This window comes from Phyllostomus hastatus, unplaced genomic scaffold (genome assembly GCF_019186645.2).
Source record: "Phyllostomus hastatus isolate PE091 unplaced genomic scaffold, TTU_PhHast_1.1 phas_contig_210, whole genome shotgun sequence".
Lineage (NCBI taxonomy): Eukaryota > Metazoa > Chordata > Mammalia > Chiroptera > Phyllostomidae > Phyllostomus > Phyllostomus hastatus.
In genome coordinates this window covers 26,870,322-26,940,763 of record NW_025333737.1, presented here as the reverse complement: position 1 = coordinate 26,940,763, position 70,442 = coordinate 26,870,322, and the positions used below count along the sequence as shown (strand labels likewise).

Here is a 70,442-nt window from a genome sequence, read left to right as displayed (position 1 = left end):
ACACGGAATATGTAAGAATAACAGCACCCACTTGCACAGGGGTTATTGTTTTTTAAAGCCCATCCATACGCATCATCTCAATAGGTCCTTACAGCATGTGTGTGAGGCTGGCCAGCCAGGATTCTTATTTTATTGCGTCATTTTACAGGTGAGAAAATGAGGGGATGGACAGGGCAGGCAGAGGTGCCCGGAGCCAGGGGGGAAGAATGAGGAGGTCAACGCAGGCCTTGGGTCTAGGGCTACAGTGAGGTCTGGGCCTGGTGGAAAGAAGGGGACAAAGGGACATTTGAAGGAGGAATGTTTACGATTCAAGGACTTGCTGGGACAGGAACCTTCCAAGATGACACCAGACTCTGACGCTGCAGATGACAAAGTGCAGAAGGAGAAGCTGGGCGGGGGAAGCTGTTTGGAGCACTGAAGCGGGGAAGCCGGGAGAGGGGACGCACCCGCAGGGGCTGGGGGGGGCGGGGGGGGGGAGCTGAGCCTGAAGCAGCAGGGAGCATCCGCCTGCAGCTGAGATGGGCCTGGAGCTCAGGGGACAGCGGCCAGGCCACCGAGGACAGGGTGGGGCGCTGGAGGACAGCTGACTGCTCCGGCAGAGGGGGTGGATGGAGACGATTGGGGGGGTGAGGTCAGGCTGAGAGAGAGGTGAGGAGAAGGGGTGAGAGGAAGGAAGAGGCAGGCAGGAGGAGGAAGGAAGGCAGGGCTGCAGAACAAGACCACCCTACGCCCTCACTGCAGTCCTGACACTCCGTGACACCCCCGGTCTCGAGGACCCCAAGCGTGTTGTTGGAGCGTCAGTTCTCACAAGAGGAGGGAAACGAGGACCCTTCCGTGATATGCCCTCAGACTAAGAGAAAACAGAATAACATGAACTACACACACTGCCCGTGTTGCTCTCATGGGTCATTTGAGTTTCACTGTGTCCCCATGAGGCAGGCGGAGCAGGGGATATCGGGAACGGAGCCTCATCACCTTCCTTTTAAAAGCCAAAAAATGGAGGCTCAGAGCGATGAAGGGACTTGCCCGAGGTGACTCGGCGGGCCAGTCGGAGAGGGGCCGGCAACCAGGCCTCACCGAGCACCGCAGCTCCACGGGCAATGGCGCAGGAGGCTCAGCTGGTGCCCGCAGCCCCGGCGGGGAAAAAGGGTGGGAGGGCTTCGGGCTAGACGGGTGGCTGGTGCCTCCTGGAAACAGCTGGCCACACCCAGCACGTCCCCTTCAAGCAGGCTTAACCTAGTGATTTTCCATCCGCTTTTTGGAACTCTGCCACCGAGGGCGTCGCCACATTTCCCCGTGCACCGTGCCTCTCAGATGCTCTGAAGTCAAACAGGTGGCCCGTTTATCAGCCCATTGAATCTGGTGCAGGAGAAGGAGCGAGTGCCCTGGAGTCCGGCAGACCCACCTCCTTGTCCCGCTGTCGCATTTAGAACTGTGTGAACTTGGGCAACTCACTGAAGCTCTCGGAGACTTGGTGTCTGTATCTGTAACATGCAGATGGTGCCTAGCTCATAGCTGTCACCTACACAGGGTAAATTATAACACCTCTGCCACAGCGTTGTAAACATTTAATGAAAAAAAAAAAAAGAAAAAGCTGCACGCAGAGCACCCAGCTCAGGCCCCAACACACAAGAGGCCTCTACAAATACTGCCTCTTACTTTCCCTTCTGTCTGGTCATATTCGCATTCTTCAGTCTCCCTTTCTCTTTAAACCTCCAGTGAGACCTGATTAGATGATTAGACGGCAGTATGCACATAAAAGCTGCTCGGGAAGATACTCACGCATTCCTCTCATTTTTTCCCTCCTTCTGGGGAATGAGCCAGCTAGTCGCATGCCATGTCACACCAGGCATCGCGACACAGCGTTTGGGAATCTCTACTGGAGCAACACCCCAGGGAACCACAGGCTGAGGGACAACCGCCTGGCGTGCCCCTTTCCCGAGGAGGGGCGGCCGTCGGTCAATGTTGGTTGGTTCGGAAATGTCCGAAGGGCCAGCGGTAACAGAAGTGAGCCTTGGGGGGTGTGTGTGTGTGTGTGTGTGTGTGTGTGTGTGTGGTGTACCCTGCTGGGGAAACAGTTCACGTTTACCTCTCCTCCTCCCGTCCTCCTAAGGTTTACGACGTGGCCTTCTTTTAATGATTAACCGCCAGAGGGCAGAGACTAAGGAGCCTGTTGTGGGTTTAGAGGCAAAGAAATATTTTCTGAGAGCATGTGACCCACGATGGAAGCACTGCGGGGGACTGGCAGGGTCTGGGGCAGAACCCCCGAGAGCAGCCCCGAGACTGGCAGGGAAAGGGAAGAGACGTGAGGCCACTCGCTTACCTCTTGCTGCCAGAGTGAGCATCTTGAATGAAATTGGAGCTGTGCTTGTTAATGGAGTAGTTAGTCAGGTGCATGCAGACATCATCCTGGCGGAAGAGACACAAGTCTGTGGGGTCAGAGCAAGGGCAGGCCTCCCACTTCCTGTCCTTGCCCTCCCACGGCCCCTGAGGCTTAAAGAGATGGAGAAGAAAGGGGAAGTCCCAGGGCTTCCTGAAAGTGGCAAAACAGAGGAAGTAAGAAGGGGTACCCTGCAGTATGAGAAACTCCTGTTCCTCCGAGGTTGGGTGGTGCCCTGCCTGAGGGACATGTCAGGGGTGTGGGACTATAGCACTGGCTTTGCAGTCAGGCAGACTTGGCCTTGAGTCCCGGACTGATCTCTTCCTAGTGCTTCGACCTTGGACAAGCCCTTCTGCCCTCTGGGTTTCCATTTCCTCTCTGTAAAGGGAGGTGATGACCCCTGTTTCTGGGGGCTCCAGGGAGAGCTAAAGGAAAAAATGTATGCAACCCCGCACATGGTAAGTGTTCAGCAAGTGAAGGCCAAGGCCACGTTTGTGCACGTGGATTTAACTAGGACTTTGTATCACGCTAAGGGAGGAGGGGAAGGCGACGTGGTCCCCGAACTCACCAGGTTTTCTGTGCAAGGGTGAGAGTAGGAGGTGGTGGCGAAGCGGGCCAGTCCTTCGTTATACGTGAAAATCCTGAGAGGGTCACAGGACGTCATCAGCACGTAAATTCGTAGGTCAAACTTGAACCCGTCAATGATAAAGGGCTGGGAGGGGAGAAGAGAAGTCACACAGGCGTTGGAGGAGGATTCGGACTCGAAGATCATTAGCGCCCACCTAGTTCTCGCGGCGTCGGCTCCGACGTGGCCTCTTGTTCGAGAGTGCAGACTTGGCCAGGGCTGGGGGCGGGGTGCGGGGGGGTTGGGCTCTGTGACCCGCCACATGGCCTCGTGGAAGTCACTAAACCACACTGTGCCTCAGTTTCCTATTCTGCCAAATGGCCTGAGGAACTGCCTCCAAGAGAACTCCCATCCGCTAAACAAAATAACATTAAAAAGTCCTGGGATAGAGAGCATGTTGTCTCCACCCAGGGCTATGCTGTCGTTGCAGTGCTGACCTGGGCGCTGCCACCCAAGCTTCCCCCTCCACGCACACTTCCAGAGGGCTCCCTTCCGGCCGTGGGCGAGACCGCTGTGCCCTCTGACCTCCAGTCACGGAGTAAAGCAGGTCACCATGATCTCTCCAGGACTCCTCTCCTCTCCCCAATGACCTGGGGCCCCCACAGATGAAAGGCGCTCTCTCAGCCTTCGTCTGTTAGAGGCAAGGGGCCAGCCTGGCAGGGCCAGACCGATGCACAGGGGTACAAGGATGAGGGACACTCTGGCCCAGGCACATGTCACATCCCTGGTCAGAGGCTTGGTCAGACAAAGTCCAAGGCAGAAGGCAGGACTCAGCTTTACAGCCCGCCCGCCCTCCGTTCCCTCATTTCACATTCGGTCCAGTGGAGCTACAGCCGGAGGCCGCCGTGGCGTAAAATAACTAATCACGATGAAGAAGTACCTTGGAAATATAGAGCTGACAGATCATGTCCTCCCCCGCTTTGATTTCTTTCGCCGTCCGGGTGATGAATATACCTCTCCCTTGGCAGCCCGAATCCGGCTTACAGATGTATGTCTTGTTTTTTCTTGACCTGCTGTAGTTCTGCAAATCTCCCCAGCTACCAGAACAGGGAGGGAACAAGATACACTCTTAGCTGAGGAGCAGTAAAAAGGAATGCTAGCTCTTTATTTAAAAAACAAACAAAAACTAATGTGACGAAAGCCTTGCACTTGATAGGCAGGCTCCCAGAGGTCCGGTGATCGGAGAGACACTCGCAGTGGAGAGGAGATGGGCTTCCGAGGGAAATCGGGCCTGGATGGAGCCCAGGCAACACCCTGGCCAGCGTAGCCCTTTGCAAGGACCTGACTTCCGTGGGCCTCAAGTCCGTCATCTGCACCACGAGGACAATGACACCCATCTCGTCCCTATCATCACGCAGGCAGCGTGCTGGTGCATACTGCACACCCGTGACATCAGGCGTGACCAAGGAGTTTGATTTTCTGGGCCTGCAGAGCGGAGATCTGGAGTTCTGGCTCTGGCCCCAGCCCAGGGGGGCGGCCCTGGGTCAGTCTCTTGCCCCCCTCTGGGCTCAGAACCCCCCCATTAACATCTCCACTCCAGCCGGAGTGTGAGGGAGCAAGTACTATTATTGAAGACGCTTTGCAGAAAGTATATTCAGAAGAAAGAAAGAAACTTAGTAAATGGTAAGTCTCAGTCTTGCTCTGTTTCTTGATTTGCCTTTGAACTCAAAGGACCCTTGTGACCACGGGAGAAGTCACTCAACTGCAATGGTCCTCGGTGGTGACGAAACCTGGAGGCGCCTGCTGACCTGACTGATGGCAAATGCATTTCCTTCTAAGGTGCTGCTGAGCCCTAAAAGTTGTTCCTGACGAGCGAGGGAACCCTGAAAGCACTGGGCGAAGAGGGAAGCGTGGGTGTCTCTGGGGCCCGTGCTATATGAGTACAGTTCTGAGGGTGACACTCAGCGTCCCCTCCACCTCATCTCAAAAACCAGACTGTACTCAGTTTGTGTTCATGTCATCTCACGTTTCTCCTGTTTCTTGGTGGTGTAGTCCAGAGTATGTTATGCACCAGGAATGGATGTCCAGTTTCAAGATGGGCAAAGTGAGGCCAGAGGTGGGGAAGCACTGACCGCCACCCACGGCACTGCCATGGGGACAGAGGGCAGGCATGCCGCCTTGCTCCTGACCTGGGCATTAGCCGTCACCTCCCTCCCTGCAGAAGTGCCCATGGTCCTTAACAATCCAGAAACTATATCGTTAAAAGGCTGAAACAAATTCAAAATCAACAGCTTTCAAAGTCAGGATTCAATTCTCATCCCAACAGCGGGCTCAGGCTCCAAGGCCACCAAGCCTTGAATGTCATCTCATTTTACAGGCAGAGCCTGGCGTCTCCTCAGCCTCGACCACACCCTACCTCCCTTCTCTTCCTGAACAGGAGAGAGAGAGAGAGAGAGAGAGAGAGAGAGAGAGAGAGAGAGAGGGAGATGGCAGATCCCATGGGATTAAATGGACCAGGGGCGGGCAGAGGAGAAGGAAGCACGGTGGGCACTCACTCGGCAGGAAGACACCAGGTCCGAGGGAAAAAGTGGAAGTCTTTAGGGAACAACTTTAACATGCGGCTCATGTTCCTGGCCAGCAAGTCCTTGCGGCAGATTTCACTCATCCCCGGGAAGTGATTGATTTTCTGCAAAGGAAGCCGGAATCCATGAACAATGGGGGACACGGCAGTACCTGTGAGATCCCCTTGGGGACCACGGAGACCCCATGGGGTACATGCCACACATTTGCTGAGAACCGGCTCAGACCCAGATACCTGGTAACTTTTCATTTCCATCACCCGCTCCAGCGACACGGAGAAGTCGGTCCAGTACAGAGTCCAGTCCTCGCCCTCCCCGCCCTCTCGGAGGCCGTACTGCTGGGCAGCCCTGCGCACTGCCGAGGGGTTGGGGGAAGAGAGGCCTGTTAGCCCGGGGAGTGGGGGAGGAGCACCGGAGGGACACACCTCGGCCCCTGGGGACCGAAAGCCACCCTGCCCGGCCCGGCCCCATCACTGCTGTGACAGAAACACAGAGTCGAAAGCTCTTCAGGAAGACAGCCCCCCCGCCAACACACACACACAATCCCCACAGGTGGTTATCCGGGGTGAATGTTTCATCCGCCCTGGCTTCCCCCTGCCAGGGAGTAGGCCTCTGGCTTTCCCCCAAACACGGAGCCCTGAGTGTTCGGGGAATAGAAACCTAAATCCTTAACATCAGCCAGAGCCCAGCTTAATGAGTAAGGTGAACTGGCAGGAAAAACAATTACACGACGTATTTCAGAACCACATATATGCTATCACACCCCCTTCCCCCTGTCCCTGTTAGTACTGATAACTGATTCCAACACCAACTCGAATGCCTTCCGGGGCCCGGGGAGGAGCAGTGCCCGCAGTGGCCAGCGGAGTCAGGACCAGCCTAAAGCATCCATACTGGAAGTTAAAACAACGACAACTCCGTGCTCTGTAGTACAGAGGAGACCTGCAGGTCTCTCCAGCTCACGGATGGCCAGGGTGGGACCTGTGCTCCAAGAAAGAGCCGTGGGGTCAGCCGGACCCCCTCACAACCACGTGCAAGAGCCAGAGACGGTTGGAGTACACGTCCCTGTGGTCGAGCCCACGTGTTCTGGGAATGAGCTTCCCAGCTCCCTCAGATGGTTAAACGAGCTGAGAGAAGCAAAGAACGGGATTTGGAGACCCCCCCTTTTCATCCTCAAAAATACGTAAGAGTGACCCTTCCCAAGCCTTTGGGGGAGTCCAGTGGGTCCCCCATCGCAGATTCCTTGGATGCAGACGCTCACCACTCTCATATCGGCAGTTGGCTAGATTGATCACCAATCATCTGGAAAAGAGAAGAAGAAAAGCAGCAAGACAGAGACAGACACGCTTGCCAGAACAGGAGCGAGCACGCAGAGACGTCCAGTCCCAGGTGGGGCTGCGTGAAACCCACCCCTCCACACACCGAGTCTTTCAAAAACAATGAAAGGCAGTCTAAACACAAACAGAACGAGGACTAGTGCCAGGTGTGGTTTTCGATGACATGCACCATCATTTCATTCCATAAAACAGAGGATCAAATGTGGGTTCTTTTTATGTGAACCGAAAGTGGTGTGGTTTTGACAGTCTCACGGGTTTCTCTTCTCCCCACGCACTAGCAGCCAAGGCCCCCTCCCTGCTGAGTCCCTCCCGCTCTTACCAATGTGGGTCCCCACTCCCCCTCTTTCAATCCTAACCTCTTCTTCTTCTTCTTCTTCTTGCTTTGCTGCTGGGCATTCCGAAGCCCCCTTTGCGCCTCGGATTTCCCTCTCACGAAAGCCAGGGTGACGATTTCTTTCAGCTCTGCTATGCAACAGTCCTCCCTCCTTTCTGACTCGGTCCCTTCCTTGCCTTCCAAAGGCTGCCGCTGGAGCATCTCCCAGGACTGGGAGGAGACTCTGGGGAAACGCTGGCCCCCCTGCTGGAAAGAGGGCAGAGAAAGCGGCAATGACTTGGATCCACCTGCAGGGGGACCCCCTCCCTCGCTCACGGGGGTGGTCCATCACTGCGGAGACGAAGCAACAGGTTGCAATGTATAAAAATGCCACCACACCTCCACCGCTGGTGCAAGGCTCCAGAAGGGAGCTGATTCTACCTTTCGCTACTGACTATAACCTTGGGGACTCAGTCAGCCAGCCCCGGCCTTGGTTTTTCCCTCCTGGGGTTGCCACGAGCAGGCTGAGATGCTGCTCTGCGTGGCACCACCTGATAAACAATCTTCTTATTAGTGAGTGTCTGGAGACAGCCTCAGAACGAAGGCCTAAGCCTTCTTAGGTGGCGGAGTCAGTCCCAGTGGGTGCAGATGAGGTGCTTTGAGGAGGTCTGTTAACCGTTTCCATGCGGCACGAAACCTCCCGCACGCCATCAGCTGGCCTGAGGTGAGAGCAGCCGGTGCTGGCCCGGTGCTGGACCGAGTCGCTGCTGACCTAACGAGGTCCGGACCGGGGGTCCCATGCAGAGCTCCAGAGAGCCCGACCACGTAGGAGCCCACGGCATCTGCCTGACCATCCCATTCAGAAGAAAAACAAGAGCACTTGTCAAATACCGATGAGGCAGTCCAGCCAAGTTCTCATTCCTCCACCCCCCACGATGACTTCTTTGATGCCTGCTTGAATTTCAAATATCACGTCTTTTCTAAAATGTTTTTTAACATCCTGCCTCAGTAATCCTTAGAGATGTGCTTCATTTGCCTCTGGGTAACTCAGAACTTCCCAGACCCAAGGGACTGATTTTTATCCACGTCAAACCCAAGGTTTTGAGCGTGGGCTGCGAACCAAAGTGTCGCAGGTTCGATTCCCAGCCAGGGTACATGCCTGGGTTGCAGTCCATAACCCCCAGCAACCCCACATTGATGTTTCTATCTCTCTCTCTATCTCCCTCCCTTCCCTCTCTAAAAATAAATAAAATCTTTAAAAAATTTTTGTTTAAAAAAAAAAACCCAAGGTTTCCATAACCATCAAGGCTGTTTTCTGGTGTTCACCCTTCCTCGCCTCGCCTCCCAAGCCCTGCCGACCTCCGCCCCATTTCGTGCCTGCCTGCCTGCTATTGACTACCGGTTCTCCCCTCATGGACTCTGCGGCTTTTTGAAAAGACATCAATATCTTTATCATAATTCAAGATTACCATTCTTGAAATACTGTAACATTAAAGAAAGTTTAGGGAAGGGTAGGGAGAGAAATCACTTTTAGCTTCCCTAGCCTCACACGGCACCTTTGGCCCTCTTGTATACTCTCGTTTATTCATCATTTCTAAGCATAATTATTCTTCTATAATTGTAACAATAACATATGATGAATTTTGAGTCTGCTTTTTGTCCACTTAATAGCATATCCTAAACATCTTTTCGGTGGTGGCCAAGTACACATTTCTAGTCTTTAATGGTTGTGTAATAGTACCCCGCTGAAGGGACGTGTCTGAATCTAATCGACAATTGTCCTGGGGTTGACAGTGTAAGTTGCCTCCAATCTCCAATTTTATTGTTACATAAATAGCTCTGAAATGCACACTTCCGTGTACAGGAGTCCTTTTACTTTTAAGGATTATTTTCTTAAGATGTATATCCAGAACGAGGATTACCAGGCTAAGGACTATGGAAATCATGGAGCTTATGAATAATACGTATTTATTTCTTTATATCACTGTGTTGTTTCCCGGAGGGATTCCGCCAGCCTGGGCTACAACCAGCAATGCGCAGTCGCTGTGGGCTCCCCAGAGTCACGCCCGTCTCGTGGGAGTCACCTCTCCTCTCTCCCCAGACCTGCTCATTCTAGACACTTCTTTATCCCTTACAGCCATGTCTCTAACAACACCCCACCTTTCCACCTCTCTCTGCTCCTTTCCCAAACCAAAATTCGGGCAAGGGGGTCTGTAACCTATGAATAATTTTTTTCATATTTTTAATTTTTTAAAGAACATTATTCTATGGATTAAGTTCTTTTTTTAAAGGATTTTATTTCTTTATTTTTAGAGAGGGAAGGGAGGGAGATAGAGAGAGAAACATTAATGTGCAGTTGCTAGGGGACGTGGCCTGCAACCCAGGCATGTGCCTTGACTGGGAATCGAACCTGCGATGCTTTGGTTTGCAGCCCGCGCTCAATCCACTGAGCCAAGCCAGCCAGGGGCTATGAATAATTTTATAATAAACCCTTCCATTAGCTTTTCAAAGACTTGCCACATCTCTTGAATGCTCACAGCTCCCCTACCCCTACCATAAGAAGGAGGCAGAATTATATACTATAATTAAAATATAATTATTATTATAAGTGGTTTGCCACGTGCTGCTCTCTCTTGCTGAAGAGGGCTGCCGCTCACACCCTAGACCCTGCACGGTGGCGCCCGGGTGGGGAGAAAGGGTTGTGTGCGGTGCAGCTAACCGCCAAAGCCGGGGCCTTGAGAGTCGGTTTTTCCCCGTGAATAGGCACATTACATTCTTGGCAAAGTTCAAGAGGGCTAAGTACCTGAAATTTTAACCTTGGGCTGCTCCCTTCCTTCCAGGTAAACAGCCAGCTCCACTCCCCTTGCCGTGCACAGCAGCTCCTGTTTACCCAGCCCTTGGGGAGGAGTGGCCCCGTTTACCTAGAGGTTAATGTTAACCTGGGGAGAGAACACGGACCCTGAATTTGGCCTCTGGAATTGTGGGCTGTCTTCGCCCTTTTGCCAGTCCTTGCTCAAGTAGTAAGAACAAGTCACGGCTGCTTCTATTTGTCTGCCCCAAGCAGGAGAATGACAAATGGTTAACTCTTGCAAGAGAGAGCCTCAGGCACCTACAGCAACAAACAGAGCCCAAGTACTTTTAAAGGAACTGGTTCACTAGTGTTCTTGCCTACCTTTCCCTGAGCCGCTTCGATGGCTCCTGAGACAGGTACAAGGAGGCAGACAATGGTCATTGCCTCATGTGACTGTTTTTGCTTTGCTTTTGGTCCCCTGGCTTCTCCTGTGCCCAGTCTCTCCTGCCTGCTTCATCCCGGAGGCTAAATTCTGCCAGCTTCTCTCCCAAGTCTTCCGAAAGAGAGCGTCTTGCAGAAAGGCTGCCTACGGGGGTTTGCATCCTGAGTGCAGTCTGCGGAAACACTTACTCAGCCCATAATGATGTGCCGTTCTTGTTATAGCTATTAAATAGTATTTACCAATGACTAGAAAATGTAGATTTTTTTTCATAAAAAATCCAGATTTCCATTCCTTTCAGAGAAATAGGTCCCTATTGCTTCATGTCAGCAAACAACCACAGCTGAAGAATGGCTTCCTTTTTAGACATTCTCTGAGTTTGCCCCAGTCCCTACATTCCCTGCGGGCGGTCTCGCTGATACGGAAGCCTGGTCACAGCTGCCCTGGTGTCATTGTTTGCCTTGCAGCACCATTGAGAGAGAGGACACATGTCCTCAGGTCATGTGTTCCCATGCTCAGGCCACTGCTCTCATTCAGGCTACACGCCTGCCTGGCCCTGGAGACATGCGGAGGGACCCGGCCTCCAAGCAGCCAGGACTCAGAACAACACCTGCTTCCCCCAGGGCTGGGCCGAAAACATTGCAATGCCCTCACTTTTCAGAACAAGAATTAGGTCTGACCTGGCTGAAGCCGGCGCCCACTCAGCCTTTTCAGATGTGGGCCTTATTAGACTCTACCAGATCTTCTTCCCCAGCCTCAGCAACCAGTTACTCCCTGGTAGCCTGGGGCTCCCACCTTCTCTCCTGCCTTCCAGGTTAGTTCAAAAGGAATCTTTAGCTTCAAGGAATCAAAGGAGGCCAGGCGATAGATTCAATGGACAAGGCCTAAAGAAGATGCAAAGAGTGAAGGGGTTGCTACTGGCACCCTGAGATATACACACATCCCAGTGTAAGGGCCTCTGCAGTTACGGATATGACTTTGAATCATATGCTGGCCCTGGCTGGAGTGGCTCAGTGGATTGAACACCAGCCTGTGAACCAAAGCATCACTGGTTTGATTCCCAGTCAGGGCACAGGCCTAGGTTTCGGGCCAGATCCCTATTGGGGGTGGGGGGGTGCATGAGAGGCAAGCACACATTGATGTTTCTCTCCCTCTCTTTCTCCCTCTCTTCCCCTCTCTCTAAAAAATAAATAAAATCTCTTTGAAAAACACAATAAAAAATAAGTCACATGCTAAAAAGTAGCTGTAGTGAAGTAGCTAAGAGATCACATTCTGCCTGGATTTGAAGTCCCAGCTCTGCCACTTCCTGGTGGTGTGACCTCAGGCAATCTACTTAACTTCCCTCTGCCTTGGTTTCTTCCTCGGTCCAATGCTTTATTGCAGTTATGGAAATTAAATGAGTTCATTCATTTGAGTCAGTACGATGCCCTTATAACAGTGCCTGGCACATAGTAGGTGCTCACTAAATACTATCTATCATGGGCTGTGAGGTCCTGGGCTGAACTTTCTGATGGGAGTTCTCAGCTCCTGCCACAGTGTCTGGCACCCAGCAGAGGTTCATGGGCGCCTTGAATGAATGAAATGGAGGAATAAATGAATCCATGCACTAATTTTGCCTTTCTAAGGTTCATTTTCCTCATCTAGGTAATAGAAGGGCTGCTGTGAGCACTAAAGAAATAACACTTTTAAAAATGATGGACCACCCTGGCCACTACAGCTCAGTTGGTTGGAGCATTGTCCTGTAACTGAAAGGCCGAGGATTCAGTTCCCGGTCAGGGCACATGCCTAGGTTGTGGGTTCAATCCTGGATCCAGGTGTGTGTTCCAGGTCCAGGCGCATTCGGGAGGCAACCAATCGATATTTCTCACACCAATGTTTCTCTCTCTTCCTTCCTCTTTCCCATCTTCTCTCTCTAAAAGCAATGAAAAAATAAATCCTCAGGTGAGGATAAAAAAATAAAAAATAAAATAAAATAAAATAATTATGGACCTTGGGTCCTCTCATATAGTGGGCACATAAAACACTTAAGTTTCATTCATTTGTAACAGTAGCTACTATTTACAACCTACTTACAAAATAATAGGCATTATAGGAAAGCATTTTACATGCATATAGTCTCATCCTCATAATATCACATCATAGATGTTATTTTCAACCTGTGACAGATGAGAAGAGAGAAGACTAAGGCACAGAGACAGTACAGTTAGAGGCAGAGCTGGGATTAGAACCCAGGTCTGTCTGACCCCACAGCCTTCTTTCCCTCCATGCTCCACCACTGCCTCTCCCTCCCTGCTGATCATCCGATCACCCGTAAACGGTACAACCATAAAGTGAAGCAGGTGGTGTCCTGGCTGCCTGAAGCAGTCTTGGTGCCTCATCATTTTCCTGAAAGCCAGCTGCTTCTAAATTCCTACCTCCAGTAATGGCTCGGGTCTCCCAAACTTGCCATAACCTGGGAGCAGCTCTATCGTTTCTACTTTGTACTTATTTTCCACTCTATTTCTTCCCTTTCCTCTTACCAACATCAGCAGTATACCAGGGCTCTTGTGTGGGGTGTAGCCAGAACATATTCTAAGCTCTTTTTATTTTTTAAAAGATTTTATTTATTTATTTTTAGAGAGGGAAGGGGGAGAGAGAGAGAGAGAGAGAGAGAGAGAGAGAGAGAGAGAGAGAGAGAGAGAGAGAGAAACATCAATGTGTGGTTGCTGGGGGCCGTGGCCTGCAACCTAGGCATGTGCCCTGACTGGGAATCGAACCTGTGATGCCTGGTTTGCAGCCCGCGCTCAATTCACTGAGCTACGCCAGCCAGGGATATTCTAAGCTCTTATAAAATTCCTGAATATTACAGCTGGGAGGGACCTTGGAGACTGTCTAGTTCAACCTGTTTGATTTTTAGAGGAGGTTTTGACTTGCAAAAAGCCAGAAAGCAAGTCAGTGGAGCCAGGACTGAAACCCCAGCTTCCTGCCCCTCTAAATATCTTTCTATTATGCCAGGTTAGTGGGCAGGCAATGTGGACCAAATACTTTGGGGAGTTTAAAAAAGAAGACTGAGTTAGGGTACCAATGTAGCAGACATGGTAAATACCATCTTCTTAATGACACAAGACACATTCAGTTCACCTTTCCAAACAGGATAGTTAAGACAGTGAAAAACTCCTGATGTTCTCTTGTATTTTAGAAAGGGATTTGATCTTGGGATCTTAAAAGCCAGACACTGCCAACTAAAGCTTGAAAATTACCTTCACCGGCCACCAGGGGGAGGAAATGAGCGCAGGGATGGCTCCATGCAAACACACCTCAGGTTATTTCTGGGCTATACTTGTTGACTACTCTTTGTGCCCCTGGAGGGGGTGCCAAAGGGTAGAAAACGTTTAGTGCTTCCTTTCGCAAGGCTGAATTAATAGTGTCCCGTGAGTGGGAGGAAAGAATCATTTGATTAAGAACAGTAGGGAAACATATTTCAAGTTTTCGCCAAGTCTTTTCATCCTGACCTTCATAGCCTAAACTTTTCTTTCCATCTGCAGAAATAAATAGAGAACTGAAGAGCTCTCCTACTGGGTCTGCCTGTGACTTCCTTCTCTTCCCCCAAACAATAGTTTTCCCTCCACCACCTCCCCTTTTTTATCTTTTGGTCTCATTCCCCTAGTAGAAGCACCCCTCCGCGGGCGTCCAGGGGTCAGCTCTTAGAAAAGGCTGAAGGGGATCGGGGCTGGGGAGGTGGAGAGGTAAGAGGTCTGCTTACAGACTTGCTTTCAGATTTGCCTCTTTGACACAGTACATCCCAAGACGCCCAGCACAGAGGTTCCTCCATGATTTGTGGTTTTGCTTTCCACTGTCAACCAAGGTCTGAAAAGACTACATTTCCCCAGCCATCGACACCATCTGCTCCTGACCCTCAGCCATCAACATCGTCATTGCTCAACGTTCCACTTTCTAGGTATCGTGGAAAAGCCAACAGTAACCTCATGCTGCATCACAATGCCCGCCTCATCGACCTCGTTCGGTCTCACCACATAGGCATTCTATCATCTCACCTCACCACACGAAGGGTGAGTACCATACAACTGGATAGTTTGAGTGACCACATTCATATAACTTTTGTTACAGTTTATTGTTATAATTTTTCTATTATTAGTTGTTGTTTGTCTCTTACCGTGCCCGAGGGGGGATTACTGTAATTATCTCCTCCCCCTTTCCCCATCTTCTCTGTGATTACAGGATCACCAGGAAGATTAAAAACTTCTTATCTAGAACTTGTTTTGAGCTTTGATGCAGGCAAGATCAAATAGGATGCCTTTTATGGTTTTTTGGCTTTTACTCTAGCCAGCCTTCACATTTCAGCGGGGCTTGAAGAGGTCAGTAGCAAAATGTACTAAAAAGGAAGGGATGGGGTCGCCCAGTTGCTCAAGAGCCTCGCCAGTAAGAAGTGCTGAGAGTAATGTAGAGCATAGAAACTATAATCAATAATATCGTAATAGCCCTGGCCACGTGGCACAGTGGATTGAGTGCTGACCTATGAAATAAAGGATGGCCAGTTCGATTCCCAGTCAGGGCACATGCCTGGGTTGCAGGCCAGGTCCCCAGTGGAACCCGGTTGTGCAGGGGACAACCACACACTGATGTTTCTCTTCTTCTCTTTCTCCCTCCTTTCCCTTCTCTCTAAAAATGGGTAAATAGAATCTTGAAAAAATTAATAATAATAGTATCATAATAACTTTGAGTGGTGGCAGATGGGTACTACACTCACCAGAGCAATCACTTCCTAATGCATATAAATGGCAAATCACTATTTGCACAACTGAAACTAATATAATAGTGTATGTCAATTAAAAGTTTAAGATAAATGAATTAATTTTAAAAAATATATAAGTGCTGGGCCTGGCTGGTGTGGCTCAGCACACTGAGCACCATTCTGCGAACCAAAGGGTCGCCGCTTTGATTCCCAGTAGGGGCACATGCCTGGGTTGTGGGCCAGGTCCCCAGTGTGGGGGGGCGGTACACAAGAGGCAACCACATATTGATGTTTCTCTCCCTCTCTTTCTCCCTCCCTTCCCCTCTCTCTAAAAATAAATAAATAAAATCTTTTAAAAATAACAAATAAAAGTGCTGAGAATGACTGGCCACATTTGCTGGAAACAAAGAGAATCTTGCTGACTCAGATGCCATCTTTTATTCTGCCAGAAATTGAGGAATTCTACAAGACTGGAAGATGCAATTTGCAGAGCAAGCTCATGCCCAGCCGCTTTCTCCACAATGCTCAGTGGATCACTAGCACGGACAGGTGAATCTGGATCCATCCTACCTCTACCACATACTAGAAGTGTGACGTGGATGAAAAACTGAGCCTCTTGGACCTCAGTTTCCTCATAAGTAAAATGAGGGTAACATTCATAATGTTTTAAAGATTAAGCAATTAAATATTTCTTAAAGCAGTGCTTGGTTCAAAAATAAGGGCTATATTATAAAATGGCAATACAATGGTAGGACTGGTATACGCATTCAATAACACTGAAGTGCCTGCCAAATACCAATGCTCCCTTCCCAATCACCCCCATATATGTTACATTTTCCCTAGGATTCAAATCCCAAGAGAGAACTCTCCTCAAGCCTAAATGAATTTTCCTTCAGCAGGGTGAGAAGTAACAACTGGCAGCGAGAGAAAAAGAGAAGGAAAGGGGCTGGGGGAACTTGCAGAGGGCTGTCTTGGCCATGAAAAACTCAAGTGTCTTTCTGGAAGGTGTCTTCAGAAAAAGGAAGAAAGGTGATCAGGGGAAGGGCGTAACGATGGGGGAAAGAGGAGGCGGAGAAAGTGTGTGAATCCCGGAGATCTCTGGTGACTAAGGGACAGCTCCCTGGGCGGCACCGGTTTGGGAAATCGAGGGTGGGTAGGAAGAGAGGGTGCCCCCGGAGATGTGTGAGGACAGGGGGGCGTATGGGCTGGAAAAGCAGGGCCGGTGTGCGGGCGAGGTCCTGACATCGGGTCTTGAGGTTGAGAAAAGAGAGTGAGGGTATTTTAGCTGTAAGCTCAAGTATGGGGTGGGGAAGAGGGTGAGCGTACCTGAGACCGGCTGAGAAGAGATAGGCTAAAGAGCCGAGGGGGAGGTGGGGACGTGAGGGTGAGTGGCTTTGGCTCCCCGGGGTGGAACGCTACCAGGGAGGGCAGAGGAATAGCCCTGGGGAACTGAGCCCCGTGGGGGGCATCGGGGACGTGTAGAACCAGGTTTTCGGTGGGGAGGCACTAGGAAGCCGCGACCTGGGGCCAGCACCTGGCTTTGGGGAGCTCTTACCCACGACTCTTACTCCCCCGTGTCGTCCCGGCTCTGCGGGTCCGGGTCGCTCGCCAGCACCCTTGGCGGACCCCGTCCTCGAAGGGTTGAGACACGCTCCCATTGGCTGCCCAACAACCCCTAACCCCGACCCGCGCTCCATCTACCTTAGGGTCGGCCCGGGCCTCATATTTGCATATAGGGCTTTCCAGGCCTTCCATTGGCCCCTGAGGTGGGCTGCCGGGCCCCCCTCCCGATTCCAATTAACTGCCCCTGAGCTTTGAGAGGGAAGCTCGGGAGGTTGTCCCGGGAGACGCCGAGGACGCTGGGTGGCGCTTCCCGAGCGTGGGGCTAGACTACCGCTCCCCCTCCGCGGGTTGTGACCCTCCCAGTCGGGTCCCCAGCTGTCCTCGCTAACGGGGCGTCGTACGCAGGCGCGGATCCAAACCGTCTGGCTCCCGAGCTCCAGCTCCTCCGGGCTGCGCTGATCTTAGGGGCCCCTTGTACTTAGACCCTCGGGGGAGCAAGAAGCTCTAGGCAGAGAGCATTGGATGGGGACTGAAGTCAAGTCTCAGGCATATTATTACCTGTGTAACCTCTGGCAGTTGACATGATTTCTCTGACGCTTAGCTTCTTGAACTGTAAAATGGGTATCGCAAACCTATAATGAACCGCTCAGTTTTTTCTACTCATGACAACTCCCAACAGAGCGTTAAGGTCGTGGCTCCTCCACTGACCGGCCAGTAACAGAGGGGAGGTCTGGTCTTCTCACAGCAACATGTTGACGGTCCTCCGGCAGGTGCGGAATCAGAGTAGTGGCTGGATTCAAATAATTGTAGTTTCCTTCGTTTTCTACCTGTGTCAACGTAAGAAACGTCCAAACCTGTAGAAAATCTTAATGAGTTTATTTGGGCCAAACTGACAATTGTCAGGAAGCACCACGGATTGAAAACATGCTTCGGAAAATGGCAGTTTTACCGCTTATTTTATACATCCGCATCAAAGGGGAAATATAGGGGTGATCAATTAGGCAGGCAGGAGAAAGCTAAGTGGGGAAATCTCTGAAACTGGGTAAAATATAAAACGAATAGACACATACTGCTTTTACATAGGTAGGTATACAACAGTTAACAAGATAACAACAATGGGGGGTTTGTGTCTCTGCCCAGCTGAGTGTTTGTGCCCTGAGGCTCTTGGAAAAAAGGAAATTAGCCTGAGGTTCCAAATGAATGCTGTAAGACAATAAACCAGCTCGGTTAAGGTAAAGATTGACCCTTGTGGGGGAAGAAACCAGACTAGGACATGACTACCTGCCATGACTGATTTTTTATTTATTTATTTGTTTGTTTGTTTGTTTTTAGAGAGGGGAAGGGAGGGAGAAAGAGAGAGAGAGAAACATTAATGTGTGGTTGCCTCTCACGTGGCCTGAAACCCAGGCATGTGCCCTGACTGGGAATCGAACCTGCCATGCTTCAGTTTGCAGCCCGAGCTCAATCCACTGAGCTATGCCAGCCAGCCATGACTCATTTTTAATTAGAAAGTTTTAATTTCAGACCATTCTATGTGGCTACTTTGGGTCTCTGAGTTTGTATGGCCACCATGTAGGCCTCCTCTGAACTTGTCAGGTTTAGTATATGGCCCCTTTTTCACCTGCATCTGTCTAAGCCCAGCCTCCCACCTGCCAAAGATTGGCAACCAGTAGAGTTGTTTCTGCCTAGGTTATCTCAGGATTGGTGAAAGATCACACAAAAAATCGCCTTTAAGTTCCCGAACCGTAGTGATTTTAGAAACACACTTAGAACTAAGCCCAGGATTCTTGTTGCCTATGTCCACCCCCTCTTCCTTCTTGAGAATTTTCCAGATGCTTGTTTCAATGCCAGTGAAATGTAGCTGCTCCTGTGAAAAGGATTTATTCCCAAGGAATAAGATTTACATAAGACTACAGATTACTGTAGACATAAGATTACTTTCTTTTGAGGATAGAATTTTTTTCTGGCCGTTGAGGGGAGACACCCAAGGAGGAGAAACAGGCCTTTCTCAGAGCACCTCCAGTCTAAAGAACTCATGGAAGAAGGCAAGATTCACATCTATGATGGAGTTGGTCCAGGAAGATTTCCTAGAGGATGGAAACTTCTACCACATTCATGGGGAATACTGTGTCCCGCAAGTGTGCCCAGGGCATCAGGCTGTGCTGTGAAAGGACACCGGTGAAACTGCAGGTGAAGGGACTAAAAAAAAAATCCTCCAGGATGGTTTTTACTTGGAAGTGAAAACATTTGAGCTACAGTAGACGCAGAAAGAAACCTTATCTGAACTTCCCTTATTTGAGAGTCAACTGCCACAACCCCCATCTCCGGAGAGACTGCCAGTCAGACTCAACACATGGACATTCCAAAAACACTGTGTAAACAAGTCTCATCGGAGCCTTCCGCATTTTGAAGCCCTGCACCACCACCACCCTTATTAAGCTGGTGTGTAAACCTTTATCCCTAGCTACTTGGGGAGTTACTAAGTGCTCTCATATGCAGATAAATAAACTTCATTTTTTTGGACCTAAGTTGGTAGAGGGAAAATTTTCCTCCCTACACAGAACACTGCCCCTTTACTTGCTGATCTGCCCAGGCAGGAGGCTAGAGGCAAAGGCATGACCTTTAGCACCAAGAAGACACAGAAAACCTGCTACAAGGTTCATCCTGGGGGGTGGGAGATGGAATCAGTGGCCCCGTCTGCTGCCCTTCCAGAAGCCTCTCCCATCCTGTCTGCTTTCCTCTTCCCTTTTCCTCCAGGTGGCCTGAGGCTCTCTTGCCCTTCCCCCTCTCCAGGTCCCCGGGGGCCCAGGTGACCATCATCAACCGGCCACCCAGCAGCTGCTTCCCTAAGACCAACTGTCCCGCCTCTGTTCCCCTCCCCCACCCCACCTTTCTCTTTCCCTAGTGTCCTACCAATCTGCTCTGCCAAGCTCTGGCTTTGTGGACTCTGGTCCCTCCGGAGTGATATTGTGATGGAAATGAGGGAGAGGATGCGGAAGGGAGCGGCAAAGATTTACGGTTTCCATTAAAATCCCTGACAACCGATTATTTATGAAAGGACCGGCTGCAGTGGGAGCTGATAGGCCAGAGTCTAGCACCCCTGGCCTTCGGGGTGACGACAGGAGCAAACACGGGGTGAACAGCAAAGCAGGCTGGAGCCCCCATCAGGCGTTCCCTCCAGGGCCGGAGAGGGACAGCTGGGGAAACCAGAGAGCGTTGGTGGTTTGTGCCAGGCACACCAGCAGCAGAAAGCTCTCCCTGGCACTCCGCCTGGCAATTGCAGAGCCTTTCCGAACCTGAGTGTGAAAGGGTTAAGCAGTGTGTTGGCGGGTCCTTCTGGTCATCGAAAAATGTGCACTGCGTCCCCTCCTCTGAGCTTCAACGCAGAGGCAAGAGTGTGTGGGAAAAAAACAAAACACCCAGGTGTGAAACTCTTGTTTTCACGGCCCTTCTGTTCCTTAGGCACCCGCCTGACTAAATAAATACTAAGGGATAACAAAATCCTCAGAAGGTTGTTTGCTCCACAGTTGACACACAATCTCTGTTTCTCAGCTTGAGACTCTTCAAGTAGTTAATGGTGGGGGGCGGGAGTGAGAGCGCCGCTCCTCTGAAGCAAGGTCCCTCCTAGGAGCCCTTCCTGAGTCCGTCAAAAGAAAGTCTGGGTACAATGTATGTACCAGGGGTGGGGGAGGGAGTGGAAGTGAGGCAAAGATGCTTAGTTAGATTTTAAAAAATTACTACTTTGGCCTTGGCTGGCGTAGCTCAGTGGATTGAGTGTGGGCTGCGAACCAAAGTGTCGCAGGTTCGATTCCCAGCCAGGGCACGTGCCTGGGTTGCAGGCCATGGCCCCCCAGCAACCCCACATTGATGTTTCTCTCTCTCTCTCTTTCTCCCTCCCTTCCCTCTCGAAAAATAAATAAATAAAATCTTTAAAAAAATTACTATTTTGCTTTTAAGTCAGCAATGTCTGATGGAACGTTGTAGAACTGTGTATAATCACGAATCAGGAGTCTTGTTAAATCAGAAGAGATCTTAGAGACACCCTGGTATTTCTCTTATTTTCAGATGAGGAAAGTGAGGCTCAGAAAAAAGTGTGGCTTCATGAAGGCCTTGCGGTGGATTGGTAGAGCATGCTTCTTCCTTCACACACTTCGTACTGTTCTCGGGGAGATAGAAACAGAAGTCACTGCCCAGCGCCGCTTTTGCGTTCTTCGTTTTGACCGGTGTCTGATGGGTCTGAGAGAGCCCCCGGGGACAGGGCTGCGGGGCCACCAGCAATGGAGCTCCCCGGCTTCCGCTGTCATCTTGTCCTTTTGCATCTTCCCTTCGCGGCTGGGGAAACAACTGTCCCTGAATGGTGCTGTTCGAGTTGTTGTTAGGGCATCCTTTTCTGAGTGTGGATCAGGCTCTTGGAAACAAGTTCTATAGAAAGGACCCTGCCCTGGCTGGTATGGTCCAGTGGACTGAGCACTGGCCAGTGAACCAAAGGGTCACAGGTTCAATTCCCAATCAGGGCACATCCCTGGGTTGTGGGCAAGGTCCCCAGGAGGGGGCACACGAGAGGCAACCACACATTATTTCTCTCCCTCTCTTTCTCCATCCCTTCCCCACTATCTAAAAATAAAATGAATAAAATCTTTTTTAAAAAATGAAATAAATATTAAGAGAATCTTTTTAAAAAGGTAAATCCATGACCCAGACAGATACAACAATGAACGTGTGTTAAAGACTTAACTCATTCAATGAGGAGGGAATTAGATAGAAGCTTCAGCTACTTCAAAACAAGCAGCTGACTGAGAAAAGGAGTGTTGAAAAGAATTGTAGAGGCAAAATTGGTTTCTTCCCCAAAGAAAAGAGGGTAACAATCAAACCTCTATCACACCAGAGAAAAATGGTTGGTTGTCTAGCAGTTAGGTATAGTTTACACAGTTGCAAAGTAATTCCCAAGGAATTGGTTTTGAGTCAGCTAGTTTAAGGAAGAGTGTTCAACGGACAAATTTTCCTCTTCAGGCAACAGTCTTTAAAACATGGGTGGGATGTGAGATTTGGGAGATTTTGTTTGTTTAATGTAATTTTTAAAAACAAAGATATCTATCCCAAATTTTTAAAGGGACCATTGAAAACATCTTTATGTATTACAATTCCTGCCCTGGCTGGTGTGGCTCAGTGGTTTGGGTTCCGTACCGAAAACCAAAAGTATGTACCACACACCAAAAGGTCGCCAGTTTGATTCCCTGTTGGGGCTCCTGCCTGGGCTGTGGGCCAGGCCCCCCCATTGGGGGCATGAGATTGGCAGCTGTATGAATGTTTCTCTCGCACGTTGATGTTTCTCCCTGTCCCTTCCCCTCTCTTGAAAAATAAATAAATAAAATCTTTTTTTTATGTCAAGACTCCCTAGAGTGTTTCATCGGTGACTTTGCTTGCCAGCACATTTCAGAAATGTGATTAGCACGAGGCACACCTGGCTCCTGTCTCTCCTCAAGTGTATAAAAGCCACAGATGACCTGAAAACAGGTAAAAGCCCAACGGTGTCTCAAGCTAATTAGTAGTCTCCTTCCCATTGATTGCCCAATCTTCCTCTTTGTCCAACCTGGACATGGAAACTATCTGAATTTTGTAAGCAATAAAACTGCGGAGTCTGGGTGGTTACAGAGACAATCAGCTTCAGAGAGAAAATTTCTCTCACTTTCTTTTTCAGTGGAGCTGAGAGGCCACAGGCCAGTCACTGCTAGTGGGCAGGACTGGACAGGACTGGGCAGCCCTGGGCAGCCCTGGGCAGCACTGGGGCTCAGGGCAAAGGTGAAAGTAGCAGCTGCCGCTTGGGCCCCTTCTCCCAGGCTGCCTCCTGCATCTCCTTCCCCGAGTCCACGCCCCAGGTACCCAGATGCTATAGGTCTGCACTAGCCAGGACAGCAATAACATATGGCCATGGAAATTTAAATTCTATAAACATCCAGTGCCCAGTTGCAAAAGCCACATGTCCACAGGTGTTAGTGCTTACTGGATCAGCTAGCACAGGCATTGCACGTGTCCGTCACCGCAGAGACTTCTACCTGAGAGCCCTGCGGTAGGCGAGCACCCCTCCCTCCATCTCAGATTTCTCTCCCATCCTTTTTCTGCTTGCCACGCTAGTTGCTTGTTATTCAAATAAATCAAATGTCGCCTCTGACAGTGACCAAACTTTAGTTAGGTTCCTCTGAGCCCTTTTCTTGTCTAGGCCTCAACTCTGGGCTTCTGTGTTCTGCCGTTCTTGTCAAGTCCAATCCTACTAAAAGTCTTATGTTAGTTTAGAGAGAATCCTCTGCCCTTGATATACGATCGATCCCTAGCCTGCCTTCAGCAAGAATCGTATTAAGTCAAGGCCTTGGCTGGTGTGGCTCAGCAGATTGAGCGTGGACTGGCAAACCAAAGTGCTGCGGGTTCAATTCCCAGTCAGGGCACATGCCTGGGTTGCAGGCCAGGCCCCCAGTAGGGGGTGTGCTAGAGGCAACCACACACTGATGTTTCACTCCCCTTCTTTCTCCCTCCCTTCCCCTCTCTCTAAAAATAAATAAATAAAAACTTTTTAAAAATCTCATTAAGTCAGTTTAGCAAAAATCCACCCTACCCTCTTAATAATAGTTCATCTACTGACCCCTTTACTTGACTTGATGGCTGTAAGTCCCAACTTGCCCTTACTGTACTTGAGTTGAGCACAATCTCCCTCCCCTATTGTACTGTTCATACTATATAGTCCCGAATAAAGATTTTTTCTATTTTTTTTAGATTTTATTTATTTATTTTTATAGAGGGAAGGGTGGGAGATAGATAGATAGAGAGAGAGAGAGAGAGAGAGAGAGAGAAACATCAATGTGCGGTTGCTGGGGGTCATGGCCTGCAACCCAGGCATGTACCCTGACTGGGAATCGAACCTGCAGCATTTTGGTTCGCAGCCCGCGTTCAATCCACTGAGCTACACCAGCCAGGGCTTTCTTTCTATTTTAAGAGGCTTCAGAATATTTTTTTCTTTTCATACCTCTTTTATGAAACCTTCCTCCTTGCCCCTAGGAAAAATTAGTTCTGTGCTCTCTTTGCACTATGTGAATTCTTCTTCTAAAGACAGTATCGCTAGACTTTACGCTCATTTATGCATTTGTCTTTTTTACGGATTGTTGAACTCTCATGAAAAGCACAATGAGTGCAGCAATTAAAATGCAGTCACTGGAGTCTGAATACAGGGCTCAAAGCTTCCTGATGGAACTTACTAACTGTGTGAACTTGAACAAGTAACCTTACATCTCTAAGCCTCAGTTTTCTCATTTGTCAAATGGAGATAATAGAAGTGCTTTCCTGCCCTGGCCAGTTGGTTGGGCATCATCCCACAAACTGAAACGTCACCAGTTCAATTCCCCACAGGGCACATGCCTGGGTTGCAGGCCAGGTCCCCCGTTGAGGGCTTGCAAGAGGCCCCAGATCAATGTTTCTCTCTCACATCGATAGTTATCTCCCTCTCTTTCTCTGTCCTCTCCCCTTGCTCTAAAAATAAATAAATAATAGTAAATAATAAAAGTGCTTCCCCTGCAAAGATCAAATGAGACAATCCGTTGTTTTAAGCACAGAGTGACTCCTCCCCCCTCACCCCACCCCCAGTCTTTGACTCCAAACTTAGCAGTCAGAGGTAGAAGAAGGAAATCTTCTCTCTAGGTCTGAATATCAAGTCCCATTCCTTTAACATCCAGTTTTAAAAGGGTTGTACTTGCAACCTCCCCTTGACACTTCCATTGGAAATAAATCAGATTAACCTTTTTTATTCTGTGCTATCAAATTTAGCTCCCCCAAATATCAACAAAACAGTCTGTTGATAAGACAAAACTGAGTTTCTTCTTACCACAGTAAGGAAGAACACTACCTTGGCACAGCTGTGGTGGTGGCTCAGAGGTGGCAGGCCAAAGCTGTGGTATTGAGACTTTAAAGTTTAGCGTTGGGGAGGGTGGCAGGACAGGAATTGATTAGGATTGGATAAGGTCATGATATAATAGTTTAGGATCGGTGGACACAGCGAAGCACTGATTTTGAAACCAGGGTTCTCAGAGTGTACAGAACTGTCCTGTGATGCTTCCTATTGAAGACTTGATGGCTCTCTAAGAAAGTTTCTAAAATGAACAATAGAACAATGAACAAATGAACAATGAATCTGCGTTTTAAACTTCCAGGCCAGAGTGTTGTAAAATAGTTGTCGTGTTAATGTAGACAGTACGCTGCGTGTGTGTAGGAAGTGGCAGCTCTCAGTGCTTGCAAAAGCTCATAAGTAAAATGAAAGGAAATGTTATCTAGGATACTGACTGCACTTATCCCTGCAGACAGAGTTTAACGTGGAAGAGCACTATTCTGGTAAAGCAGAAAGTGATTGGAACTTTCAACAGCAGCCCCTCTCCCTGGTCTACTCATTTCCCACCATCTCTTCGCCTCAGTTGAATGCCACCAGTCTTGTGAGAAGGCAGAATTAGGAATGCTCAGTCTCCTGCTTGAAACCTGCAGTGGCCTCAGGGGCACACAACTTCTCCAGGTAGACGACAGCTTTAGACAGATCCTACTCTTTGGAGAAGACACACTTGTGACTTTAACCTTTCATAGATAGCATGTGCTATGTTAAGAAATAACTATTGCAACATTTGTTAAAATGGTTAGGAAGACTTTATCCAGGACTATCGCAACAGGGACATCACAACAGGGGAAAGAGCATGCTGAACTCCAAATACAATAAGGACAAGTGGGTGGAAAATTACTGATAGGAGACCCCCAAGGGTAGGGGGGATTCTTGCAAAACCAGTTTAGGATTCTTGATAAAGGTCAGCTGGGGATTGCTCAGATATCAAGGATGGGGAATCCCAAGCTGATTTAGCAGGATTCTTGCTGAGTTTATTCTTACTGCAGTTGGGAAGAGTATTACTTTGACAGAGTTAATGCTAAAGAGTAATTTCTTTATAGAAAGGCAATGATGAGACACAAAATCTGGAGCACCCAGGGAGATTGTTGGATCTGCTGGGCAAGTCGGAGGCATGATTAAACGCCAAAGGGAGTCTCATCTGTAAGTCTCTTAGTGAAGTGTTATGTGGAGGCCGGAGAAAAATGAAGATGACCTCTGAATGGCACTTCAAGCGTATGGAGAATCCTCACTCATATCTGAAATAATGTTTAGTTGGTTGGTTTTCTTTAAACTTGTTCTGTTACAGTTGCCTAAATTTCCCTCCGTGTCTGTTTGTTTGTTTGTTTGCTTGTTTGAAGGTAAGTTAGTGGCTTATTTTACAGGAAGAAATAAGCTTCTTGGGGTGAGAATTCTGCTCCAGACTAGGGAAAACGTAAACGGAAGGGAATCCAGTCACCTGAACACTACAAGTCCCAGAAAGCACCGCGGTGGGGCGGGACTTGCTGGCCATCTTGATGTGTGGGCGGGGTCAGACGGGATCAGCGCTCTCTTGGGTTTTTGGCCCCGCCCCTGTACCCTGTCCTGTCCAGTTGCTGTTTCCCCGCTGCCGGCTGCTGCCCCCGGTGAGTCCCTGGAGTGAAGGAGGGTAACTAGTGGCAGTGGGCCCTCGGGTTCCCCAAGTCAGACTTCCAGTCCTGAGAAAGTACCATGAGCGGCAAAAGTGCTACCGGTTTCGGTTTCCACCTCCGTCCCTCTTTCTAGGGAAACAGTAAGTAATAGTAGCGTCGGAGCCCCCGGAGCTCTTTCTGCGGCCTTGAAGGGCTCAGGGACAGTTTCCACGCCGAGCAAGGCAGGGCTTCAGTGCTTGTAGCCAGGTGGGAGACTCCTTAGGCAGGAGGGATCCCTCTGATCGCAGTGAGGGTCTTGACGCAGCATCACGCCCCTCCCGCGGGGAGAGGTCCCAGTGGTTCCTTAATCCTTGTCCTTGACATCTTGTCAAGGTTTGCTTGGTGGAGGGGCCCTGCCTAGTCACCCTACTTTCTCTTTGGGCCTCATTTGCTCTGGTCTATATGAGTAGGCTTGATCCCTGAAACCTCTTTCCTTAAGATGGGGCCTCTGTAATTGGAGGAGGTTCTAGGCATCCGAGAAGAAGGAGCAGCTGGAGTGCAGTGACCTGCTTCTTTGCTGTCGGTATCCCATAGCCCCTCCCACTGCCACTATCAGGCCTATTTAGTTTAGGGGCTAATGTTCCCACTCACATTGTAATTTCAGCCTCTCCCGGGCGTGTTAACTTTTTTCTATCACTTGGATTCTTTGCTCCTGATGCAAGCTCACAAGTGGCCGTGCTTGGGGCTGAGTAGAATAATATAGATGCTCTGCAGTTCATCCTCACTTAATGTCGTCATAGGTTGTACGGCTTTAAGCCAAACGTCATACAGGCAAGCCAGTTTTATCAGAGGCTATTTGGTAGAAACAAGAGTTAAGTTCCTACAATGTTTCATCAACATTAGAACTAAACCCTGAGCAAATTGACATTACTCGAGGATCTGCTGTGTATTATAACTTATCTCCACTATTGCAAAAACTACTTAAAGCAAAGGGCTTTTTATGCCATAGGCCTTTGTAAATAGTGTAGAGCACATGGTTAAGGAATATCCAGGGGACTCCTTTCACAGGTGTTTTCAGAAGGCCTCTACCTGAAACTCTACCCTTGAGCAGGTCTGACAGCTGTGGAGTGGAAAGGACGCTGAGAAAGGTGGTCAGTAAGAGTTCCATAGCACTAACAAGCCGTATTATCTTTCAAGTCAGGTAGTACATTTAAGGCTCTTTAAAAAAAAATGTGAAAGTGCTTATTGATGTAACGCCATACTTCTTTATTTTCGTAGATGGTTAAAATGAACTCTTCTAATTCCTTTTACTTAGGATCATCACTGGGAAGTTTCTTAGAGATATTCTAGCCTGATCCGTGCATTTTACTGATGAGGAAACTGAGACCTAAAAGGAGGTAGTGAGACTTGGCCAAGATCTCAGAGCTTGTTAGTGGCAGAACTAAGACAGGAACCCAGGTGCTTCAGGCCCTGGCCTAGCCCACTTCCACGACACTCCACATACTGTCACTCCCCTTTTCACTTCAGGGGTTAGCATAGTCACCCCTTTCAGGAAAAAAGTGTAAAATCTCAGTCCAGTAAAATGGAGATTTAGTATACAGTGTTGAGCCTTACAGTTTCTGGTTGCCTGCATGTCATGCCCCAGAACTAGTTTTCTGTCCTTCCCTAGTACTGCCGGCTCTGGCGGCGAGGGATGTGGGATGAGGGCCTGCCTAGAACAAGCAGGGCAGCCGATCCAAACAGCTGTCAGTGAGTACTATTGAAAGTCTCCTGGGGCTATACAGTTTTTCTAAGGCACTCTGAAAGATTCTAGGTAAGGAACGATAATGAACTTGGGAAATTTGAATTACAGCAAGTGGCTTAATGATTTGAGGACCAGTGACTATGCGTCTTTGCTTTTGTTCCCCGTCTCAGGCTGCCTACAAATCCATTATGTCTATCGCCGGTGTTCTCTGAGGGTGTTTCTGGGCAAGCATCTCTTCTGGGGCCAGACAGGAGTGGGACTCAAAGTGGTTCATCTACTGTGAATCGCTAGTTATTTAGAAAGTTAAGTAAGCAGAAGGATGAAGAAATTAGATTAATGTGGATTTGGTTTTTGTCTTTGTTTTCACTTTTCCCAAATGAAGAATTGATTTGCAGTTTGCCCTCAGCTGTGGAAGCATTTCGTTTTCTTCTGTGAACTAATCCAGAGAAACTACCTATAGTCTTCATTTCTCTCGAAACATGCACCCACTGCTATAAAAGGCTAATATAAAAAGTTGGGCACTTTTAAAAAATTTTTTACTTATTCATTTTTAGACAGAAGGGAAGGGAGGGAGAAAGAGAAGGAGAAAAACATCAATGTGTGGTTGCCTTTTGCACACCCCCACTGGGGACCTGGCCCGCAACCCAGGCATGTGCCCTGGTGGGGAATCGAACCTGTGACCCTTTGGTTCCCAGGTCTACACTCAATCCACTGAGCCACACCAGCCAGGACAAAAGTTAGACATTCTTTAGGGGAGAATTCTAGTTATTTCTAATAAAGTTGTTTCTTTGTGGTTCAGCATACATGAGGAAAAATCTTGAGGAACTTGGAAATTTTTCTGCTAAAAAGCTTATCAGTATAGCTTCCAGACTCGCGCAGAGTGAGCAGAAGTAGAACTGGCTGCTGTTCCTTTTCTTCAGGAGCACGCAAGGGAATCTGTGCCTGCACGGAGCAGTTCTGGGAGCGGTATATCAGGCTTGAAGAGCCCGTGAGCTGAAAATGTGTCAGGTTTTCTTAGAAGCCAGGAAGCAGTTCAGGGGATTCATTTTTATTTTATTTTATTTATTTTTTTTTTAGAGAGGGAAGGGAGGGAGAGAGAGAGAGAGAGAGAAACATCAATGTGCGGTTGCTGGGGGCCGTGGCCTGCAACCCAGGCATGTGCCCTGGCTGGGAATCGAACCTGCGATACTTTGGTTCGCAGCCCGCGCTCAATCCACTGAGCTACACCAGCCAAGTTTGGACTCATTTTTAAATACATTGACTATTATTGCCACCTCCTCTGAGGACCCTAATCATTTTGGAAACTGAGCGACCCCCTCCACACACACACATACACACAAAGTAACAACGATGTCAGAGTCCACATAAAATGCCTGCGACAATTTGTGGAATCTTCATTCTTTTCCCGTGGTTGATAGTTTGTTTTTAAAAATCCCTGTTTGTTTTCCCTGCTCACTTCTTACGTGACCAGTCTTTGACTGGAGGGCAGGAGTCAAGAATTGGTGGAACACTGTTCCACAATTTCTAGGCGCCAACTCCATCCCACTAGTTTTTCATGACTCAGTAGCTCCGTGGGCTTCTAAAATTAACCCTCGCACGTGTATTTCCTCTCCCTTCCTGGCCTCTGGAGACAGTGCCAGAATTAGAAGTAGATGGTGGACAGGTTGTATAGTGGGACGAGTGGTGAAAGGAGGGGAAGTTGATGCTTACATCATTCTGATTTTCCTTCCATACCCTTCCCGTTCCCCTCCACAAAAAAGTCATTTCTAGGTTGCTTTGTCAGAGAGGTCAGTTCCCATTTGTCCCCGGGAATTTCATCGCTGGGGGAGCAGAAAGGCTTTAAGGACCCAGGGAATACCTTCCCTCCAGGAAGAGTGCAGTGAGGTGCCCTCGCTGGCCCAGCTCAGATTGGCAAGGTTACGCTCTAGGTTTGCCCGTGGCCTCCTCCGTGCTCAGCTTCGGTAAGAAGCAGACAGACAGGCGTAAGAAACAGACACTGCTGTTCTCTGCTCCGCCTGCCTCCCCAGCCGCTTCCCCAGTCTTGGCAGAGAGGAGTTTTTGTTTCAGAATGAGTGCGTCCCAAATACCCAGAACGCCATCGTGTGCCCTCTGAGTCCTGCTGGGAGGGGGATGAGATCGTTGAAATGAGGAATTTCGTGGAGTCTCTTACATTTTTTTTTAACTGTGTTACATAAATTAACCCATTTATTATTGGCTAGCAATATTTCAAATTGTGGAGCTTCTGCTGGTCTTTCGATTCCTTCAGCCTTCTGATGGCAGACTTTGCTGTGACAGCACAAGTGGCGTGGTAGGTCCAGCCGCCGCCACCAGCTGTTTCCATGCAGGAGCCACAGGGCCAGACCTCCACGGCTCGCCTCTTCATCTTGGTTTTGCCACAGAAGGAGCAAGTGTACTTGACGTGTGGCTGATCTCAGTTCTCTTCACCATTTTCCTGAGGGAGACGCCATAATGGGTGCCATATTTACCAACGATTCTGACTTCCTTAGTGCATTTAGCCATTTTGCCCAGTCTCTGACATTTTTGATAAGGAGGGAATCAAGACTGTTGACTTTTCCTGACGGATGATTAGGTTTTCAGATGAAAGAAAAGAGATAAAAAATCCATTCATTGGGCTCTGACTGGTGTGGCTCAGTGGATTGAACGCCAGCCTGCAAACCAAAGGGTCACCGGTTCGATTCTCAGTCAGGGCACATGCCTAGGTTGCAGGCCAGTACCCCAGTAGGGGGCACGTGAGAAGCAACAGCACACTGATGTTTCTCTCTCCTCTTTCTCCTCCCCTTTTCCTCTCTCTAAAAATAAACAAAATCTTAAAAAAAAAAGAAAGACAGATAAAGTATCCATTGGCTATATACTCAAGCTTTGGCATGAGCTCTTCCTTGTCACTTTTTAAAAAGATTTATTTATTTATTTATTTATTTATTTATTTATTTATTTTTAGAGAGAGGGGAAGGGAGGGAGCAAAAGAGGAAGAGAAACATTGATGTGAGAGAAACATTGATTGGTTGCCTCTTGCATGCACCCCAACCGAGACTGGCCTGAAACCCAAGCATGTGCCCTGACCTAGGATTGAACCTGTGACCTCTCACAGTGCAGGGCTACACCCAGCCAACTGAGCCACACCAGTCAGGGCTCCATGTCATTTTGAACATCTTTGCTGACTTTTCTTCACTGTTCTTCTGTTCATGAACTAACGTGTAGCTTGCTTTTCCAGTAAGGAGAGAGCCTGAACCAAACCCCCATACCCTGGAAATTTTTCCGCTAAAAAGCTTATCAGTATAGCTTCCAGACTCAAGCAGAGTGAGCAAAGAAGTAGAACTGGCTGCTGTTCCTTTTCTTCAGGAGCACGCAAGGGAATCGTGCCTCCATGCAGCAGTTCTGGGAGCGGTATATCAGGCTTGAAAAGCCCATCAGCTGAAAATGTGTCAGATTTTCTTAGAAGCCAGGAAAGCTGCTCTTGTCTTTCACGGGAGCACCCATTGGCAAAGCAGCGTGCCCGAGTTTGAGTGTGTGGAAGGTGGGCAATGGAGTGTGGATTTTATGAGTCCTTAAGGAAACCGAATCTGTGCCTTTTGTTTTTTTGGCACCATGCCACTTGAACCAGCTCTGCCAGCTGAACCAGCCATACCAAGAATTGATATAGCACTTGGAGATTATCATCTCCTTACCCTATTTCAGGAAAGAGAAAGCTGAGAGACAACAGCAGCTTCTCCGAGGGTATCCAACAAATTAAGAGGAGAACTCAAAAAAAAAAAAAAAAAGGAGAAGAAGAATTAGCCGCATCACCATTCACACCATTGTTTACCTGCAGATCCCCTTCCTTTCTTTTTTTGATGAATGACTTATGTGTCTTATTTATTCATTTATTCGGTGAATACACAGTCGGCAGCCACTATGGGCGAGGCATTATGTTGTGAAGGAAGAGAACGGGGAGTACGGTCCTTAGGTTGAGACGAGTACTGAAGTCACCCTTACCTGAGTGTTCTTCAGGTCCGTCGCCAAAGGACAGATGAAGTCATTTTACAGGCTCAGATTTACAGGCTTGCTTAGCACTTCACATGCTCTGTCCAGGCTCAGGACAGAGGGACTGCTGGCCTCAGTCTGCCTGGAGACCAGCAGGGAAGGTAGGGGTCTGAAGGCTGAGAAACCGCCCTGCCCTCACTCCCTCCCTGCCCCCAAACGTCTCATAGCCGCACAGGCCGCAGCTTGTCAGGAGGAACAAGCCCTGGCCCAGGCTGCAACGTGATCTCTCTCTTCCTCGGCAAAACTGATCTGAGGTTTGAGGTTGAGGATGTGGTTAAACTGTGTCACCAACCAGAAAGCCAATACATTTTTTTTTAGTTACTAAATTCAATCCCAAGAATGGATAGTTGAATGCCTCCAAGTCCCCTTCTCTGTGGGGGAAAAAAAACAAAAAACAGATCTGCATGGAGTTGGAAGAACAGGCTTGGTTGCTTCGAGTTCAAAATGAAACCAGGAAATAAGCAGGGCGGGGCAGGGCTGGAAGAGCTACTGCGGGTTTGTTTTTTTTTTAATTGTACTTATTTTACATTATGTGTATGTGTGCTTACAATCTTCCAACATGTTCCAGCAGCTGGATGTGTAAGGTGTCACGCAGTGTTTGCATACATACAGCTCCTCCTCCTTCCGCTGTGTAGAGAGCTGCAATACTGCTTTCATTTCCCAGTAATATTCTGGGTTGAGGATCATGAACTCGGTACCTACTAAGCCGGGGAGGCGTTTAGAAGGCAGGGCACGTAAGTTTTACAAGGCGGGAAGTGTCAGGTCTCAGCCACTCACTCAAAAGATTGTTTCTCTCAGTATTGTTAGTGCCTTCCGAATCATTCCCCATCCTCAATCACGTCTTGTCTGTACTGTGTGTGGCCTGGAGAGTTCACTGTCCCCGTCTTATAGATAGGGATCCGGACTTGCTTGCAGTCCTCCAAACCTGGGCTGCGTTTTCTTGTTTCTTTGTTTTTATGCACGCTGTTTCATTCCTGGAATTTCCTCACCCAAACCCCTTTGTGAAAATCTTCATCTTCCTTAGGGGCTTATCTAGGATTCTACCCACTCCCTGAAGCTTTTCTTTATTTTTCTGCTCAGTCACTCTCTCCCTCTTTGGAACCTGAGAGATTTTGCACTTACACTATCTGTTTGCCGGTCACTTGTTTACTCATCTGACTTCTCTGTTGGGCTGGAACCCTTTTTGAGGGCAAACACTGAGCCAGGAGAAAAAAAACAACAACATAAAAATAGTAATAATTACTAACATCTGTTCAAAATCTTTGTTTTTTAGTTTTTATTTATTTATTTTTAGACAGAAGGGAAGGGAAGGAGAAAGAGAAGGAGAGAAACATCAATGTGTGGTTGCCTCTTGCATGCCCCCGAATGGGGACCTGGCCTGCAACCCCGGCGTGTGCCCTGACTGGGAATGGAACCAGCGACCCTTTGGTTTGCAGGCCGGCGCTCCATCCACTGAGCCACTCCAGCCAGGGCTGTTAAAACCTTTCTTTGTGCAGACCCTGAGCTAAGCACTTCACTCTGTCATTCAACACATCTGTACTTTGTATGAAGTGCCTCCTCTATGGCAGGTGCTGATACAAGGACTGCACCCTTTCCATTCGCTCAGTTCCCAGCTCAGGCCACTTTCCCTTAGGCTTCCCTGGCTTCCCTGAGGCATTTAGAAGAAGGTGAGCAGACTAGCCAGGAGCAGAGACAAGAAAGGCATGTGAGGGCGGTGGTGCCAGTGGTGCAGAGGTCAAAGATAGTCTCAGAACATCCTTATAGCATGGGACGCTCATCATACATGGCTCAAAGTGAAACCAAAAGCAAGTTGTATGATCTCAGTGCTAGTCAGGCCTTCCTCCCCGCCCCCCGCCCCCCACCACCGACTTCTCTGGAATGGAATGTTCCCTGAGTGAGAGCCCAGAAATCTCCACCATTTCAGACAACCCTTTCTGAGCCTTATTTGATCCCGCGTCTCATCCACAGGACCCCGCCATGGAGGAGACGCTAGAAGACCCCCCCACCTCAGCTGTACTGCTGGACCACTGTCATTTCTCTCAGGTCATCTTCAACAGTGTGGAGAAGTTCTACGTGCCTGGAGGGGACGTCACGTGCTATTACACCCTCACCCAGCATTTCGTCCCCCGTCGAAAGGACTGGATTGGAATCTTCAGAGTGAGTAGTTAGTTTAGTACCAAGTGACTAGGAACTGGAAGTGAATCTTCATTACCTTGTATAACAAGCATTTTGCATATTACATCCGGCCAACTTGAAAGTCCTGAACCGAGCTCCCTAGCACTTCCCCTTCCACACACCACCATGTGCTGTGGGAGGCAAGCGAAAGCAAGGTGGCAGATCATACAACCCCCAACTTTTATTACGCTCGCAAAGACCAAATGTAAATTTTTTAAAAGTATCCTACTTTTTAAAATTTTCTTTACTTTTATTTTTAGAGAGCAGGGAAGGGAAGGAGAAAGAAAGGGAGAGAAACATCAGTGCGTGGCTGCCTCTTGTATGCCCCGCACTGGGGGCCTGGCCCGAAACCCAGGCATGTGCCCTCACTGGGAATCGAACCAGCGACCCCCTAGTTTGAAGCCTGCACTCAGCCAGGGCAAAAGTATCCTATTTTGAAATGTTTATCTGTGGCTTGACTGGAACGATTGTTCCCTTACATTATTTGTGTTTAATTTGTCTTAATGTGAGTATTACAAATCTGGAAAAGATGTTGAGAAGTTACCTGGTTCAACATCCTGCCCCCAAGAAGGTCGTTCCTGAGTGAGTGTGTCTTACTTCTTTGAAAAGATTTTCTGCGACAGAGAGTTGATGGGCTCCCTCTGTGTCCTCTCCTGGTGTCTAATCACCCTGTCAGTGCGAGTACAGAAAAGGCACCTTTTTTGTGATAGTCAACTTACTCTCTACCTTGGCTTTGCCTCTCATCTGTGTCTCTCTGTTCCCCCCCCTCCCCCCCGTAATGACAAATCTCCCTATTTCCAGAGACAGGAAATAAAGGTCAAACCTAAGCAATTTGTGCTGCAGAGTCCCAGCGTCCCTGTCCTTTGTCCCGACAGCTCTGCCTGTCATTGCGAGTTTGCCCATACGGCTCATCCTGCAGTCGGACGGCGTTCCCGACTGCGCTGCGAAGGAGCTGGTGCCCGTGTACATCCCTCGTTAAGTGGCTTCTTCTTAACTGTTTGAAATTCCAAGCTGATGGATGGAGCCGTGGCAGCCGGTGTTTAGAGACAGGGTGGGCAGCCAGAGGGACAGTGGCAGGCTCATGACAGCTCCGAGACGGCAGGACGTGGGATCCTGAGACAGAAAGACGCTCTGACGCAGAACCCTGGCCCACCAGAGTGTGTGCTTTTTTCTGAAGAACACGATGGTTGGGGTTTTTTCCCCCAACGGGTAGCAAAGCTGTCCGGCGGGACATACTGCCGTGGGCCTGTGCCTTCCGTGTCCAGCACCGTAGCCGCCAGCCACATGTGGTGGCTATTGAGCACTTAAAATGTGGCTGGTGTGACTGGCTTATAGATTTAATTTCATTTCAGTTAATTTAAAATTAAATAGCCTCCTGTGGCTAGTGGCTATCCTATTGGACAGGGCAAGTGTAGATTCCAAAAAAAGAGGAGAATTCAAAAGAGTACGTGTTAGACTTTGTAGTGTAATCTGTAATGTTTTTTGTTATGCTTCTGTTTAGCTTAGACTGCTGGTATTCCCCAAGCACTTAGCAACTTCCAGTGAGGTCTTGCCCCTAAGCCAAACAAGAGTCAAGATGATTAAAAACAAATGTTTAAAAACATTTAAAAATGCATCTACAGTTGGAGTGCTTCCTGCATTTCTGAGGTATTGCCATACCTCACTAAAGAAGTGGTTAATCCAAATAATGGCCTCTAATGCTTATTGTCCATAAAGCTATTGATTTGAACACCCACCCCAAAGCCTGAAAGTTTCAAGACTAATAGAGAAGAGATTGAAATTTTGGGGGACTCCACAGTACGCTAGGTCTTTGATGAGGTTGTGTGTGTGCATGTTCGTTTAACCCGCACAGCACAGCGGCCCCCTGGGGCAGGTAGTGTCGCCTCTTGCGCACACAAGAGTGCAATGAATGCGCTCAAGGGGGTGACTTCCCCCGGGTCCCCCAGTGGTACGGGGTAAAGCACGCTTGTTTGACATTTAAACCTCTGCTCCTCCCCTGTTCTGCTGAATTCCTTTAAACAACAGTTGGTAAAGTAGGAGAATTAAAAGTTGACTGTGAAGTTTCGTCCTTCGTGCTTCACTTCTAGAGCGCCCCCAGTGTTTTTTTTTAGTGTGCGTGTGTTTTTTTAATCCTCATCCGGGGACGTTTTTCCATTGCTTTTAGAGAGAGAGGGAGGGAGAGGGAGAAACGTGGATTCGAGAGAGAAGCATCTATTGGTTGCCTCCTGTATGCACTCGGACCAGGGATCAAACCTGCAACCTAGGCACGTGCCCTGACCGGGAATCAAACCCACAACTCCTCAGTTACGGGACGATGCTCCAACTAACTGAGCCATACCAGCCAGGGCTAGTGTGTTTTTAATCATTTTTCCTCAACTCCACATCAACCCTCACACTGGTACTTCCTGGCGCCAAGTTGGCACTCATGAAATGTTTTTGAACGTGCAGTATGCTCCATCTTCTCGCGATAGCACAAGCCACCACCAATGATCGAGCCTGAAGTGGGTGGGGGCCGGCTTTCCTTCCTTCAGTGTGTAGTACTGTGCTCCACACTCCCCTTCGCCCGGGCACGTAAATGTTTCCAAGGTTGCAGAGGGGAGATACCATGCCACGCGAGGCAGGCTGGGACTAGGACTGCTCAGGTGCAGGAGCCAAGGACAGAAACTGCAAGTGGCTAAAAGTTGCTCCCTGTTCCAAGGCAGCAGTAATTCTTAAGGCCTCTCCAGATGCCATTTTGGTCACAGTGCATTAAGAAACTCCAGGATGTGAATGAAGACGCCATAAAATTCCTGCGTCCTGCACCACCACACGCTGCCGTGGCTCTGAGATGCTTACAGCAACGGGGTGTGTATTAATGAGACACTAAAACATGCCCTCGCATGTTCTGATGAGCTTTCAGTGTAGCCTTTTCAACCCTACTCTAATTCCTTAACATATAAAAACGGAATTTATTTTTAGTTTTGTTTTTCTTCCCACTGGGCTCAGGCAGGGTCAAAATATGGCAATAAATGTAATTTTGCTCCTCATTTGCCAAGCGTTCTCCCCTTGAAGACACAACAGCCCCCTTTCTATTCTCTGGTGTGCTCTTACCTTTCGGGTCCGACGCGAGCTATCTTTCACTCCCCTTCACGTTTAGTGGGAATGTTCTCCACTTAGCCGGCTGTCTGCTGTGAACCTTGTATTTTATGACTTAATGCATTCACTACCGAGAAAAAGCCTTTACGGTTACCACGTTGTTGTCATTCTCTTTAGCACCAAAAAGCCGTCATTAAGCATGCCTTAACAAAAACACTGAAGAAAAGAACACTCTATAGACTGGACTCAGTTACCTGGTGCTTCATGATCTAACAGGCCTCTTGCCCCTCCCCGCCAACACTCATGGTATTCAAACAATGCATTTTTTAAATATTTATTTTTAGAGAGGGAAGGGAGGGAGAAAGAGAGAGAGAGAGAAAGACATCAATGTGCGGTTGCTGGGGGCCATGGCCTGCAACCCAGGCATGTGCCCTGACTGGGAATCAAACCTGCGACACTTTGGTTCGCAGCCCGCACTCAATCCACTGAGCTACGCCAGCCAGGGCATAAAAAATGCATTTTTAAAAAAATGCAGTAGTATAATCAGGGTGGTCAAAGCAGACTGAATTAGACACAGGAGAGGACAAAGCAGTGGAGAAAGCAAGTCAAAAGCGCTTCCTGCATAAGAAGTTCCAACACACCGTAGTAAGAGGGTTACGGGATCAAGGATCACAATTCTGGAATGTTTTCCCCAGTCACTCTCGGTTCTGTGTCTGACCTGGAGATGAAAGTTTTGGAGCTTGTCCTGGATGTTGAGTGGCCAGTTTTCATTTCCTTCCAAGACAGGTATTTTGGATGCTGTGTGTGCGTGCACCAATTTTTTGTTATATCAGACATTTCACCGTAGATGATTGTCATAAGTCAAAAAGCAAGATCTGATCCATGGTGGGTGGGTCTCATCATAATAAACTCATTCTATTGTCTTTTCAACATAAATAACAAGCAAGTGCATTTTGAGAAGATGTAGCCCAAACAAGGATTTTTCCCTGAGCATTTTCAGATGCTGAACTAGAGCCTCTTGTCACTGCAGGTGGGATGGAAGACCACCCGTGAGTATTACACCTTCATGTGGGTTACTCTGCCCACTGACCTGAACAGCAAGTCCACGCAACAGCAGGAAGTCCAGTTCAAAGGTGAGAAAAGTACCGGCTAGATCAAAGGTGCTGGAGACAGTTAGCAGCCAAGACGAATTTATTTCCTTGAGCTTGGGCTTTCTGGAGCAGATAAAAGACCTCCAGATTTTTCTAGTTTTCTGACTAGACCTTATTTTGGATTACAAATCGTATTGTGTCTTCAGCTTATTACCTGCCCAAGGACGATGAGTATTACCAGTTCTGCTATGTGGATCAGGATGGCGTGGTCCGGGGAGCGAGCATCCCTTTCCAGTTCCGTCCAGAAAATGAGGAGGACATCCTGGTTGTCACCACTCAGGTCCGTGAGCGTCTCACCTGCCTTCCTTCCTGCCAGTAAGAGTAGCGATGCCAGAGGAGGGTGGAATTTGGGTCAAAAAGCCTTTATCGAACTTCTAACAGACACTATTGAGAAGAATTTACACGATACTCCCTCAAACCCACTCCAGAATGACTTGGGAACATTAACAAGAATCATCCCAGGTGGTTTCTCTCTCTCTGAAACTACTGTGACTTAGTGGCATTCAGTTGTTTCTGTAATTTTTGTCGTCACCATGTCTTATCACCACAGTTAATTGAGAGGCTCCTTTGAGGAGAGACACGCCAAATATTCTTTGTATCTCTCAGTTCTGACACAGAGGCTGTCATACATGAGTACTTACTTACTCAGTTACTTAACAGGATAACTACTCCCCGTCCAGCACGATGCTGGGCACCAGGGAGGCAAGGAAGAATAAATTCAAACACTGTCCCCTGGCCTCTGGGAGCTAGGTCCATAAGAGAAACAAGTAGTACTAAGAGTGTGCGAGAAGAATCTGCACACTCTGTCATTCCCCCTTTTCTTTTTTTTTAAGATTTTATTTTTAGAGAGGGAAGGGAGGGAGAAGGAGAGAGAGAGAGAAACATCAATGTGCGGTTGCTGGGGGTCATGGCCTGCAACCCAGACATATACCCTGAGTGGGAATCGAACCTGCGACACTTTGGTTCGCAGGCCGCGCTCAATCCACGGAGCCACGCCAGCCAGGGCTGTCATTCCCCCTTTTCCATGGCCTTAATTTGGTTTATCTTTCTTCTCAGTAATGGCAGACTCAGAGCTGCAGTTTATACAGATGTGTCTCTATTACTGTCTCCCTTACACACTGAGGGGCTGCTCCCATTTGGGGTCTACGGGTGCCACTGCAGTGAGTGGCGCCAGACCCTCACTGTCCCAGGCTGTGGGAATTTTCTGCTAGACGGATTTGAACATCCCCTGAGCTGCGAAGGGTCGAATCGGAGTTTATGAAATGCTCTTTCACAGGGCGAGGTGGAAGAGATTGAACAGCACAACAATGAGCTTTGCAGAGAAAACCAGGAGCTGAGGGACAGCTGTGTCAGCCTCCAGAAGCAGAACTCAGACCTGCAGGCCGAGCTCCGAAAGAAGCAGGTATGGCTGCTGGCGAAAGGTGAATCCGGAGTGTGGAGATCAGAACCGGATGGTGCCTCTCAGTGCGCAGTGTTTCCTGTTTGGCTTGCGATCTCACTCCCTTATACTGATACCTTTGAATAGGCATCGTGTCCAAAGTTTTACTTGGATTATCTTTTTAAAATGTCATGACACACCTTTGGAATATGTACTAGTATTACCCCAGTTTTGGAGATGAGTTACCTGAGGCTTAGGGGGCTAAGCAATCTCTTATACAGTGAATCAGGGCTGGAGCCAGGGTCCAGACCCAGGCAGTCTGGCCCCTTCTTCCCATTGCCTGTTTACAAGGAGAGATAATTTGCTTTGATTAGCTAGGACATGACATGACATCAAGAGAAGAGACGGTAATAAAGTCAAGTTGTGGGTTATCTGAACCCTTTGCCACTTGTCTTCAAAGCAGCAGGTGGTGAATGAGAGTTGATAATACCAAAAGCGGAAGTGGAGAGTTTTCTCTAAAGACTACACACTAATTACACTGAGGTCATAGCTTAGAAGTTTCCAAAACACACAGACCTGGGTAATCGCCGCCTGTGAAGCCCTCAATCTACAGGTGAGGAAACCGAGGCCCAGAGGAGAAGGGAAGTTCAGTGATTACACGGGATTGGGACTCACTTTTCTGGACTGCCAGGGAGTGCTCTGTTCTCTACACCTTGCTGTCACACAAGTACTTGTCTGTGGTGCCCTTGGCCCTGGGCTGGTATGGAAGTGTGGGTGGCAGGTCCAGGCTGCAGACCTGGCCTGTCCCAAGCAGGGAGATGACAAACAAAGGTGACATCGGTGCAACTCACAGCTTGGCTGTCAAGAACCAGCATCTGGCCAGGAGCCTTCCAGCCTACCTGCCAGGTTCTAGCCCAGCAGTTAGAGGGTCTGGGTTCATGGGTGAGCTCCCCTCCATTCCTGCTACCAGTTATTATAATGATGACAAAAGCCAACATTTGTTACTCACCTACTGTGTGCCAGGCACTGTAATTAAGCACATTGTCTCACTGGATGCTTACAACAGCCCCACAGCTCAGGGAGGTTCAGGCACTTGCTTCCTGTCACAGTTTGTGGCTTGGGACTGACTGGGATTTGAACTCAGATCTTTTTGATGTTAAAGCCCTGTTTTTTAGAGGCAGGGTTATATAATGGTTAGGATCCTTGTCTTCGAACTCACGCAGGCTGGTTCTCCCACTTACTGTTTGATGAGCCATAAGAAATGTCTTAACGTCTCTGATGACCTCCTTGGAAGAAGAAGATTGATAATACCTGTTTTTTCAAAGAGATACTAGGAGCCAGTTCCACAACAGCATCCTTCGCAATGACCAAAGCGTGGAGGCAGGCGTCAGGGATGAATAGATGGAGAGACGTGGGGTGGTGTGTACACAGAATGGCATTTTGCTCGGGTTAAAGGGGAAGGAAATCCTGACGTGTAGCGCGACGTGGTGCTGGGTGAAGGGGGTCCGACACAGAGAGATGGACACCACACGGTGCCACCGACACGAGGTGTCTCGAGTCGTCAGCTCCATAGAAACAGAAAGTAGAACCGGGCTTGCCAGGAACTGGGGTGGGGGGATGGGAGTCCGTGTTCAGGGGGCCCAGAGCTTCAGTTCTGCAAAGTGAAGGGAGTCCTGCGGGGGGGGCGTGGCGGCGGCTGCGCCGCAGTGTGGAAGCGCTCGGTGCCCCTGAGCCGCACTCCCAGAACGGTTGAGACAGCACATTTTGTGTTCTGTGTATTTGACTACGATTTTTGAAACAGAAAAAATGATTTTTAAAAAGTCTGTAAACCCAAACTTATTAAATCTTGAAGCTAAAAGCAGATAGGTATGATTTACACAGAAGAATTGGTTCAGTTTAAGCCCTGGCTGGTGTGGCTCAGTGGATTGAGCACTGGCCTACAAACCAAAGGGCCGCTGGTTTGATTCCCAGTCAGGGCACAGGCCTGGGTTGCAGGCCATGTCCCCAGTAGGGGGCACGTGAGAGGCAACCACACACTGATGTTTCTCTCCCTCTCTTTCTTCCCCCTCCCCCTCTCTAAAATAAATAAATACAATCTTAAAAAAAAAAAAGAATTGGTTCAGTTCACAATGAAATTGGGAAAGAACAACAAATGTTTAGGACGAACATGCGGGCCACTAGTCTCATGCGACACATGGTGTGTTGTGACACGGTGTAGGCGTAGAACACATACCGGCCTTTGAAGACTTAGTCTGAAAAAATGTGAATTTTTTTATTGTTCACATGTTGAAATAGTATTTTATTTTACTTTTAAAAATTTATTTATTTATTTATTTTTAGAAAAAGGGGAAGGGAGGGAGAAAGAGCGGGAGAGAAACATCGATCGGTTGCCTCTCACGCTCAAACCCGCAGCCCGGGCACGTGCCCCGACCGAGAATCCCACGGGCAGCCTTTTGCCCCGCGGGACGGCACCCAGCTCTCGGAGCCACACCGGTCGGGGCTGAAGCGAGACTTAAGATCTATCGGGCTACATACACTATTGGTAAAATGAACTTCCTGTTTCTTTTTACTTTTTTTAATGTGGCTAGTAACATTTTTTAATTACCTATGTGGCATTCTGAAATTGTTGGACGGCACATTTCTAGGAGAAAAGCAACTTTATTTTATCTGGTACTGTGTCTGCAATGGCAGGACAGTGTCTGGTGTGTAACAGGAGCTCATTAAATGCTTGCTTAACAAACTAGTGGAGAATTAGTGCTCCAGTGGAAGAGGGACTTAGGTAGATACATTTTTTTAAAATATTTTTTAAATTTATTTTTAAAGAGGGAAGGGAGGGAGATAGAGAGAGAGAGATACATCAATGTGCGGTTGCTGGGGGCCGTGGCCTGCAACCTAGGCGTGTACCCTGACTGGCAATCAAACCTGTGACACTTTGGTTCACAGCCCACGCTCAATCCACTGAGCTACCACAGCCAGGGCTGATAGATACATTTTTTGTATGGACAGAACATATTAAGAATATTTGAATACAGAAACCCCTTTAGGTGGATAGTTTATTCACTGTTGTGTCATGCTATGCCTGACATGCAACATGTAATACATGCTCAATAAATATTGCTGTGTGTTGGCTGCCTGAGGTATTAAAACTGTCTTAGAAATGGCCTGCCCCTTTGATGTTTCGGTCTACAGGAGGAACTAGAAACCTTAAAGAGCATCAACAAGGAGCTGGAGCAGAAAGCGAAGGAGCAGCAGGACAGCTGGGAGACAGAGCTGCTCCAGTGAGTGGGACCCCGGGCCGGGAGGACCTGCCGGAGCGCCGGCACCCGTAGGGAGGGTCAGCTTAGATTTCTAGACTCTGTTAGACTACAGTCTTCCTGTTACGACGTTGATCGGTGTGATTCTCCCCTTTGGGTCATGAGCTCTTTGATTCTAGGCTAGAGAATTAGTGTCAGAATGGCAAGGAGAAATGACCTGAATTCGAGTATTAATGTTAGGTATTGAATACCTGCGCTTTGAGGTCAGAAAGCCAAAACAGGATCGAAGAAGAGACGAGTGGCTTTTAAAATGAGTCTGCAGGCTTAGGGCCAAGGCAGCCGTAAGTCACGTCAGGCCTGGGGGAGCCAGCTGGCATCAGCACGTGCTTCACGCAGTCATCTCCGCACCCGCAGGCTGAAAGAACAAAACCAGAAGATGTCCTCCGAAAATGAGAAGATGAGGGTCAGAGTGGACCAGCTCCAGGTAGGCGATGGCAAACCCTCGCCTGAGTGTGCTTCCTTAGTCTTGCCGCCACTCCTGTCTGGCGGCCCAGGAAGATTCATTTCATTGTCGTGAACACCTAACAGTGTATCTTTCAAAGCATCAGACGAAAGTTTCAGAGCATGTGTTTTCTATTCTTTTATTTTTCTTTCCTGTGTTTTCTATGCTTGACCCTCCCACGCTTGTTTTTAATAGTCCCAGTCCACAGGAATGGAGTAATTTTTTAGTTTATATTTATCATGAGCTCCTAAGGTGGATGACCGTCATCTATACCAGCGGTTGTCAAACATTTTTCTTTTAACTACAAAGTCCTTGGAAGCAAAATCTGGAATGTAAAGCAAACAGCAGAACTCCTCTGTTTTTAGGAAGCTGTGCCCTAAAGAAGGGCTTCAAGGAGGAGGCGGTTGCATTTTACTCAGTTGCGTGTTAGATTCTCAGGGTGCAAGGTACAGCTGAAAAGTACAGTCCCCAGGGTCATGCGGCAGCTGGAGGTTGTCACGGAACACACGTTTCTTTATGTCACTGCACATTGAAAAGCGTTCCTGGTTAGTATTTCCTCTTCTGCATCTTGGTTTGATTCACTATTTTTGCTGTAGGAGCAGCTGTCGGCTCAAGAGAAAGAAATGGAGAAGCTTGTTCGGGGAGATCAAGATAACGCAGAGCAGCTGGAGTATCTGAAAAGGGAAAACAGCCAGCTTCTTCTCAGTTTAACTGAACAGGTAGAGTCACGAAAGGAAAGAACACTTTTCGGCATTTAGGAGAAAATATACGCATCGCTCTTTCTTTACTCTGTCGTATCCCTGGGTATCACTGGCTCTGGAAAGGTCTCAGAGGAAGCCATCTGAAATGATGTATCTCATGGCTTGTTCTCAGAAACTAGTAAGAGAAGACGGGCTTCTCTGTCTGTGTCGTGCTTGCTCATTAGCTGGGCAGGCCCTTCCCCAGTGCCTGCCCGAGTCCGTGTCTGTGTGTGTACTTCTAACGGTGGTACTGACATCTGTTTTTGTGCAGAGGGAGCAACAGAAGAAGCTTGAGCAGACAGTGACCGAGCTGAAGCAGGAAGAAGCTACTGCATCGAAGAAACAGCAGGAGCTGATGGCACGTCTGTCTTTGGGTGGCTTTGTGGGAGGAGCCAACAGAAAGGAAGGGGTGGGGACCATACTCAGGTGATGGACAGGATGAGAATGGTCCTTACCTCAGGACATTTTTGTATTCTACCCAGAAGGGCAGAGAATTTGCTATGTACAAAATGTTCAGGAACGGCAGGTATTTCTAATGTGTGATGAGTGCTAAAAGAACATTAGAAGTTAAACTTCATGACGGGTCATAGTAAATGGAGCCTTGGGCTAGGAGTCCCCTCTGGAGAGAGTTGCTGTGCAGACACACAAGTGATCAGACGGCTGAGCTCTACGACTGGAAAATATTTCAGCTGTCAAAACAAAATTTGTTGTAATTAATATAATATTAGCAGTTATCATCCTTATAAATTATTCTTAGCTACAGTAAAATGGTAATGATAGCCTAATTGCCTAATAATTTCCTGCAATATATTGCTGGGAGAGAGGACTCTTGGCGACAGCAGGTGCCTGGGAGCCCGAGTTCTGAGTAGATGCGAGAGCCCCGGGAACCCTGGTGTCTGCAGGTGCTCCAGCTGTTGGGGTCGTAACATGTCCCGCGTGCATCGTTCCCTCATCCAGCCATTGTTCGATGAGTCATGGAGTACCTGCCGTACATAACATGCTGTATATTTTTGCCCAGTATAATAACGAGTAGACAGAGTTTGAAAATCGCCAGTTCACAGGTTAAGTTTAGTCCACAGACATGTTTTATTTGGCCTAGATGGTGCTTTTTAAAAAATTGAATTAATTGCCAATACTTAAAAATGGGAATGTTTCCCATTAAAAATTGTATCCCAGGCTCTGTCGAAAAATCAAAGACGTGAGCCCACACCTGGAGCCCAGTAGCTGCCGCGCCCCTTAGACGAGTCACGTGCCCTCCCTCTGGCTGCGGCTTCGCTGTTTCACTGTATTCCGCTCCTTCGTTTAATTACGTTCCTTGCCTGGCCCCGGCCGGTAGACACATTTGAGTTTGTGACCTCTACTATAGCAAAGAAATGACTGTTTTAAACAATCTAGAGCCATTCGAAGGCTTGGACTGACTTGTGGCCGGTATGGGTTTCCTTGGAAGTATTTTCATGGAGTATTTTGCAAGACCCAGGGGCTCCCCCAGCGGATGGCAATTCTTTATTCCTCATGCATCCAAAAGGCCCCTATGAGGACTATGTACCGTATACCTCAGGAGCCTAGGAACCGAGAAAAGCAGCAGTGGAGGAGCAGTTAGTACAAGAGGTGGGCTGCCCGGAACGTTCATCTTTGCAGGGGGTGGGGGGTGGGAAGAGGCGGGCCGCCCAAAGGCAAAGGGAGAGGCCGGGGAAAACTGTTTCTTAGAGAGGTACAAAGAGTCTCAGCAACTCCACAAACAGATCAGGCGGTTCAGGGCTGCCCTGGGCCCTGGTAGGTGACGGAGGTCAGGGGCCCAGGAAGCAAGGGGCGTGAAGGTTTGTGGCCCGTAGCCAAGCCCGGAGGGCTGCACACCCTTGTGAAGGAGAGACATGTATCTTCCTGCTAAAAAGAGGAGGGATGGAGCGTGTGGCCAGAAACCGGCCTGAGAACCCCCAGAAATACAGGCCCCAGCCCAGCCGTGGGCTCGGGGAAGGTTTCCGTAGCCGCTGAGCAGGGTTCGGCACACATTCGGATAGCCCTTCTTTACTTCTGCCTCTTGAGGAGGCGAGGCAGGATCAGGAGAGCCGCAGGGGCCTGCAGTCAGCGGGGCCTGGGGCAGCCCCTCTCGCCTGTCTCGGGGCCAGCCAGAAGTGTGCAGCCGTGTGGGCCCCAGCGTTCCAGTAAAGTATTTCGGTGGCGCGGGCACAACTAACAGGACTGGCTTGAGTGTTTGTGAGGCGCCCGAATGTGGACGTACGCAGGAAGGAGATGGGAAGCTCCAATGCCTAGGAGTTCTGGGTTCATGAAACGAGCCCGGTCAACCCATCCTACCGGGCAGCTCCAGATTCCAGTCTGGGTTCCTGGTAGCCTCGGATAAATGCCTACCAGGGCTCGTTTCCTCCTCCTGGTGACTTCTGTCCTCACACTTGAGGGGGAGTCGGGCCGCCCTAACCCTAAGTGCTTCAGGCGCATTGACTGAGAGTTTTGTTCACGACAAATTGTTTCCATGGCTGGGTGGGGTTAGGCAAGGCTCCATTTATCCCTGACTCTGATAACTGGGTCTTGAGGTTTCCCCCAAGCTTCCTTCTCTCTTTGGTCACTTACACACTTACACTCCCAGCCAAACTGGAGGAAACCAGCACCTCTACGCCAGCCCAGGCCTCCAGGCACTTTGTCAAGCCCTTTCCTGTTCATCAGCATCCCCTGCATAGTACCACCCCTCCCCACCCCGTTCCCTCCGTCCCCACCTCTCCCCGACACTTCAGAAAGCTACAGCTTCCGCCATCTCCTTGTTCCACCCCACCTTGAACCCAGATTTCCGTGTGTGAGCCTAATCTTACCTTTTTCAATTATTGACAGGACCAGAACTTTGAACTGTCAAGAAGACTGAGTGAAAACAAGATTATATATGATGTTCTGCAGAAAGAGAAAGAGAGGATGGAAAGAGAAAATGATGTAAGTATGTAAATGAGAGTAGAAAACCCCAAGGTGTTAAGGGGAAAGAGCAGGGTGACCCCGTGGTGTGCTGATAAGTTAAAGAGTTAAATGAGAGAGTCCCACCCTGACTGGTGGGGCTCCGCTGGCTGAGCGTCATCCTGCAAAGCAAAAGGGCTCAGGTTCAGCACCCAGGCAGGGCACAGGCCTGGGTCGTGGGTTCAGTCCCCGGTCAGGGTGTGTACAAGAGGCAACTGATAGATGTTTCTCTCTGACATCAATGTTTCGCTCCCTCTCTTCCTCCCTTCCCCTGTCTCTAAAAATAAATAAATTCTTTTTAAAAATAAAAGCACCCCTTCTGAGACAGTGGGGGAGGCAGTGGCTCCTAAAGAAAGTAAATTTGATCTGGTTTCCTAATCTACCACAGTAAACTCACTCGGCGTAGCCATAGTCAACCTGAAAGGAACAGCTCCGGTGAAGATCTCACTTCCCATTTCTGGTTGTATCTTCACCATGATCGTAAACGCTGCCTTTGGAGGGAAACGTCTGGTGTCCCTTTCATGCCAGCTGAGGACCCCCTTTCCCTCAGCGCACCCTCGCCTTTGTTCTCTGCTGCCAAGCCAGGAGCAGCCGTGGCGGGCTGCACCAGTGCTGGAGAAGCCAGGCTTCGAGAAGTGCGGTGCGTGCATCCACGTTCTCGTCAGCTTACTCGTTCATCCAACTGACAGCTGTTTTCTGCTGGGTTAAACACAAGTCACGACCGATCAATTGATCGAGATGATGGCAGTCAATAGAACACTTGAAGTCACTCTCGCGCCCCTACCTAGCACTGAGAGAGGGTGTCCCTGCGTTCTGGCTGCTCCTGGGTCTGCACCTCCGCCAGCTCCCCATCGCTGCCCTCCCTGTAACTCTCCCGGGCCGTGCCTCCAAGTGGCTGTTTCTTCTCTTGATTTTACTGTTCATGCCATTGTGTTTCAGTATTGTAGAAGGCATTTGGGGTCCATTTCTGGCCCTGTCATTCTCAACCTCTTGACTTAGATAAGTATACCTTGGCTTTGAAATCCTTATTTTCCTGGGATAGTCTGATGGGGTCAGGTGGGGGTAGGGAGTGTGCACGCAATTTACCACAAGAAGGGAAAGATCTGATATTTAGAAGCTTTGTTAAGAACTATAGGAAAGGCTTCTTAAGATGTAAGCCCTGGCTGGTATGGCTCAGTGGATTGAGCACCGGACTGCGAACCAAAGGGTCATCGGTTCGATTCCCACTCAGGGCACATGCCTGGGTTGCAGGCCATGTCCCCAGTAGGGGGCACATGAGAGGCAACTACACATTGCTGTTTCTGTCCCTCCCTTTCTCCCTCCCTTCTCCTCTCTCCAAAAATAAATAAATAAGGTCTTTTTTAAAAATGATGTTAAGGGGCCGTTTACTAACTTTTTTTAAAGAACTTTTGGTGCTATCTGCCCCCCTGTAGCTTGCTCTCTCTCATTCTTTCTCTCATCCTCTCCCTCCGTCTCTTCCTTCCTCCACGTCACTCTTTCTGTCTGTGTATCCATTGGATGGGATAAGATGGGAAGAAGGGAAAATGGTATCAGGTGAATATTTACATTGTGTAAGAAAATTGTTCTACAAAGGAGACTTTTAAAAAGAAGCATTTTGCTCTCAAGAGTGTACAATAATTTCATTCTTAACGTAGCTCCTGCCAGCCTTGTATATCCACCCAATTTTTTGTACCTCCTGCAGTTGGTATATATTTCGAGATTTTAAATTCTTTTTTACATGAACCCAAATGAAATGTGGTACATACTTAAGTCCGTATGTTAAGAACTCAGATCTTCAGAGTCTAGAGGCTGCTCCTTCCCCGTTTGGAGAATCCCGGCTTATTGTCACTCCCTGGGCTCCCCGCTACCACGCTGTAATTAAGAACCACCTGGCCCTGGCTGGCATAGCTCAGTGGATTGAGTGCAGGCTATGAACCAAAGTGTCACAGGTTCAATTCCCAGCCAGGGTACATGCCTGGGTTGCACGCCATGACCCCCAGCAACCACACATTGATGTTTCTCTCTTTCTCCCCCCCTTCCCTCTCTAAAAATAAAATAAATAAAATCTTTGAAAAAAAAAAGGAACCACCTGTAATGGGCACCCTTCAGCCAGTTCGCTGGGGCCGCTCTTTGCCATCTTTCAACACGTCGCTATAAATCTTCTATCCTTAGGTTTTGAAGAGTGAGAACAGCAGGCTGATGAGGTACATGGATCTGGATGTTGACTTTCCGCCAGGTCAAGGGCCTGCTTCCGATCAAGGAAGCACAGGCCGGAACCCAGGGCTTGTCTACGGGAATCCCTATACTGGTAAGACAACTTCGCCGCTGGAGCTGGGAGACCCCTGCCTGCATCCCGGTCCCCCACTAAATTTCTTTGTGTCTCAGATGCTAATTAAGACCAATCTCATTGTTAAGACTTGCTGGGCAGAAGCCGAGAACCCAGTAGAAAGATTGCCAGGCGAGAAGTGTTAATTGAGAAATAAATCTAAATCCAGAAGACGCAAATCAGATCGTTCGCCCAGAGGCGGCAGACACAAATTGAGTCCCGTGGCTATATTCCAGATACGTAAATCAGAGAAATGTCTCTGTGTAGAAGATACACACATAAAAAGCTGAGGAAGCTAATTAAGGTTTGGCAAGGCAAGCCCGAGAGGCGGGTAATGCCACCCAGGAACGGGCAGTCACGGCAGCCACCCGACGGCCTGGCCAAGGGTGGCGGGAGTGTGCTCCACAGAGACCCCCGATGGTTCGGAGGTTCTTGTCACCCGAGGACCAGGAGTGACCCATGTCCTCGCCTAGCAGGGAGCTTGACTCTCTGGTCTTCAAAAGTGAGGTGAGACCTCATTAGCTTTTTCAGGCAGGTTAAACCTGTCGTGTTTCCTCAGGAGTCGCCATCGGATCTTTGCAACAGGCAGGGGTACACGTGTATTTTTTTCTTTTAAAAATATTTGTAAACCCTTTATTCAAAAAAAACAACCATGCGGATTCAGTCTTAAAATATATTCTCAGACCGTTTCCGGGTTAGAGTATCACTGTTTTTATTAAAATCTCATTTTCCACCCACTTAATAGGTATATTGTTTTCTTCTGATTATGTAATATACATAGCTAGTGTATATTACATACACCCCTTTATGTGACATACACTAAAAGCCCACCTCTTTATTTTTTCCTTTTTTCCCTTGTCACTGACCTAGATCCCCTCTTTCAGAAGTAGATGGTTTATCAAAGAGATAGAGAGTCAGAAGCAGTGGGAGAAAGGGAACAATGGGTGTACAGAACGCAACTGCTAGAACACATGGAGATCTAAGGATGCTCTTTTTCCATTGAATGAAAATTTTTTTTTATTATTACCTTCAGGCATCCAAGAAAGTTCTGCCTCCAGCCTGGTGAGTATTTTGAGTGACTGCTCCAAACCCTTAAGAAATTCTCCCTTGCTGCTGCAGTTCCTGGGGGACCCGCAGGGCTCGCTGTGGCGACTCCAGAAGCCAGCGGGCGGGCCCAGGGTGTCCAGGGCCTGATTGAGGCTGGAGAAGAGCACGGTTCCTCCAGCAGCGTTCTGCTCAACGTCTCCCCCGTGAGCTGAGTTTAGCGGCAGGATCAGGAGGGAGATGTGAACCGAGCAGCTAACCAAACGAGGGATAGCCAGTGCCCCTTCCGGGCTGGAAGCTGTTGGACTGCTTCAGCAACATTAGGTCCTTTCAATCCTGAGGGTAGAGATGGCCCTCGTGAGTCTCCCCAGAGCCGAATTTGTTCGCTCGTCCCCTGTGTCTGGAGGACCTGCCCTGTGCCAAGCACTGTGCTGGGTGCTGAGGACGCGGCGGAAAATCAGGCAGACACGGTCTCCGCCACACGCAGCCTGCGTCTTCCCTGACCCCTTTTGTTCTTCCTCCCAGCTCTCCAGTAAGAGATGCCCCGCCTGCAAATCAGACTTCATGGGTGACATTTGCGATCACACCTTGGAGCAGCAGCTTGTTCAGACCCTGTATTGTCCGATTTGTGACAAGAGCTTCTCAGCAACAGAAGAGCAAATCTTTCAGGACCATATGTTCTGCCACAGTCTATAAGCGTCCCGGCCCCTCGGGTCCACACTGCACGTAGATGTTGTAGAGCAGAACCTATAGCTTCTACTACGAGTTATGACACGAGATCCTGCCTAACCTGAAAATATTAGGGATTTATTTAGTCCTGCTGCCGGGAAGGTAGAATCATGTCGATAATCTAAAGGGCAGTGTTCAGGGCTGTTACTTCCATCCACGCTGGTTACCACCTTTGAAGTTCTCACATGCTGCTGGCCGTGTCAGCTTCGCACCGGTGATGCCCGTTCTTCCAACGGCCCCCACTACACGGGCCCCGGGATGCCCATGACCTGGCTGTTCCCCGCCGGCCTGACTCAGATCCCAAGTGGTTAGTTTTCCAAGTTGTCCCACAGCCATGCAAGGTGAGGCCTTGAGTGTATTTGCACTTCAGTCCTCAGTCCTGCCCCTGGGGCTGGAGGTTGACCAGCAGTTGAGAATCTCTTCCTCCTCTTCCTCAGGCCCCTTTCTCCCCCTGATGGCATTAGACTGGCCAAAAAAAACACATGGCAGAGAACTCAGGCGTCCAGTTTGGATACCAACAGTTTCTCATCTTGAGTTCTCAGCTCCTAATAGAAGCCTCTTTTTCTTGAACCATAGACATGAACTATTATTTCAATCACAGAAAGTCTGCTTTGTCTAGGGATACCTCTGATTGGCATTTTCTACTCCTTGATCTTTCCTACGCACACACTTTTTATTGCCTTTTCTTAACAGTCAGTAGGAGTTGTTAAAAACCGTATGGGGGTTGCAACTTTCTAAGCCCGTGGGTTTCAATATGGATGAGTCCGAATAATGAGACTAATGTTAATCTCTTTAATACTAAAAAAATAAACTAGTCCTCTTTTTCAAGGACTTTGGTAACCTAAAATAAACCCTGAGTTCATGGTCCTTTATTTTGAAGTTTATGGGAAAAGTGCAGTCGAAAGAAAGCATTGTGGGAATTATGGACCCCAGCCTCGACCTCCCTTCACCTGCCTTAACTGGTCAGCAGAGGAGCTTCCTGGCAGTTATTCTGAGGTGGACAGGAGGAGCATTGGTTTGACAAATCTAGAACCCTGGCTTCTTGCTCTTACTTTTCACGCATTTTTTGAAAGAGGGTGGCGTGGAATTTGGCACTTTGGTGAACGAAGTTCCATTCCCTCTGTCCAAGCTGAACTATAAGAAGATGGTTCCATTTTCTCTCCCCCCCAGGGACTGAGCAAACAGAAATGGCTCCCAGGCAGCCCACCAGCAGGTCGCGATAGAGACTTTTACAGTTCTGAATGATGTGAAACAGGGTGTCGTGGATAAGGCTGAGCCCACTTAGCGGCATTCCTTCTGGGGGCTTTCCAATGTGACTGGAGTTGCGTCCTAGGCAGCCTGTGTTGTCCTAGTCACAGCTCTTCGCCTGCATCTGGCCTTGGATGGAATGAAGGTGGAACTACGCCCCCACTTCTTCTGCATCATCGTTTCAACAAGGTGTCTCTTGGACCCATAGCCCTTTTGCCCCTTAAGAATCAGCAGTGACATTATGACGAACTGTAAATAGAAATGTAATGGGAGATGATAATGCAGCTTTTCTGGCAGATCCCCCTCCTCCCTGCGAAATTCCTGCCGCTCCCCAGATAGTTCCAGCAAAGAGCTGCAGTTTCCTTTATTCTGTACTAGTCATCTCTTAATTAAGCACGGGAGCGGAGAGGAGCAGTCGCGCACTTAATCCAAAGCGGTGAATACTGTTTCCTGGTGAATCCCCGCCCCCCCCCCTTTGTCCCTGCCACAACCCCGAGGGTTGCCCCGATTGTCAACAGCAGCGGGGGCCCTTCCACAGGCTCGGTTAAAAGAACAGTTGAGGTGTTAATGATCCTCTTTGCTGGATGTAAAACAAAGCATCTTTAACCACTGTTCATTATCCCCAGCTGCTCTTACCAAGGCTTTGAAGGGGTAATTATGCTCCAGGCAGCTACTAGTGGTAAAGGAAACAATCATTCTTACATAATCCGCTCCTCACCCCAGCCTTTCCCCTGTCCCCCTCTGGCACCCACATGTTTTATAGCTGTGAAATACCTGCAAAAAAAAAAAAAAGCAGAAAGTTATCGGAGCAAAATAGTATTTATATCTAAATTAGGTTTTTAGAATCTTTGTACTTACATAGAAGGCAAATTTCTTCTGTGGCCCCTCCTAATTTATTTTCTCCTGGTCTAATACTGAAATGTGTTTATATTACCTTGACACACCTACTGGATGGGCAGTGGGAAGAAGTCGCCGCGGCCCAGGTGAGTGGGAGCGGTAAAGGAAAGCTACCCGAAAATCAGACACGGAAGAGCTGGCGAGAGAGTCAGTAAACCCAGGCCCCTGAGGACACCTGTAGCTTCAGCCCCTCTCCCTGTTCTTGCTAAAAATTGGGATGAAATGAAACTGCCTAATGTTTAAGTACTAGTCTCCTATGATCCGAGTGCTTTTCTACATGGCATTGGATTACACTGAGCTAAGCATACTCTAGCCTGGTCTCCTAGCAACAAATATTAATGAGACGATAGGCTGGGGCTGAGTGATACAGTCCATTACCTAGGAAAAGAGCAAAATGGAGTTAACACGGAGATCAAACCCAAAGAGATGCCTAATTCCCCCGAGCTCACCGACAATGGGCCACACGCCCAGGGAGGCCGCGCTGGCCCCGGTGCCCGCCTTCGTTCTGTGAGTATGAAAATGAGGTCTTCGCATGCATGTAGTGCTTCCCAGTTTAGAATGTGTTTCACATTTTCATAGATGAATGAGCTGAAACAGAGAAATAACTTGCTAAAAGTGGAAACAGCCTAAATGTCCATCAGTTGATAAATGGGTAAATAAAAATGGCATAGCCATACAAAGGGACATTATCTGGCCATAAAAAGGAATGAATAATAAGGAATGATATGGCCCTGGCTGGGGTGGCGCAGTGGATTGAGTGCCGGCCTGCGAACTGAAAGGTCACCGGTTCGATTTCCCAACAGGGCGCATGCCTGGTTGTCAGGCAGGTCCCTGGTTGGGGGTGGGTGAGAGGCAGCCAGTTGATGTTTCTCTCACACATCAATGATACTCTCCCTCTCTTTCTCCCCCTCTCTCTGAAAATAAATAAAATCCTTCTTTTAAAAAAGGAATGATATAGGAATGAAAAGGAATGGATGAACCTTGAAAACATGCTAAGAGAAAGAAATCACACACACACACACACACACACACACACACACACACACAGTATGATTCCATTTACATGGAGTGCCCAGAATAGGCCAACATTCTATAGAAAGAAAACAGATCAGTGTTTCCCTAAGGCTGGGGGTCGGGGGAAACGGAGAGACACTGCCGATGGGTGTGGAGTTTCTTTGGGGGGTAAAGAAAATGCTCTAAAATGAATCGTGGAGCTGGTGGCACAACTCTGTACTAAAACCCACTGAATTTAGAATTAAAATGGGAAATTTTTATGCGATGTGAATTATACCTCAAGTTATGTTATTGAATAGGTTTTTAAAAACACTTTGCTATGGTCATACCTGAGTGCATGGCAGGATGTCTTAAATCCAGATACCGTGCACAGCAAGTTCAACACTGTTGAACTTGGTTAGAATACACGTATCTCAGTACAGCCCATGGCCACAACAATGGTGGGTGCTCCCCCTGTCTTGGGCTGGAGACAGCAGCTTCACTGTGGTTAACAGGGTCAGTGCCATTAGCAGCCAGCGCACAAGTGATCTCTGGGTGTATCCTGTGGAGATGAATGTCCCCAATAAAGCTGGGGCAGAGAGGCAGTAACCCACAACTCCCAGGTAATCGTATTAAGGGGTCCAGACTGCTCTGTCTAGTGTTATCACTTTCTCACTGTGGAATGAGAGAATATGACACTCCAGGGGACTCAGTCTATATTGTTCACTCCATCAGTCAACATTTATGGAGCACCCACAGTGTGCAGAACGGGTATGGGGCCTGGATTACAAAAAGAGAAGACCAGCTCTTTCCCTGAGGGATCTACAAGATTAATCTTGTAGAGGGATCTACACTCTCGCTGCCCTCAGGGAACTCTCAAACTGTTGAGGGAGAGAGTCTCAGTTTTCTGGGGTCTCCTAGTCAGATGGGGAAAAGGGGTCACCACCCACAAAAGCAATTTAAGGACACAAAGATAAGGGAAGTCTTCTTGCAAACCGAGTACACAGACTTCTGGGACCGGAGGGTTGGTTAAGTTGTCATCAAAGCGCAAGTTCCTGATGTCTTATAAGAGTGTGCTTTGGAAGAAGTTGAGGGACAGAAACAGCAGACAAAATGGGAAGGGCATTCCGAGGGTCTCCACAAAGGGAGGGGGAGAAGTGAAAGCAGAGAAGCTGGCCCAGAATGCAAAGGGCTTCTAAGCAACAGCACTAGCACACACATAAAAGAAACCAGCTCTGTCCTGAAAGACACAACAGTCTAGTTGAATCCCATCTAACAAGCTCACGTGAGCTCCCAGGGGACAGGAGTGAGGGTAGGGGAAGGACAGTGCTCACAAGGATGTCAGAGTGTCTCAGAGCCCCAGGTTTCGAGACTCTAGGCCCTGGGGGCTAGAGCTGTCACTGACACCTCCCCTCCTGGCATCCCTCATCCTGCTTCTCAGCCTCTGACGCAACGTTCCAGCCTAGGCTGACCCTTTGCCTCCTGGACCACATGATGTAAAATGGTTGCTTCTTGTAGCTCTAGGTTCTTAAGTCACTCAGTTAAACACACACACACACACACACACACACAGGCCTTGAAAGGATGGGAACCCCTTAGCCCAATTCTAGATTCACTGAGGGCCTCGCTGGCTATGCTACAGTGAACCAGCACTCACTCCTCGTTCGACCGTGGCCAGAGGTCCCCCTGCAGGAGCAAGGCTGCCGGACCGCTGTGAGTGTGGGGACGGTCTGTGGTGGAGACAGGGAGACACCAGCAAAGAAAAGGTGTGAGCTGAGCATACAACAAATAATTGCAATAATATGGGAAGGTGGGATTTGAATCTGATATTAAAATATGAGTGGCCCTCGGATAGAAAAAATTGAGGACGACGCAGTAAAGAGGCACAGGATGGAATACTAAGCAATAAAAAGGGACAAGCCTGATACGTGCAATCACTTGACTGGCATGTCCAGAGAACTATGCTAAATTTGAAAAGCATTTTAAATTACATGCTATATACTGTCTTTATTTAACACCCTTGGAATTTCACAACTATAAGAATGGAGAATAGATTAGCCATCGCTGAGGGTTAGGTCCAGGCAAGGGGAGGAGGAAGGGAGGTGGGCGTGTGGTGTGGAGAGCTACGCGAGGGTCCTTGTGGGAGAACTGTAGCGCATCTGTGCTGGCGCATGCGCAGATATACATAAAGAAGACTCCCCTGCACCAAGTGCACATGCAGATGAGAACCAGGAAAATGGGAATTCGGTATAACATTGGTGGCCCTGGCTGATGTGGCTCAGTGCACTGAGTGCTGGCCTGCAAACCAAAGGGTCACTGGTTCGATTCCCACTCAGGGCACGTGCCTGGGTTGCAGGGACCCCCTCCCCCATTGGGGGTGTGTGTGAGAGGCAATTGTTTCTCTCCCAGTCTTTTCCCCTGCTTTCCCCTGCCTCTAAAAATAAATACATAAAGCCTTAAAAAAGATTGGTGGATTGTACCAATGTCAATATTCATTCTAGTTGTAATACTGCACTAAAGTTTTTGTAAAATACTGGGGGAAATGCCATAAAAGGTACACAGGATCTCTGTACCATTTCTTACAACTGCATGTGAATCTACAGTTACCTCAAAATTAAACATTTAATTTTTAAAAAGAACAAGAGCTTTGAAAGAGCAGGTTGAGAAGAGGGAAGGGCCACCGCCCCTGTGATGAGGGCGCGGTGTTCCCGGGGCGGCGCGGTGCGGGAGAGGCCAAGAGAGCCGGTCAAAGCCAGTCTGAGAAGGGCCATATATGATGTTCTGAGGAAGAATCTGGACTTGGCCCCGTTGGAGGCAATAAACAGATTTTGAGAGTTTGTTTGTTTTTTTTGTTTTAACGGGAGTGCAGTAATCAGATTTATATTCTAGCGCGGGCCCTGTTCTAGGTCGTAGAGCACTGTGCAGATCGGACCGGGGGCCTCGTGTTGAATCCGGTTTTGCCACGCCCTCTTCCAACCATGGTTTCTGACAAGGTCCGAACATGGAAAGAGGGAATTCAAGGAATCCGTCTTCCTAGAAGAGAGCATGGCATACAAAGGGGGGCGGTAATTTTCCTGGGGATTGCTCTTTATAATTTCCTTGCTAATATTGATCATAGCCTTACTTTGGACCCCGATTCCCATAAGAACAGGCCACGAGAAGAAAAAGTCTCGAAGTGAGTCAACTATTAACTTTGAGGGAAATTCTGAAGGGACAGCTAGTTCTCCCTAGACTATTGAATCATGCCCAAATTGTTTTAAACAAGGTGTTTATAAACCTGAGTAAGAAACTATCCCCGATTGTTCCCATAAAAGAATTCATAAATCAGTTACAACAGGCCAAATTATTGGCAGACTTTCCCACGCCTGTTCCTTACCCATAGATACAAAGAGTCTTTCAAGAAAACAAGAAAAAAATTACATAGACCCCTACCCACAGCCCAGAGATACCCCTGGGTAGCATATTGGATTAATGGCAAATTATGGTATCCCCCAAAAGGAGCTAATAGTCTCCAGAGGGTTCCAGATGCCCCATTGCCTTATACAGGAGCATATAATGAGGGTGGCATTAGAATGGTCAATAAGGATGGAGTCCAAGTGCCTTATAATAGTCTAAATTTCATGGAAAGGCTAGCTGGAAGCAGACCTCCCTGGTGTTTATTAACTAAGGAACAAAAAAGGTTTACTGTGGCTGGATTTCCTGTTTATCTCTCCTTACATGTTTGTTTTGGTGATTAAAAGGTGGTGGGATTGTTAGACCCCTGTATCTCAGGTTTATTGATTTGCATAATTCCAATGAAGTTGTACAAAATAATTTCTTGACCAGAGAACAAAATCCCCTCTAATGAAATAGCCCCCGAATGTCTAAAAGTTGTTAGAGTAACAGCCCTGCCTTCACCTTGAATAGGAATACATATCAAGTAGAAGTAGACAGGCAAAGAAATAAGAAATGCTGGTTAACTATTACAAACTAAGCACGTAGAAACAGTTACCAGGGAGTCAGATGACAAATTCTGAGAACTTTAATAAATAATAAGACATTGAAACTCTGTACGTACAGCTATTTCTAATTGTCTGATATATAGCTCTCCTGGTTAAAATAATCTTTGTTTAATATAACTGAATCTATGGGAATTTTCGTACTTTTCCTGGTTACCTTTGTATTGATTTTTTTCTGCTCCACCTAACCGCAAATGTCAATCACTGCTAAAAATGAAAGTATAAAAACCTGCTTGTACTTGCAATAAACGGGACAGAGCATCACTGTCCTCTGAGTCGTGTTGTCGTCTGTCTCCCATCGCCGACGCCTCGCCCACCTTTCAGGAACCCCTGGACCCTGCTGCGGCCGGACCGCGCCACGGTCTGCTCGGTCTGGTCTTCCTTCAGGCAGCACCGTGCAGTCCTTGCGGGCCCCTCTGTGCTTTTGTAATTAATGGTCAACTCCCTGGGCGCGCGCGCTAGTGGGCCCGGAGCACACCCGACCAAATGCCCAGCCTGCCGCCCTGCGCCTCCGGCCTGCTGCTTCCCGTTGTCAGCCTGCGGGAGCCCTGGGGACGCCCACTCACTTGTTCGACATCTCAGAATAAATGGGGAAGAGAAAACCAATTCAAAAATGTGATGAAACGTACCACCAAGAGGAACTGGAAATTGCTTCCAATATTTGTGCTTTTGCTCCCTGCCATTGGCTAGAAAAGGCATTTCCAGTTGCATTGCTTTGGGTTTATGCCTGTCTCGTTCCTCTGACCAGTGCCCAAGAACAGGCACAGACTCTGTTCTCTGCTCCTTCCCCTCTCACTGCATAGCTCCAACCCCAGGAGTCAGCATGTATTATTTAAATCCAACCTACACTGAGTGTTTACTGTAAGTGCCACTGTCACCCCCTATTTAAAAAGTCAACATCTTTCCCTGGCCGGTGTGGCTTATTTCGTTGGGTGTCGTCCTGCAAACCTAAAGGTCGCGGGTTCAGTTCCTGGTCAAGACACAAGCCTGGGTGGCTTCAGGGCATGTGCAAGAGGCAGCCGATCGATGTTTCTCTCCCTCTCTTCCTCTCTCCCTTCTCCCTTCCCTTCCCCTCTCGCTGGAATCAATAAAGGGAAAAAAATTAATTAAATGTATTGAGGTGACACTGGTTAATAAAATTTTATAGGTTTCAAGTGTGTCGTGCCATCCCCTTTCACAGAGGAGGGAGCCACGGCTGAGGGGGGACAAGGACCTGAGGAAGGTTTGCAGGCGCAGGAGGCCGCCTGGACAGGGTTTAGGGCGGCGACACTGCACAGTTCCGGGCTTTGGGGGACAGCCAACCCTGCTGGGAGGGGTGGGTATGGAGCCTGAGGTCAGCTTCCTCTCTCCAGCCTTCCCGTCCTTTCTGCAATGAAAGTTCATAGTCCAGGAAACTCCCGGAAAGTGACAGCAGCTCTGGAACTTTCCCTGAAGATAAGAACTGCAGGAGCTCCCTCGCCAGGAGCCATCCCTTCAGCTGACAGTAACTCCTCCTTCCCTAGGAGAGGGCCCGGGCTTTCCAGCTTGCCTTCAAGTCAGGACATACCCTCCTGAAGAGGCCTCGGGACATCCAGGCCCAGATCTGGGCCCAGCTCCCCCTCCTGCCGGGGGATCGGCAGTCGGGCCACCCCATCTCTCCCTTTCTTTCTTCCTTCCCAGAGTTTTTGCAGCTCAGCTCCCTCCCAGCCAAAGGGAAGCAACTGTTAGTGTGGCGCAGGAAGGAGGTTTCGGCAGGTCCCAGGAGGCACTTTTAAACAGGAATTGACTCGGGTCCAGGAAACTATAAATGGGCACCTTGGCAATGCAGGTGCCCCATCTCCTGCGTGTAAACCCCAGGCGATGCCAAACAGACCATCTGTGTATCAACTGTCATGGTCTCAGGAAGCCAAACAGACCCGCCCCGCCGCCCATCGCCACGACGACGACCACCCCTGAGATGAAACGTTCTTGGGATGAAACTGAGGAGGAGCTTTTACAATTTGCTGAGGCTTCACACCCTTTGTTGTTAGGAAATTCTGCCTGCAGCCAACTCTGGGGTCTCCGTGAACAGTGGGGTTGTTTTTGTTGTTGTTCCCTCTCTGCTCTTTACCATCTCCTTCTAATTTGGGTAAAATAATAGGCATCCAGTGCCGGTACCATAAGCACAGTGTTAAGCACTTTATATTTGGCCACTTTAATCCCCACAACGAACCATTCGTCATTAATGCGTAAATAATGATTAAACGTATCATTAACACACCCACCTGACAGACGAGACAGGCGACAGGAAGACTTAGAGAAACTGAGGACGTTACCCAAGTGGAACAGTAACGGTGGGGGTTTGCACTCAGACAGAGCCCATGAGCTTACATATCAATGCTCTCCATCCCCCTGCAGCTTTCCGTTCTCCAGAGGGGGTCATTCCACCCCCATAATCCTGTCCTTATTGTTTCTCTTTGAGTCAGGAAAGCCACTGCGAACCAAAGTGTCCCAGGTTCGATTCCCAGTCAGGGCACATGCCTGGGTTGCAGGCCATGGCCCCCAGCAACCGCACATTGATGTTTCTCTCTCTCTCTTTCTCCCTCCCTTCCCTCTCTAAAAAATAAATAAATAAATAAACTCTTAAAAAAAAAGGAAAGCCAGCACTGGCTCCGAAGGCCCTGGGTAGATTTCTGGGAAGGACCAGAGTACAGATGGTTTCCTCTCCGTGACTCAGTTCAGTCTCTGGCCGCATCCACACCCACCGTTCGACCTGGAAAGCCTCGTCTGGCTCAAATCCTTCTCGACAAAGTGTTTCCTCGCGCTGGAGGGCTGTGCGAGTTCTTCGGGGAAGCTCCAGCAAACCAAGGGGGCCGGGCACAGGGGAAAAAGAACCCTGTTTGCAAAGCAGCTGTATTAGCTCATTAAAAAACACTTCAACAAAAGGCCTTTGGAGGAAAATATATTTGCAGGGGTATTGTGCTCTCAGTTGTTTTGCTAGGAACGCAGCACTGAATTCCTACAGGGGAAACAGCAAAAGAGAAAAGAAAAACACCGTGGATGCCCCCTGTGGTTGGGTTTTCCTTCCGGTCCCATCTTGCCCACGTGCCTCACCTATCACTGCGTCTGTCCCAGTGACAGGGCCTGTCACTGGCCCCAGCAGTCCAGTAGACAGTTATGGCAAAGAGCCCCTACTCTGGAACCAGACAGCCTGGCAGCAACCTTAGGCAAGCTACTGGGCCTGTCTCGGCCTTGGTTTCCCCATTTGTAAATGGCAGTGATAATTACAGTCCCTGCTTCAGCTAGATGAGTGACAGTGTGTGAAGCACTTAGAACAGTGACACATTGATTGTCAGCACTCGATAAATGTTCCACTCTACCACTTAATTAAGAGCCCTGTGAAACTGAGCAGTGACAAGGATATGAAGTCAGATAGCCTTGCCCTTGAATCTTGACTTTCAACAACTTGCTTACCCTCTCTGACCTCAATAACAGATCTATCTATAAAATGAACTTAATAATGTCTAGATTTTATTAGAGTTGTTGAGAGGAGTAAATGAGACAGTGCAAGGTCTGTCCAGAAGGGATCCAGTCATGTAATATGACAAATAGTGGCATTTACTGAAGAAGATACAAGATACAAGAAACATTGTATTTAGGACAATGACGCCTCGGTCCCCTTCAAAGCAGGTACCCTGGGACCTCACACAGTTCTCCCGATAGCCATCAGTTTCTCCATAGTATTTTCTGAGTCTCACCGACCGGCTGAAATCCCTTCCCTTTCAAAGGTGATTTTAGCCCTGGCTGGTGTGGCTCAGTGGATTGAGGGCTAGCTCTCGAACCAAAGGGCCGCTGGTTCAATCCCCAGTCAGGGCACATGCTTGGGTTGCTAGCCAGGTCCCCATTTGGGCATGAATGAGAGGCAACCACACATTGATGTTTCTGCCCTCTCTTTCTCCTTCCCTTCCCTTCTCTCTAGAAATAAATAAAATCTTTTTAAAAATCAAAGGTGATTTTAGTTTTGAGAAAAGCCAAAAATCACAAGAGTGCCAAATCTGGGCTGGAGGGGAGCTGAGTCACCTGGGTGATTTGATGTTTCGCCAAAAATTCTGCATGAGACATGATGCATGAGCAGGCGTGTTGTTGTGATGAAGCTGCCAATCACCAGTTGGCATGATCACTAGTTGGCAATCACAAGTATGGAGTTGTGGCCTTCTGAATCATATGAATAGTTTCTGCAGAGGAATATTCAAGCTTAATGCAAAATTTGATTGCAGATTCATTGCCCTACTCATTCAGTCATTTTGAATGCGACGGCATTTACCGCCCCCACTGACTAGTACAGTGATGTTGTCATTGGTCATGCATGCACATTCCAGTCCACTCTCCTTGGCTGCCAGGTTACATGAATGCCACACAAACTGTTCTTGTTACATTAACAATGGCTGGACTTTTTCCGGACAGATCTTGTCTACATAAGGGACTCAGCACAGGGTGTAGCTGGATATAACCACTCAGTAAGTGGCCCTTGTTACTCTCATAGTTAATTCCCTGAATTCCAGTCCTTTCAGGTGCAAACAGAGACAATAACACCCCAGAAATTCTGTGAGGGCTGAAGCACATGCTGTCTAGTTTTCCTTTTCCTCTCCCCTGCCCTTTTAAGATGTTCTACCTACTGCATGTACAGCTGCTGACTCACCTGCCAAGGCCCACTCAAAGTGCTGCCTCTTACCAGAAGCCTTCCTGGGTCCCACCCAGTGCTTTAGAACCCCTGACTGGTTCTGGCTGGAATTCAGAGTCACTCAGTTCTGATCTCGTCTGCTGTCCATCCCTCGCCATGAACCAGAAATTCCAGGACACAGAGCCTCTGCCCATCAGCGTCTCCCCAGTGTAAGAACTCAAGGAAATGCAGTCCTAACCCTCTCCCAAGTTCCCTTGAGATCAAGAGAGATGGTGGTTGAGGGCAGTCTTTGTTACCGACCGACCACTGTCTTTATGGGCTTGTCTCCAAAGCCCTCAGCAGGAAGCGGGGGACTGGACCTGCAGCGCCCTGAGCCCTCTGGTGGACGGTCTGAGGTTCCACTTAACGTGCCGTTCGTCCCTCCCTCCCAAGGCCTTTTTCAAGGACATCAAGGGCCCTTGACACGTTGGAACTGCCCACAGCGTGTCAAAAATAGTGATACGCACTCACATCCCACATGAAGTGTAATGTACACATAGACTGTACAAGCAGAGGTGCAACTGATTGGTGGGCATTTTGTTTTAAGGCAATTTATTCAAATATTTGTGAATTTCCATTTTGCAATGTCCTGTTCTCATGTTGAAGCCAGTAACTGTTTTCTATGTTTCAACCGTGGCTCCTGTTTTCTTAAGGATGGGCTGGCAGTGCCTCCTCCAGTGCCTGAATCAGAGTGGCCAGATTCCCAGGTCCGAGAGACGGTCCTGACCACGCTTGCCCTACTGTACTCTCTCTCTCTAACTACCTATGTATAGCTCTACAATCTATCTATAAATCCTCTATATTCTGTCTGTCTGTCTATCTATCTATCTATCTATCTATCTATCTATCTATCTATCTATCTATCTATCTATCTATCTATCTATCTATCTATCTATCTATCTATCTAATCTATCTATCTATCTATCTATCTAAACTGCCTAGGGTAGAAAAGCAACTGGGCAGAGGTTAGAGACGCGTGCGTGGTGTGAGACTGCCCTCTAGAGGTTGCTCCAGGAAGATGCAGGTGAGGAGCCGGCTCTTCTATCTGGCTGAGATCAGCCCCACAGCTCGCTGACATTTACTGAGTGCCTGTTTATACCAGGCACCATGCATGTGCTCTGGACCCAAGGGTACTAGGAAGAGAATAAAGCTCATTCCTGTCTCCGGGAAGTCACCGTTTTGCAATGGCGACTGCAAACACATCAACACACGATCAGAATTCAGTGCCATGGCCGCTGTAATAGATGTACCAAGTTCTATGGGAGTGGGGAGTAAGTCTGGGGCAGTAAGAGAAGGCATCACAGGAGAAGTGACATTTAACCTTGGCCTTGAAGGAGGAGTAAGAGTTTGCTAGGCAGCGCTGGAGATGAAAAGCATTCCAAGCAGAGGGAAAGAACCACAGGAGCAAAGGCAATGTACCGCAGAAATGCAGGCTCGCTGGGGCCCCGGTGAGAGGTGCGGTGTAGCTGGCGCCTGCATAGTACAGAAGAGGGGCAAGACCCACCTGGAGACGCAGGTGGGGCCAGGTAGAGAGAAAACGACCACTGGAAAAACGAGGACGGGATGTTCTGGCCAGGATCCTGTGCCAAACAAGAGGGAGGAGCCTCTCTCTGTCCCCACGGGGCCCTGGCTGGGTTAAGATCTTGCACTGACCTCCTTGTTTCTCCTCCCACCCCCCCTCCTTCCTGCCCTGCATGTCTACCTAAGGGTGCTTCGAAATCACGAGTCTGCTTCTGAATTCCCCTGCTTAAACCCCTTCATCAACGCACACAGGACCAAGGCTCTTTCGAGTGGCAAGGACCCAAGTCACACTGAAGCAACTTACGGAGCAGGGGATTACTAAAAGGCCACACGTGGAAGGCGGGAGAACGGGCCCCTGAGCCACCAAGCAGCCAGGCCATGTAGGGACAGGAAGGTGGCCGAGTGGTCCACAAGGCGACCGTGCCGCTGTGGGGAAGGCCGTCCTTTACCGGCGAACATCTCATGTTGCTGCAAAAGTGTGTGTGAGCGTCATGTGCCTGACAGCTGAGTGGCTGATGTCTGTGTCAGGGGCAAGAAAGCTCTGGTGCTAGAGAGCACGAAGTGTCTCAGATACTTCAGTATGGCCCAGAAGCAGAGTGAAATAGTGGCTGAGAGCCCTGGTTCTACAAGTAAATGGCCCTGTTGCTTACTGCCTACGAGATTCCGGGAAAAATTCACTGACTGCTCCCTGCTCCAGTTTCCTCTCCATAATAATAGCGTAGTGCCTACCTCAACGTAACTGTGCAGATTAAACGCTTCACACATAGCAAGGGGTTGGAACAGGGTGTCCACTCATAACCACTCCATCAATGTCCTTTATTATCACTCATGCAAGCACTGGGACGGAGTCTAATTATCCCCTGAGGTACCCCATACAAGCCGCTCTCCCTTCCTTCCTGTTGGTCATGGAAACCCCGTCCTTAAGCGTTAGTGGGATAATTGGTAGTTCAGCCAGAGACCAGATTTTCTGACCCTCCTTGCAGCTCCGTGTGGCCATGTGACAAAGTTCTGGCCAATGGGAGGTGAGCAGTAGTGACGTATGCATCTTCTAGATTGCATCTTTAGAAGAAAAAATGTTGTTTGTTCTCCTCGCATTCCTGTTTCCTGTTGATTGAGGAGTGTCTAGACACAGAGACTGGAGGCCATTTGTTGGAGGTAGCAGAGACACCCTAGAAGGCCCAGGCTGCTCACCTACGACTGCCAGTCACCTCTTCATGGTGTCAGCGCTGCCTGGGGACTCTCTCCCGTCCAGGCCTCCAGGCAAGAGCGGCAGTTTCAAGCATACATCCACACAACAACATCCACAACGAGAAAAAGAATAATTTATCCCTGTTTTGTCTCTTAGAAACCCCGCAGAGGACTTCCCTTCATCTACCACTGACCAAGCTTGGTTCTACATACAGGAACCAACCATCTCAGTTGGCCTGGGACTGGGGCTTTCTGATACCCTCCAGAGCTCCCCGTGGGCTCAGATTGAAGCTAATCTCCAGGTGAGACCATATCCTTGCTCCCCTTTTCCCCGCCTCCCTCATCGGCCTGTCCATCAGTCACTTGCGCAAGCATCCCTTGTCTCAGGCTGTGCTGGGCTGCTAGCCTAGCAAACCCAGCGTGGGGCAGTTGACCATGACTACACCAAGCAGTGGCAAGGAAAATGCAATGACCACGATTCATTCAGGTGCTGGCCCTGGGGCTGGGCTGGAGTCCCCTTCTGCTGGCACACATGACACTGTGGAGAAGGAGCTCTGGGCTCACACCAGACGACAGGTAGTAAGGAAGAAGAGAAAGATGTGATTATTGGGAAGGCAATCAAACCAACAGAGTGTTCTAGCAAGTCCTGTTCTTGGGGGAAGAAAAGCAGTGATCCTATTAAAAAATAAAATTATTTGGGACTTTTTAAAAAGAAGGAATCCTGTTATATCTAGGCTATCCATTACATAAGGTGCCAAGTTTGGGGTTTTATGAAAGTTAAGCCTCAGCTTTCGCTCCCTGTGAAATACCCATGTACTTTATAATAAATCTTCCCAATTGTTAAATAAACTTAACCTGGATTCTGTTACTTACAACCAAAAGGTCCTAAATGACCTAGGAATGAGCATCTGGAGTAGCGTTCATATAATAAACCCTGAAAGAAAGTGCGGACTTGGCTGAGTTGGGGGAAGGGGACGAGGAAGAACATGTGGCCACCACTACCTTGCTACACGGTAGTGAAGTGGTTGGTTAAGCTCTTCCCTGACGTTTTATGGAGCTCAGTCCGCGTGTCCACTGACATCAGGCTTCAGGTGACTCTGTAGCAAGCAGAACGTGTTGCTCATTGCTTGCAGACTTCAGTAAGCTGCAGCCACAGAGACAAGCTCTTATCCATCACTGGCCCAGTTGACCAAAGATGGTAAAACCAAGGGCAACCTGGGATGGTCACGGTCTAGATCAAGAATTAGCCTTCAGTGCCCCAGCTGGTGTGGCTCAGTGGATTGAGCACCGGCCCGCAAACCAAAGGGTCACTGGTTCGATTCCCAGTCTAGGGCACATGCCTCTGTTGCAGGCCAGGTCCCCAGTGAGGGGCAGGTGACAGGAAACCACACATAGATGTTTCTCTCCCTGTCTTTCTCCCACCCTTCCCCTCTGTCTCAATATAAATAAATAAAATCTTTTTTATAATCTTTTTTTAAGATTTTATTTATTTACTTTCAGAGAGGGAAGGGAGGGAGAAAGAGAGAGAGAAACATCAATGTGCGGTTGCTGGGGGCCGTGGCCTGCAACCCAGGCACGTGCCCTGACTGGGAATCGAGCCTGCGATGCTTTGGTTTGCAGCCCGCACTCAATCCACTGAGCTACACCAGCCAGGCAATAAAATCTTTTTAAAACATTAGTCTTAAATTCTGCTAAATTGTGACGTCAGATTCTCTGATTCTCCATACCACCTCCACAGCCCAGAATGCAGTTTGGAGAATTGATTAGAAAACCGAAACGTCTTAGCTGTTGGAATAAGGATGTTGATGCATCCATTCAATAGATACTGAGTGAGCCCCTTATCTGGGCCGGATACTATTCTAAACAAAGTGAAAAAAGGTGGGAGGGCAGGGGGCAAAAATCCCTGCCTCAAAGAGCTTAAACGCAGGAGGGAGAAGGACAATCGAAAGTAACCCTAACCAACCATTGCACTCACGTGTTGCAGTCAGAACAGAACAGTGGTCAGAAAGTACTAAGTCCTACAGTGGAAATCAGAGAGCTACATAAAAAGCTCGGGGAGAGTAGGGTAGTTGCCACTTTATTTTATTTTTTTAAGATTTTATTTATTTATTTTTAGAGAGGGAAGGGGGGGGGGTGAGAGAGAGAGAGAGAGAGAGAGAGAGAGAAACATCAATGTGCCGTTGCTGGGGGTCGTGGCCTGCAACCCAGGCATGTGCCCTGACTGGGAATTGAACCTGCGACGCTTTGGTTCGCAGCCCACGCTCAATCCACTGAGCTACGCCAGCCAGGGCGGTAATTGCCATTTTAAATAGGGAGGCCAGTACAGGCCTCATTGAAAAGGCAAGATTCAAGCAAAGACGTGTAAGAAACTAGGGAGTAAGCAATGTGGATCTGAAGGGGAAGAGCAAGAACACGCCCGGGTGCTCAAGCAGCAGCAGAAAGGCGTGTAGAGACCCGTGGGACAGGTCAGACAAGCAACCAGGGACGGCGTGGGATGGAATTTAAGGGCTTTGGCTTTTCTCTGAGCAAAACCAGAAGCTAGGGCAGAATCTTCAGCAGAGGAGTGACTTCATGAACTTTCCCAGTAACTCCTCACTTAACATCCTGAACGGGTTCTGCGACTGTAAGCTGAATGACGTGTAACCGAATCAATTCTACTAGCACAGGCGAATCGATATAAACAAGAGTTAAGTTCCCATCATCTCATCAACATCATAAGGAAAGGACATTATTCCAGGACTTGCTGTATCTTGAGAGGATCTCTCTGGCTGCTGGGTAGATGAGGACAGATGATAAGGAAGCAAGGAAAAGCAGGGCAAGTGTTCGGTGTGTGCAGGAGTCCCCCTGAGAAAAGGAAGGGGACGCTGCACTGGAGGTGTGGAGAAGTGGTCAGATCGTGGATGGAATTTCAAAGCAGAACCAAAATGGCTTCTTGGGCTGGGGTTGACGGTAGGGTGTAAAAGAAGCCAGGTTTTTGTTTGTTTTTTTAAGAAAAAAAAAACCCTTCAGTCTCTCCACTGAATGCCCCCTGTCTGTCGGACAAAGGTGAAATTGCCTCCCCCTTTAAATGAGCTTCCCAGCAGCTGTGGAACTCAAGGTTGTGGAGTTCAACTTCCAAGGCAGATAAGAGTAGAGAGGCACCCATCACCCCTCATTATTCACCATTGTACCCTGAGGCTAAGGCTCTCCATTCGGCCTGGACGATTATCAAAGACAAAATTCCTACTTTGGGCTCTTTAGCAGAGACCTCCCAAATGAAATGCTCAGGCTGCTGAGATGTTATGGGAACTGTAGCACCAGAAAAAAAAAATATGTAAAACGCTGGCCAACAGAAGCCTGGGACTTTCTTAACCTAAATGCTGCAGGCAGACTCAGTCCCAACCTCCATAACAGAACACAGCTGTAGCAGGAAGAGGATGGCTCAGCCTGCACAGCTCCCTGCTGGGGATTCTACCTATCCGTCTTCTTCGGAGCATTCCTGAAGGATGCTGGTTGTACAAGGGAAGTCCTCCAAGCACTATAATCACAAAGACCAGGGAACTCACTTCACTGCCCGGGACGTGAGTTACACAATGGTGCCTGTGAGATTTGCTGATTCTATTATAGACTTGTGTCGGGAGCCGACAAACAGCTGACCTTTGACACAGTCGGGTCAGGTGAGACGTGTCTGCACAGCAGAGGCGACTGTGGCCGGGTCTCCTGTGTATCTCTTCCCGTGTGCCTGTCCCTATTAGCATCAGGTGGTGAGATTTTGGGACACCTGTAACAAAAAACCTTGCACGATGCCTCTGATTCTGCGTGAAATGACTTGCTGACCACTAACTAGAAGCCCCTGATAATCCTAATGCTGCCCACTCCCCCCACCTGGAAAGTTAAGGATAGATTTAAACTATGGGCAGACCAGCTGCCAGAATGCTGGAGGAGGCCGTTGCTAGGAATGTCTAGGGTGTCACCATTCAAAAGCTCAAGATTTATTAGAACCACTGCCTTTCCCATGCCCTGGGCAGGAGCGGTTATTGATGGGACCAGGTAAATAGAGGAGGCAGGAGTTTTAATTTAAATATAATAATCTTAGTACATAGAAATATAATATGTCCCCCTCTAGATATGTAGTTAATAGATCTAGGTAAAAAATCATTTATTTAATTTAGACAATCTAATTTCTATAAACAATAATTAATTTTTAAATCACTCCTTGTACCCCCTTGATTTAGACCAATCTATAGAAATTTAGTAGATATTTAATTATAATCAGTATTTGAAAGTTTGTGCTAGTATGGCTTCGCTGGCTATCTGATTAATGACCCTCTTGGTCAAAGTAATCTTTGTTTAATATGGTTGATCTGTGGGACTTCCTGTACTTTTCGGTTATTTCTTTGTTTAACATGATTGATCTGTAAAATCTTCTGTACTTTTTGAAGTTATTTCTATGGTAATCGCTTCTGTTTTAATAATCATATTATGTATTGAATGTTGTATAACCTCTCCTATAAAAATAAAGATTGATTTTTCTCAGAGAGTCAGTCGGGCCCAAAAAGCCTGGCTGTCCTCCGGCACCCCACCGGGTGTCTCGATTCAGTCTCTTCGCCTTAGCCA

At 48.5% G+C, this 70,442-nt stretch overlaps 2 protein-coding genes and 1 pseudogene across 3 annotated transcripts in view; 1 reads left to right on the top strand and 2 right to left on the bottom strand.

The window, feature by feature from the left end:
- TTLL6 (tubulin tyrosine ligase like 6) overlaps positions 1-5,868 on the bottom strand; it is a 20,399-nt gene extending 14,531 nt beyond the window's left edge. Inside the window, 5 exon segments of the mRNA XM_045837141.1 lie at positions 2,324-2,409; positions 2,949-3,092; positions 3,886-4,042; positions 5,501-5,631; positions 5,761-5,868. Of these exon segments, the coding sequence (XP_045693097.1) occupies positions 2,324-2,409; positions 2,949-3,092; positions 3,886-4,042; positions 5,501-5,631; positions 5,761-5,781 (539 nt within the window). The 5' untranslated portion in view covers positions 5,782-5,868.
- A 20,244-nt stretch (positions 5,869-26,112) lies between these two features.
- On the top strand, positions 26,113-52,174 carry CALCOCO2 (calcium binding and coiled-coil domain 2). 2 transcript variants are annotated; one of them, XM_045837271.1, is made up of 13 exons: positions 26,113-26,224; positions 33,963-34,151; positions 38,275-38,377; positions 38,542-38,675; positions 39,672-39,797; positions 42,963-43,051; positions 43,442-43,511; positions 44,126-44,248; positions 44,541-44,627; positions 47,111-47,206; positions 49,397-49,532; positions 50,584-50,612; positions 51,120-52,174. In XM_045837271.1, exons 1-13 carry the CDS (start codon positions 26,117-26,119, stop codon positions 51,288-51,290), a joined length of 1,461 nt encoding a protein of 486 aa, XP_045693227.1. In that variant the 5' UTR covers positions 26,113-26,116; the 3' UTR covers positions 51,291-52,174. The 2 variants fall into 2 exon arrangements, with proteins under 2 accessions (XP_045693227.1, XP_045693228.1); XM_045837272.1 differs by lacking the exon at positions 26,113-26,224 and adding an exon at positions 26,231-26,370.
- On the bottom strand, positions 30,169-30,473 carry LOC123816794 (annotated as a pseudogene).
- Positions 52,175-70,442: the final 18,268 nt, after the last annotated feature.

Coding starts and splice junctions, on each gene's coding strand:
- CALCOCO2 (XM_045837271.1), top strand. CDS start 26,117: ATGTGTGGGCGGGGTCAGACGGGATCAGCGCTCTCTTGGGTTTTTGGC. Junction 44,249..44,540: donor TTCTCAGTTTAACTGAACAG/GTAGAGTCACGA, acceptor GTTTTTGTGCAG/AGGGAGCAACAGAAGAAGCT. Junction 44,628..47,110: donor AGAAACAGCAGGAGCTGATG/GCACGTCTGTCT, acceptor AATTATTGACAG/GACCAGAACTTTGAACTGTC.